Below are 72,089 nucleotides of genomic sequence, written 5' to 3'. Positions count from 1 at the left end.
TGATGCTACTGTTGAAGCATTGTAACCATTTTTATCAAAAGCATTTACATCAGCTCCACCAGCAATTAATGTCTCAACAACAGTATCATGTCCTTCACATGATGCTAGTGTAAGTGCATTGTAACCATTCTTGTTGACAGCATTAACATCACCATCTGCTGTAAGCAATAACTTTACCGTCTCCTCATGTCCACTACCTGAGGCCAGCATTAGAGCATCGTTTCCATTCTTATTAGCAGCATTTACATCAGCTCCACCAGCAATTAATGTCTTAACAACAGTATCATGTCCTTCCCGTGATGCTGCTGTAAGAGCATTGTAACCATTTTTATCAAAAGCATTTACATCAGCTCCACCAGCAATTAATGTCTTAACAACAGTATCATGTCCTTCATATGATGCTAGTGTAAGTGAATTGTAACCTTGCTTGTCGACAGCATTAACATCACCACCTGCTGTAATCAATAACTTTACCGTCTCCTCATGTCCTCTACCAGAAGCCAGCATTAAAGCATTGGTTCCATTCTTATTAGCAGCATTTACATCAGCTCCACCAGCAATTAATGTCTTAACAACAGTATCATGTCCTTCATATGATGCTAGTGTAAGAGCATTGTAACCATTTTTATCAAAAGCATTTACATCAGCTCCACCAGCAATTAATGTCTTAACAACAGTATCATGTCCTACTTGTGATGCTACTGTTGAAGCATTGTAACCATTTTTATCAAAAGCATTTACATCAGCTCCACCAGCAATTAATGTCTCAACAACAGTATCATGTCCTTCACATGATGCTAGTGTAAGTGCATTGTAACCATTCTTGTTGACAGCATTAACATCACCATCTGCTGTAAGCAATAACTTTACCGTCTCCTCATGTCCACTACCTGAGGCCAGCATTAGAGCATCGTTTCCATTCTTATTAGCAGCATTTACATCAGCTCCACCAGCAATTAATGTCTTAACAACAGTATCATGTCCTTCCCGTGATGCTGCTGTAAGAGCATTGTAACCATTTTTATCAAAAGCATTTACATCAGCTCCACCAGCAATTAATGTCTTAACAACAGTATCATGTCCTTCATATGATGCTAGTGTAAGAGCATTATAACCATTTTTAATAACAGCATTTACATCAGCTCCAACCTCAATTAATGTCTTAACAACAGTATCATGTCCTTTACATAATGCTAGTGTAAGAGCATTGTAACCTAGCTTGTTGACAGCATTAACATCACCACCTTCTGAAAGCAATAACTTTACCGTCTCCTCATGTCCTCTACCTAAGGCCAATATTAGAGCATTGGTTTTATTCTTATTAGCAGCATTTACATCAGCTCCACCAGCAATTAATGTCTTAACAACAGTATCATGTCCTTCATATGATGCTAGTGTAAGAGCATTATAACCATTTTTAATAACAGCATTTACATTAGCTCCAACCTCAATTAATGTCTCAACAACAGTATCATGTCCTTCCCGTGATGCTGCTGTAAGAGCATTGTAACCATTTTTATCAAAAGCATTTACATCAGCTCCCCCAGCAATTAATGTCTTAACAACAGTATCATGTCCTTTAGATGATGCTAGTGTAAGAGCATTATAACCATTTTTAATAACAGCATTTACATTAGCTCCAACCTCAATTAATGTCTCAACAACAGTATCATGTCCTTCCCGTGATGCTGCTGTTAGAGCATTGTAACCATTTTTATCAAAAGCATTTACATCAGCTCCACCAGCAATTAATGTCTTAACAACAGTATCATGTCCTTCACATGATGCTAGTGTAAGAGCATTGTAACCTTGCTTGTTGACAGCATTAACATCACCACCTTCTGAAAGCAATAACTTTACCGTCTGCACATGTCCTCTACCTGAGGCCAATATTAGAGCATTGGTTTTCTTCTTATTAGCAGCATTTACATCACAACCAATGTGTATTAAATGCTGAACAACATCGATGTGACCATTCTGAGAGGCAAACATTAACGCATTACATCCATTTTTATCCACATAATTTACGTCACATCCCTTTTTAATAAACAATTCTATTAAATCTTTATGCCCAAAATACGATGCAACCATCATTGGATTATGTCCGTTGTTGTCTACTGCATTTACGTCCCCTCTATTTTCAATGAAAAACAACACGACTTTTGAATGTCCTTCTTTAGATGCAAACATTAATGCATTCCTTCCATAAATGTCGACAGCATTAACATCACCACCTGCTGTAAACAATAGCTTTACCGTCTCCTCATGTCCACTACCTGAGGCCAGCATTAGAGCATTGGTTCCAGTCTCATTAGCAGCATTTACATGGCAGCCACTCTTTATTAACAATTGTACAACAGTTGTATGTCCATTTTTAGAGGCTAGAATTAATGGACTGTTTCCATCTTTGTCCACAGTAGCCAAATTACTTCCATGTTTAATTAACAGTTGTACAACATTGTCATACCCATTTTCAGCAGCAAAAATTAAAGCATTCAAACCATATTGGTTGACAGTATTAACATCACCACCTGCTGCAATCAATAGCTTTACAGTCTCCTCATGTCCTGTCTCTGAGGCCAGCATTAGAGCATTGTCACCATTTTGATTAACAACATTTACATCAGCTCCTACCTGAATCAATGTCTTAACAACAGTATCGTGTCCTTTATATGATGCTTGTGTAAGAGCATTGTCACCATTTTTATTAACAGCATTTACATCAGCACCAACTTTAATCAATGTCCTAACAACGGTATCATGTCCTCCTTGTGATGCTAGTATAAGAGCATTATTACTATTATTATTAACAGCATTTACATCAGCTCCATCTGCTATCAGTATCTTAACAACAGTATTATGTCCTACCATTGAGGCAAGCATTAGAGCATTGACTTTATCCTTTTTATAAACTGCATTTACATCAACTCCATTTTCAATTAACAGATCAACAACTTTTGTGTGTCCGTTCTTAGAGGCTAACATCAATGCATTACCTCGTTTAAACACATCATATTCATTAATGTCTACTCCGTTTTTAAGTGACATTGCAAGAACATTTTCATGCTCACAGAAGGCTGCTATTAAATTTGTGCGTACGTTAATAGGGAGAGAATTTGTGTTACACATGTAATCCAAAATTAGTGTTATAGTATTTTTGTTCTCTTTTAGATCGGCACTATCCAATGCATTTTTACCTTTAATGTTAATTATATTAGTATTACATCGACTATTGATTAATAGTTCTACAACTTTGACATAATTGTGATTTACTGCAAACATTAATGCATTCAATCTTGTTTTGTTATTAGCATTAACATCACACCCGTTGTTGATCAAAGCTTCAACAACTTTGTAATTCCCTTGCCTTGTCGCAAACATTAATGCATTATTTCCATTGTTGTCAACAGCATTAACATCACATCCAGCTGTAATCAATATTTTTATAGTTGTTTCGTGTCCCCATTCACAAGCGAGCATCAGAGCACTTTCGCCATGTCTATTAACAGCGTTTATATCACTTCCACTTAAAACTAACAGCTCAACTGCTTGTGTGTCTCCGCGCTGAGATGCCAGCATTAATGGAGTACAGTCACTGAATAAAGAGATCTTTTCTTTTATGTTGAAATAAACCTTAAACTCTTGGATAAGGGAGTAAATATTACTTTTGTGATCAAAAATTAGTTTTAAAGTTTCTTCATCCTTGTTTCGACGCGCAATATCTAATGCATTTTCCCCATCATTGTTAACTGCATTGAAAATACATCCGCTAGCAATTAGCAGTTTTACAACATTTTTATGCTGATTTTGAATTGCGAACATTAATGCACACCATCCATTTTTGTCAACAGCATTTATGTTAAACCCGCAATTTATTAAAATTTCAACTATTATATCGTGCCCGTTTTTTGCAGCGATTATTAATGAATTCCTTCCATCATTGTCAACTGCATTTATATTATACCCGCTGTTTATTATCAATTCAACAATCTTGTCATCCCCTATTTCAGATGAAAACATTAAAGCATTCCAACCATTATTGTCAACAACATTCACATCAGCTCCTCTTGCTAGCAAAAGTTTTACAATTCCTTTATATCCTTTTCTTGAGGTGAGCATTAAAGCTGTACGTCGATGGTTATTAACATTATTTACTTTAATTCCTTTCTTAATTAAAAGTTCTACAGCATTTTCATGCCCATTTTCAGACGCTAACATTAATGCATCCATTCCATCCTGGTCGACGAAATTTACTTCATTAGTGCTATTTAATAATATGTTTATAAGTTGAACGTTTCCATCTTGAGAAGCAGCTAATAATTCATTTAATTTTTCAGAATTGACAGTATTTGCATTACTTGTAGAATTCTCTGTCGTCCGATTATTCATTTTCTATTAGTTATTTTTATGTTTTACGCTGCAAAAAAAAAAAGCTGCAAATATTTACAAATTTCATTTAGCATCTTGTTGAAAATATCTTTAGCTTAATATTTAATTTTTATTACCATACAACAGCCCAACCTATTTCAATACATAATTCTTACCACACAACAGACAAGCCTATCTCAACTGACCAGTCTGATCATACAACAGACCAGCCTCTCTCAACTGACCAGTTTTATCTGATTAGTCTTACTAAAGAACAGACGTGCGCACATATAGACGGTTTGGCAGCGAGAGTATTAGTATGTTAAAATTTGCTATAATTTTGTAAAAAGGCGCCATATATATATATATATATATATATATATATATATATATATATATATATATATATATATATATATATATGGGGTAACTATACTGTGTCCCTAGGCTTATATTTTAAACTGTCCGGTAAGTGCAAGTCCGCATAAACCTAGATTGGTTAAATCCTAACCATAATCTTATACTGACTTATACAAAAATAAAACAAAAAAGCTAATCTATCACAACTATAATAATAGTTTCGCTGTCTGTATATCCATCCATCCATCCATCCATCCATCCATCCATCCATCCATCCATCCATCCATCCATCCATCCATCCATCCATCCATCCATCCATCCATCCATCCATCCATCCATCCATCCATCCATCCATCCATCCATCCATCCATCCATCCATCCATCCATCCATCCATCCATCCATCCATCCATCCATCCATCCATCCATCCATCCATCCATCCATCCATCCATCCATCCATCCATCCATCCATCCATCCATCCATCCATCCATCCATCCATCCATCCATCCATCCATCCATCCATCCATCCATCCATCCATCCATCCATCCATCCATCCATCCATCCATCCATCCATCCATCCATCCATCCATCCATCCATCCATCCATCCATCCATCCATCCATCCATCCATCCATCCATCCATCCATCCATCCATCCATCCATCCATCCATCCATCCATCCATCCATCCATCCATCCATCCATCCATCCATCCATCCATCCATCCATCCATCCATCCATCCATCCATCCATCCATCCATCCATCCATCCATCCATCCATCCATCCATCCATCCATCCATCCATCCATCCATCCATCCATCCATCCATCCATCCATCCATCCATCCATCCATCCATCCATCCATCCATCCATCCATCCATCCATCCATCCATCCATCCATCCATCCATCCATCCATCCATCCATCCATCCATCCATCCATCCATCCATCCATCCATCCATCCATCCATCCATCCATCCATCCATCCATCCATCCATCCATCCATCCATCCATCCATCCATCCATCCATCCATCCATCCATCCATCCATCCATCCATCCATCCATCCATCCATCCATCCATCCATCCATCCATCCATCCATCCATCCATCCATCCATCCATCCACCCACCCACCCACCCACCCACACACCCACCCACCCACCCACCCACCCATCCATCCATCCATCCATCCATCCATCCATCCATCCACCCATCCATCCATCCATCCATCCATCCACCCGTCCATCCGTCCACCCGTCCACCCGTCCACCCGTCCATCCGTCCACCCGTCCATCCGTCCATCCGTCCATCCGTCCGTCCGTCCGTCCGTCCGTCCGTCCATCCGTCCGTCCATCCGTCCGTCCGTCCGTCCGCCCGTCCATCCGTCCATCCGTCCGTCCGTCCGTCCGCCCGTCCGTCCGTCCGTCCGTCCGTCCGTCCGTCCGTCCGTCCGTCCGTCCATCCACCCATCCATCCATCCAAACAAAACAAAACAAAACAAAACATGACCAAACACCCAACAGACTACCAAACTGAAAAGATAAATACAAATATTTAATGCCATTAAAGTAGTATTCAAACAGTTCTAAAATAAAATGACATTTACCACTTAACGCAACAGCCAGGAGTGAACCATAACTGTGGGTCAAGAATTAATAAACCGTATCCCTGGTTTAACAGAAGCCCAAGGGATACGACTAATCAAAACCAGTGCTGTGAATTATTCCCCCACAGGAGGTTACAGGCATAAGTCTAAATATTAGGAAAAGAACATGATACGGTTAAAGAAATTGACTTTATAATAAAAAAAATTGTATTATGAAATATAAAATCTGATAATAAAAAATAACTATTTTACCAGACTTCTTGACCATATAAACACTATTTTAAATACTGATGGACATTTGATGGTTTTGGATTCCTACGGATAGTCTAGGCTCTGACCACACAGACACCTTTCTCATCCCCTCGGCAATCAAAGAAAACGTCTGTAACATCCGCACAAACACCTTCCTTGTACACTACGCATCAACAAATAGGACCTAAATCTTCAAACACTAACAACACATCACGAAACATTAGCCAGAGTTAAACAAAAGGACACGTAACATAAATAATAACAACAATAAAAACGCAAAATACACAGACTAGCAGTAGACAGCAGCATAAACAGCGGCACCATGATTTGGACTACATAACAAAAAAGCAAAAAACTTTTTACGTCAGAAAACGAAACGATACATTCGCATTTTAACCTTCAGATGATAATAATAATATAAATTATAATCAGCTACTCACATATATATTATATATATATATATATATGGCGCCTTTTTTATCTCAGTGTTGCTCCCTCTAATCCGAAAAACTGAAAAACTTCATACGCCTTTGGATAGAGCACTTACAATTAAGCGTTTTCAAGTTATTTCTATTTCTTAGAATGTCCGATCGTATCCTGCTAAACGATATCAATTGCAAATCTTATACCCAGTGAATACGTATATCACGCAATTACTTTTCTCCAGATTTAGGTGTGACTTTGCAACTAAGAAAACTTTTTCATTAACATTTTTCTGATAATAGACAAAACTTTTCATTACTATCATTTGCTTGGAAGATATACGAATATGAGCAGTCAGCGTATTATTCTCAGAAATGTGAAGTCATTTCTCAGTATATCAGTTTATTTTACACTTTTAAAAAGGCTAGAATTAACAGAAGTGAATATTCATAATACTCACTAAGCACAATATCCAAGCAAAAATATTTGAATAGTGTAACAGGCTGTAAACTTTTTATTGTTCGTGCTATACTTAAAAAACGCTAAAAATAGTTTTTTTGGTCAAGAGAGCGATGTGTTTATACTATAGCTTTGTCGTAGTCAAGTATTGTTACCCAAGTATGTGTGTTGAATCAAATTACAGTGTGTTGCTAATCCTGATTGTGATGACGCTAGTTCACGTGTGAGTATTGTTAAACTACAGTGTTGCTAATCCTGATTGTGATGACGCTAGTTCAAGATAGATGGTAGAAACAGACTATAGCTTGGTTAAACAGACGAATGTATATACATGAGCTGAACGGTCACGTGGGACGGTCAGCTGACCATTGAAGCCTGAGTCAGTAGTTAGATCAGCGGTAGACGGTGATAGCTATTGGTAGAGAACGGCTAGAGAAATGTAGAGCTAGGTAGAGAGTTAGAGGTAGATGGTTTTAAGATTTGTCATGGGAGTGCGTATTTAGTAGTATTAGAAGACAACATATAGTATAGACTTGTTGGGTAGAAGTAGGAAATTGATTTGTGTAAATAAAGAATTATAGAACACCTTGCATTGGACTTGTGTGTGTGTTTGATGTCACATAACAATACCAGGCTCGGTTTATCACCATCATCTCATTACGCCCACCCTCACACTGATCAGGATGTAAATTGTTTTAAAAAGAAATTATATCTCTTAAAATAAACATGTTTGTTTAGCTGTATCTCAATACGGATAGAGGTTATTGACATAACAGCAAGATGGAAAATACGATAATTTGAAAAAAAAACCCACTTAAATTACAGTTTATATTTAGATTATTTCTAGCTGGTTAAATTTTGTTGAAAAAATATCACACATTATCTCCATACATTTAAAAAAAAATAATTAAAATGCTCTTCCTTTCAGTTGACTTCTTTTTATAAAAAAAAATAGCACATATCTCTTTAGTTTTTCTTTGTTAAATACTTAAAATGCTCTTCTTTAATTTAAAACAAAATATTTTTAAACTAGATTGCAATTTAAACACACAAAATGTTACGTCAACATTACAGGAAATCAGCCGATGATGAAGATAGTAAAATTGTTGATAATTATTTTGGAATTCATTATTTGTTTGCAATTCCTGAAAATAAAAGTTAATTAATAACTTATTCTAGGACGGTATGTTAATTTTCTAACTAAAAAATATATAAAGTGTGCACGATTAAACTCGATTTTAAAAAACCCATCCATGGCAGATAATCGTTTCTATGCATCGCTTCACGATTTTGAAAAACGTCATACATTTATTAGTCTTTTGTGATGTCCTGATTTTGGGCGTAACACACCTTATTGTATGAATTTCTGATATATTTTTTTGAAGTTTGATAACTGACTATTTGATGCATTCAGAAAAATATGTTTTGATCGAATAATTAGCTAACAATGTTATTAAAACAATTTATGCTACATAACAATGATAATATATTCTGAAACATCTACAAACCAAATGAAATAGTTCACGTGTTTTTTATACCTCTAACAACACAATTTTTATGCGTGATCGTAAGATTCAATTGAAAAATTCACGTGTTAGTAAAATATCAGTTTCTTATATACTTCTATCTAGTAACGATTAAATATCTATAATAATATGTTGGTTGAATTTTTCTATACTCTTGAATATTTTTTAACTCATTTTTTTTTCAATTTTTTTTCGACGTAACTTTCATTCCACTTTTACTATGTTTCCCTCCATCTCTCGTAGTTAAGTACTTAATTACGATTTACCAACACATTGAAAGCGTGGAATACTTATTTTAAAGGTTATACTTTAACTTCTTCCAACATTGTTCACTGCTTATGTTTTATATGTCATTTTCTGATTTCTTTAAGTAAGCCTTTAGTTCTGTTAAACAGTCTATTACTTGTCTGTTGTTAAACAGTCTATTACTTAAGTACTTAATTACGATTTACCAACACATTGAAAGCGTGGAATACTTATTTTGAAGGTTATACTTTAACTTCTTCCAACATTGTTCACTGCTTATGTTTTATATGTCATTTTCTGATTTCTTTAAGTAAGCCTTTAGTTCTGTTAAACAGTCTATTACGTGTCTGTTGTTAAACAGTCTATTACTTGTCTGTTGTTAAACAGTCTATTACTTGTCTGTTGTTAAACAGTCTATTACTCGTCTGTTGTTAAACAGTCTATTACTCGTCTGTTGTTAAACAGTCTATTACTTGTCTGTTGTTAAACAGTCTATTACTTGTCTGTTGTTAAACAGTCTATTACTTGTCTGTTGTTAAACAGTCTATTACTTGTCTGTTGTTAAACAGTCTATTACCTGTCTGTTGTTAAACAGTCTATTACTTGTCTGTTGTTAAACAGTCTATTACTTGTCTGTTGTTAAACAGTCTATTACTTGTCTGTTGTTAAACAGCCTATTACTTGTCTGTTGTTAAACAGTCTATTACTTGTCTGTTGTTAAACAGTCTATTACTTGTCATTTGTTAAACAGTCTATTACTCGTCTGTTGTTAAACAGTCTATTACTTGTCTGTTGTTAAACAGTCTATTACTTGTCTGTTGTTAAACAGTCTATTACTTGTCTGCTGTTAAACACTCTATTACTTGTCTGCTGTTGAACAGTCTATTACTTGTCTTGTGATACATACTTACAAATATTTCTTTCTTTTTGTGTACCGTGTATATTATATTAACAAACGCATTGGATATAATTGTTGTTATCAATGCTAAATGATGAAACCAAGTGTTGTCTTGTGATACATACTTACAAATATTTCTTTCTTTTTGTGTACCGTGTATATTATATTAACAAACGCATTGGATATAATTGTTGTTATCAATGCTAAATGATGAAACCAAGTGAATATATTAGACAGAGTTATAAAAAAAAATTTGAGCATTTGTTTTTAGAGCGTCATTGTTTATCCAAGAAATAATTGTTAAAAATGACTAGGCCTGTATAGAAAATGCAGTGAATATTTGATGAGGTAACCGTCTTTGAAGATACCAACAGGAGACAAGATAATTGTTTATTGTTGTTTCAAAGGTAGTACCATTATAAATTGAATAATTGATGAAACTACAGGTATGTCATAGACATAGATACTTGGACTGGGCAAATATCACACATAATCAACACAATATACAGGGAAACTATCACATATAACCATCACAATGTACAAGGAAAGCTATCACATATACCATCACAATGTACAACAAAGGCTATCACATATACCATCACAATGTACAACGAAAGCTATCACATATGCCATCACAATGTACAAGAAAAGATATCACGTATACCAGCACAATGTACAACGAAAGCTATCACATATACCATCACAATATACAATGAAAGCTATCACATATACCATCGCAATATACAAGGAAACTATCACACAACCATCACAATATACAAAGAAACTATCACTCGCAACCATCACACTATACAAAAAATCAATTAACATTCTATCACAATAGACCAACCGCAACGCAATATAGTGTTTAGTGAACTGTGCTATGAAACACAATAAGTAAAATGTTCATCAAAAGACCAGTTGTCTTTACAAACGTATCGTTTACTGTATTATTAATAAAGCAAAATAAAACAACACCCGTTTATGAATAATTCAAGATCACACAACTAAGGAAAATAAAAGCCTGACTCAACGTCATTGTAATTGGTTTGGTGATGTAACCATTTTGAATAATAGCTATTTCAATGTTTATCAAAAACTGTTATAGCAACCGTACTTAAATGTATTATACTTCACGCTTCTAAACTGTTGAAGCCATACATAAACAGACGCATAGTTTATATTTTCCACCAATTATTTTTAGAGTATCTTTCTAGCATCTCTCGGGTGGGGTGGTGGGGTGGGAATGGCAGTGTTCTCACGAGGCACATCCTCCATTTACCCTCCACACCTCAAGGGAAGAAATAGAAAAAAATATTTATGTTATATTACATATCCCTACGCTACCCAAACATTTTATGTAGCCTACTCAGCACCCCCGGAAGTTTCAAGAGTCCCACTACCTAATCCCCGGAAGTTTCAAGTGTCCCACTACCTAATCCCCGGAAGTTTCAAGTGTCCCACTACCTAATCCCCGGAAGTTTCAAGTGCCCCACTTCCTAATCCCAGGAAGTTTCAAGTGTCCCACTACATAATCCCCGGAAGTTTCTAGTGTCCCACTACCTAACCCCCCCCCCCCGGAAGTTACAAGTGTCCCACAACCTAACCCCAAAAAAACCATTTGATAGAAACCATGCTCCTTTCTATCTAACAAATGGAATTGCTTCACATAGACTAGTCCAGGGGCGGAACTACAGTGCCGCCAGACCCCGCAATGCGGGGGGGGGGGGGGGCCCGGGCCATTTAGGGGCCCACAGCCGAACATAATCAATTAATTTTTTTAGTTAAAAAAATAATTTTGATACATTTTTGACTTTATGGTTGTTTTGTAAAAAGAATATTGTAGCTGCGGTTTCATTATCTTTATTCTATAGACACCATCCCGGGTCCTCTTTCTCCAACAATCAAACACACGCTGTTGTCGAAATTTTTTTTTATGAAAATCGCGTGAATGATAGGCAAGCGTTCAAACCACTTCCATGACTTATTTCCCTTTTTAAATAGTCAAGTATGTGTGCTCTTAAGCACCTTTTAATAGATTTGCATTTAACAAATAAAAAAAGCAATTACTTCTCTTAATTATTATTTTTAAAAATTCATAATAAAGAATGACAAAGCATAAAAAGGAAATGTATTTAAAACTAACAATATAAATACAAAAAAACATAAAAAATAAACATAACGCGGGAAACCATTACACATACAAAGCTTTCATGCTTCATATTCTTTTGACCGACTAACTTATTTGAAGCAATATAGTAAACATATATTAAAACAGAGATTTTCAGACTAATAGCACTCACAGAATTGTGACGTGTTCTTGTAACTTGTTTTAATTTCTTAAAAAACAATTTAGTATTTTTAATTTAAAAAAAAAACTCGAACAATCCCGAAATGAGTACTGTGTTGGTGTTTGCTTATATACACAGACACACACACACACATATATATATATATATATATATATATATATATATATATATATATATATATATATATATATATATATATATGGGGCCCAAAAAATTTCTTTGCGGGGTGACCCTTTTTTTCTAGTTCCGCCACTGGATTAGTCATTTGTGTAAAGCGACAACCATTTTAGATCCTTGTTGTCATATCATCACCTAGTTGTAAAAGGCTAGTTAAAATGTTACTTTCGTACAAAAGACTGGATGAAACTATTCCTTCCTTTAAAAAGTCTATAATTCTTTTCTTCTTCTACATTTTTTATCAATAAATTGGTAAGGATGAAATAGCAAGCCAAACTGATCGTACATAGCTGTTTTTTTATCCAAAATAATTTCATTCTGGATATAAAGATATATAAAATATGGTCAACCAAAGTTAAGTATGCTTTTCATTCGGGATGTTATTTCATTGCATTTTATTTCATCCGTTAATGTCTAAAAAGCAGCAGTTGTTTCATTATAGAGTTTTCTCAATAAGGGTTTCTGATAATCTATCTCCCCACCCCCACCCGCTCCTTCTCTCTCTATCTTTAAGGTACTAGGTGCTTTGACCACAGGTGCTTTGACCATAGGGGGTTTGACCACATCGGGGCTTTGACCATAGGGGTTTGACCATAAGGGCTTTGTCCACAGCGGTGCTTTGACCACAAATGGGGGTTAACCATAATATATACATTTTAAAATATAAATTATAAACTGTTATTTTATTTAAATTTATGATACAATTCATACGATTTTATACATGTTTCTCGAGAGTCCATTAATAGAAATTAACATGTACTAAAAAAAATCAAGAACGATAATTTACTCTCCACATAAAGGCTGGTGCTAAGCCTCATAGAATTTATTTTTAATGTAAATGGAACACAAGCAATGCGACATATAACAAGTTTCAGAAATAAATAATGTAGATGTACTTGAAAATAAATAAAAAGGATAACAAAGGATAAAAAAAAACATGCAAACAGTATAGTCAAAGAAGCAACTCTAGTATGGTTTAGATAACCTGTATTTATACATGACGAATTAACATATTAGTACATCCTGCGGCAATTTAAAATATAATTACACTTATAATTAATCCTTACCATTTAATTTATGGACCCTTTGCTAAGAAAACACCTGTGGTCAAACCCCCTATGGTCAAAGCCCCTATAGTCAAAGCCCCTGTTGTCAAAGCCCCTGTTCAACGCCCCGATGTGGTCAAACCCCCTATGGTCAAAGCACCTGTGGTCAACGCCCCGCTGTGGTCAAACCACCTGTGATCAAACCCCTTATAGTCAAAGCCCCTGTGGTCAAAGCCCCTGTGGTCAACGCCCCGCTGTGGTCAAACCACCTGTGATCAAACCCCCTATAGTCAAAGCCCCTGTGGTCAAAGCCCCTGTGGTCAACGCCCCGCTGTGGTCAAACCACCTATGGTCAAACCCCCTATGGTCAAAGCACCTGTGGTCATAGGTCCGCGCACCATCTTTAATACGGGATTACCAGCTGGAGTGTTGCTGATAAGACTGAAATAGCACAAGACAAAAATATCTAGAACTTTTACACATCTATGTAGACATCGAACTAGCTGGATCCCTCCGGCTAAAGACTCGATGATGCAACTGTCTCAAAATAATTAATTAATAAAACACACCCCAATTGAAAGAATTGATGAAACCACGCATGCAATAAATGAGTCGATGAAACCACTTTTCCACAACATGAGTTCATGAAACTACGCCCCCATCCCCTAGGTTAAAGGTTTGTTAAATTCACGCGCCCACCAGGTAAAAGATTTGATGAAACCACTATGTCAACAACATGAAGTGATGATACCACGACCCCAGTTAAAGACTTTATGAAACCACGCATTCAATAAAAGAGTTGATGAAACCACTTTTCCAGAACATGAATTAATAAAACTACGTCACCATCTCCTAGGTTCAAGATTTGTTAAAGTCACACGCCTACCAGGTAAAAGAGTTGAAGAAACCACTACGTCAACAACATGAATTGATGAAACTACGCCCCCAGTAAAAAAATTTGATGAAACCACGCCCACAATAATAAAACTTTAATTATACCACGCCCCAGTAAAAGATTTGATGAAACTATTCTCTAAGTAAAACACTAATAAAAACACATCCACAGGAAAAATACAGAAGTAACTTTTCACACCAGTTAATAAAAAAAAACTAAAAAAAAAGAGAAAAAAAAAAAAAAAAACCGATTCATGTTGTTAAAGTGGTTTCTAGCTGCTAACTTGGCCTATTGAATTATTTAGTGTATTTTTGTTACAAGCATGAACGTCAAAATATGCAGTTCGTTAAAAAAATAACTGACAACACCAGTTGCTAGAACACTCAGTTAAATAATAGAATAGATTGTCTTTCAAAACTGCTTTGTGTCATTGATTTCATGAACAAAACATTTTGTGCGAGAACAAGTTTTCGCCCGTTTACATCAATATATGGAGTTTTTATTGTTGAAGACGAAAAATCAATATTTGATGTCACAATATACATTTACCCTAACAATATGAGGAAGTTTCTAGTTCGTTGAATCAATCTCGTTGGCAAGCATTTCTACGGGGCATTTGCATTGGACACCTACCTGCTGCCCTGTGTTTCTACTCTATTTAGGTGGGATATTTTTTCTTACTTTATATATAGACACTTTTAACCAAAATTATCAAATAAAACAGTTATAAAATCTTTATAGCAACAAGTTTTTAAATGCACTGAAAATAAGAAAATAAAACTAATTTGCTTTCTTTCATAAAATGACAAATACACGCACAAACACACACACACACCACACACACACACAAACACACACACACACACACACCACACACACAAACACACACACACACTACTGACCTTACTGTACTAGTTCATACAAGTCATTGCCCTTACTGTACTATATATTTAGTGGCATCGACATTTGGTTACTCCTCCCTCCCTAGTACGGACAACGGCTCAGGAGTTTGACTCCCATTAGCCAGGCACACCTCAGTGTGGTAAACTGTTGGACTCCCATTAGCCAGGCAGACCTCAGTGTGGTAAACTGTTGGACTCCCATTAGCCAGGCAGACCTCAGTGTGGTAAACTGTTGGACTCCCATTAGCCAGGCAGACCTCAGTGTGGTAAACTGTTGGACTCCCATTAGCCAGGCAGACCTCAGTGTGGTAAACTGTTGGACTCCCATTAGCCAGGCAGACCTCAGTGTGGTAAACTGTTGGACTCCCATTAGCCAGGCAGACCTCAGTGTGGTAAACTGTTGGACTCCCATTAGCCAGGCAGACCTCAGTGTGGTAAAGTGTTGGACTCCCGTTAGCCAGGCAGACCTCAGTGTGGTAAACTCCGACCGAAGTCGATGATCACCACACGTCGGTCGCTACTTCCGTCGGCTCTCACCGGGCTTTCCTTCCCCCTCCCCACCAGACGCGGGTACCGTCTGGTACCCAGTTTGATCGTGGGGGCATTCGGACAGATCAAAAACCATTAGCTGCTGTTGGCTACCACTAGCCATTCCGCACCATTAGGGGGGTCATGAGCTTGGTCCGATTGTCGGCACTCTTCCAAAGCCACGTGAAGGCCGCAGCTTAAAGTCAAAATATTTGGTTAGGGTCGAGAGCCGACCCCTTTTGGTTCACGGCAGTATTGCACCTCCTCCACTTCCCTACGCTATAATGTTGGAAATTCGGGAGTCCGACATACCAGGCTCTTCGCTATTGATCTCACACGCAATTGACCTTTCTGTACTGGTATAAAGCTTTATGATCAAATTGAACCTAAACAGACGATAGTTTTGTAAACTTGAAAATTTTAAATCGCCTTTCAGTTTAACATTGTTAAAACAATTATTTTCAGACACCCGTCATGCTTTTTTGGTGTTATCCTTTGACTTTCATACTTATCGTGATTTTTCATTTGATCGGTGAGTTAAATAATAATTTTTGCAAACAAAACTTTACTTTAAAGGTAGATTTGTATGTTGAAAGATTTTATGTTTAAGTGTGAAACTAGTCGTTCTTATTTCACGTACTTTAAAGGACAATAAAGGCTCCAATTATGAGATTAGCGAGCCACACTACTTATTTTGTAATATATAAATAACCATTGAAAACGTCACAGTGCAGTAAGGTGAAGTGGAGTTCACCTATTTCAGTGACTTCGGGTTATGAAATGAGAGTGTGGTAAGCACAATACCCAACCACCTTTACTTTCCCTAACGTGCGTCATGAACCCATCAGAGTTGAGTGGACTCAGGGACATCTTGTGGACTAGAACCCTAGATCCGAACTCGAGACAAATGTGTTTACAGTCGAGCACTTTACCATTCGACCACAATACCCGTCTAATTTTTTCCTAATAATTTAGTTTAAACACTGTTCAGCTTTTCCCCCTTTAATAATGAGCTTTTCAATTACTTTGTTCCCAGATCTGGCTGCCAGCGTACAAATACCTGGCCGTTACTTCCACAAGTTCCCGTCCTTCACAATGATGCCTGTAGCGACACTAACCTCCATAGATTCCCTCTCTAGCTGTGTCTTCAAATGTCTTGGTGTGCCCGACCTCTGTTACAGCTTCATTCACACCGCTTCAATTCAAACCTGCAAATTAGGTAGATTTAAATTCATGAAACTTTTACGTGATTCAAGCACATCGATTAAGGAATTTATTGAAATCCAAAACTGTGATTTCTATGTTAAAAAAAAGCTGGTCATTATATTGTTTTTAAAAAAAATCCAGGCAGCCCTCCCCCCCCCCCCCACACACACACACAAACACACAAACAACAGCGAAAATAAAACAACGTGACCCCAAATAAACTGATCACTGAAATAATGACATAGATTTTTCAAACACTGCATTCTGCGTCAACTATGTTCCATGTAAACTTTCTTCCATATAGGATCCCACCTACTGACCATTGAGACGACTAACCCCTTCAATGGTACCGAGTATTTCTCTGCGAGTACAATTTGTACTGAGCAACCTGGATTCACGCTATGGTCCAGTGGAAACATTGCCGCCTGTGTCAGGTTATCACCCAACGTGTCCAATTACGAGGCAGCCAAGCTGTCTTGTGCAGGTGGAGTAGAGTACATCTTTTACCATTGTAGCGCAGCAGCACCAATTATTGAGGACGAGCTGACCCGCGACGTAGCTATGTCCACTTAGGCTAAATTAAAATTTAATTAAAATTAGCACCAGCAATTAACTGAATTATGTCAATATGTAGCTTGTAGTAGCATATCAATAATTACCTCTAAAATATAGGCACCGTATTTTTCTACATTTAAAGTAAGAATAATTGTTGTGCACATTTTTACAATCTAAAAATTTTACTTCTAAATTTATTTAGTTTGCACATATCTTGTTATAAAATATTTATTGTAATCGAAGAACAAACGATGCTTTAAGTTGTTTTGTACTTGCAAGGTGCGGGTTCTGTATACTTTATCTAATCCAGATAAACGTGCAGTATACCAGGTCTAGTTTAGACCATCTAACCAGAGACAGTATCTAACATATCCAAATATCAGAGACAATGATGACTATAGTGAGTCCAATTTAAAACTATGTATGTACTTTCACCAGCCATGGGAGCACATCTCTACACTTTAAGATTGAAGGAAAAGTTCTCTATACTACGAAACATAGCAAATACTGCACAAGCCAGTATTTGGATCGGACTGGACGACATCGCACAAGAAGGCGTGTACATTTGGGCAGACGACGGTTCTGTCATGACGTCTAATGTGATGTCATACACTTTCGCCCCAGGTTTTGTACCTTTTTAATACGATTTTGTTATACTTACTTTAGGAGCTGGGTTGAGATTACCATTTCGAGTTGAAGAAAATAATATGAAATAGAAAAACATTGTTTTCACGGTTAATTTTTGGCACTGTGGTTAAGTTTGGTTTAAAGCAGTGCCATATAGGGTTAATAAGACAAATATGACTTGTTCTTTATAATTGTCAAAAAACTTAAAAACAGTGTATGTAGTTTTTATAAAGCACCTTATATAACGATAGTTGAACACATACTATAATAATTTTGAATTTATTGTTTTCTTAACTACAGGTCAACCTAACAACTATGCTAATCAGGACTGCATATTTTATGATTACCCAAAAAATGGACTTAACGACGAGGGATGCGGAATGCAAATACTTTATTTATGTGAAATATATTAAAAGTGGCATTCCCTTAACGATGTGAAACATTCAGCTATATCCTGTATGCTGTATGTTGTAGTGGTATATTGATATATTGATGTATTGACGTTACAGATACAGCACTGTTCAGTTAAATTTCAATCGATTTATATAAACAAAAAGGGAGTAATTGAGTACAGTTTGATGTGAATAAAAGTGTTCAAGGCACCAGTAGTGAATTATGTAGCACATGAATACATATTGAGTTTATATGACAGTAGTTCTGACATGTTTTGTATCACCATTTTGTACTGACATAAATAAAAAAACGGTGTTGTACTGCGACATATTATGTTGTGTTAGACTATAAAGACTATATTATTCAATGAAATTACACTTTTAAGCGACATTTGTTTTACTAAAGAAAATTGAAACTAACATTATTTGAAGTGGTTGTTGCTTGTAAGTTCTATATGCGGTTACTTAGTTCACGATATCTTGGCCTTTTTTGTTTGTTTTTGTTTGTTTTTTTTTTGCTTGTCAGCTGTGGACACTAATGTGACTTTGTTTGGATCCACTTCCAGTACAGCTCCAGTCTCCAGTGACAATGCAAGAATTACAATATTTTTTTAAATGTATAGTAAACATTTAAATTTAATTTAAAATTTCTATATTTAATAATAAAATATTAGTAACAGCTGGCTGTAGAAGATGACCTGCTTTTGACGTCCGAGTGATTTTTGGCATGACCGTCGACCACAGAATAAGAAGGAGTAAGTAAGGGGTTTTTTTTTAGATTTTAAGCTACTTTTTAGCGCAATTTCCATAATGGAGAACTGCTTTTAATAATGCGTCATTTCTGGATGGATGTGTGTCCGCAGCCTTTAAGTCGTATCTCCTCCTCAACGAAGCAATATCGAGGACTAGTTCCAAAAGCAAATATGTTAAGCAAGTTCCAAGGATGATTGTGGGCTAAAAAAATTCCCGGAATTCCTTCCTGGATTTCCCGGAAAACCCAAAAAACTTCGAACAAATGCAGTTTTTGCTCCATATCTCGGCAACCAGACCACTTAGCGACTTGAAACATTTACCAATCGATTCCTGCCATAATTTAGACCAATATTGCTGAAGAAAGTTTTCAAAAATATCCTTTCGTTCGGTCACAAAAAATTAATTAAGAACATTTAAACTGAGCATCTTGTAGGCCTATGATGATTTAAACTGAGCATCGTGTAGGAGTTTATATTTATAGGATGATATTTACAAAAAATTAAAAATTAAAAATTGTTATGGATAACATAAGGAAATTGCGCTTAAATTGTCACTAGACTTTTTATTAACTTGTTTGTTTTCAATTCAAATATTTTTAGTCGTAGCATATGTAGTGGCAACTTAATTTGTAACGAATAACTAAAATGTGGAGATTAAAAGAAAAATATAAACAGTTTTAATAATGAGCTTTTATTAATTTTATTAATGGGCTTTTAATAATTGACTTAATTGGATGCCTAGTTAATGAATTATTTAAAATTGTATTAAAATCAGTAGACTGCCATACCCAACTATTCCGCACTATTATACACGCGTTATCATGTTCATTAGGCGCGCACTGGTTTTTAGGATAAAATGCTTTTGCAAATTTAAGAATGGCCGTTAGTTTTTAATAAAAAAAAACTACATCAACCTATTTCAGAAATCTAGTTAAAAGGGGAACAGATACAACTCATGAAACGAAGGTTTCAGATCACACGATAAAATTAAAAGAAAGCACGTTTGTTTAATTTTTGTTTTTTCCGTGCGTTTTAAAGATTGTTTTAAAACAAATATTTTTTATTCACGTCTTAATAATGAAATGCTAGTAATACTCAATAGCTTGAATTACAATACATCTTGTACATCTTTTTAAAAGTTTCAAACATTCCCAAAGCTCGGCCCATGAATGAGATGCTTCAAGGAGAATAATTTTCTTTATAAAAGGTTTTATAAATCTTTTTTCTTCTACAACCCTACCCTCCAAATTTAACTTCTAAAGCGGATCGAATTAGACCTTTGATTCGTAAGCGCGCGCCCGAGATACAATTTCTCCAATGATATTGCCCAAATTAATCATTAGATATTAAACGCTCCACTACAATTAAAATATTGCACTGTATAAAATTTGGCCTCAAATTTTTTTTTCTACGATATTCGACTATCGTATAACCTTTGAGATATGAATTTTTAAAGTCTTACGATGATTGTAGTTCTATTTGCACTTTACACAATCTTCCTCTAATGTTCACGCGCTGTCTATTTATATCGCTTTTCACTTTATGCGTCAGCTTAAGGGTAAAGGGAAATAATGCACTTTAATTTAAAGCATTTAAATATTATTCCCCTTTAAACTTTATAGTCAAAATTACAAGGTGTGTATTTACTAAATTTTTATTTAATAATTAGGTTCTAATTCGGACATACTTAAGGGTTTCTCTCAACTTCTTGCAAATCATTCAGAAAAAGTGTATATAGTTATAAATATTGGTCATGCTCGCTAATTGTACCCATCTACACCTATGGTTTGTCCTAGTATCAGATTCTGTAATTAGCACACTTTGACATTGTTCTCCCATAACAAAATAACTAACTTTATTCTTCAAGTTTTACATTACATAACGTAACCTTCTCAAACTCATTCTTAAATCTGTGTCAATGAGAAGTAACATTGAAAAATAGTGCATTCTTTACGAAGGTTTAGCTGTTACCACTGACAGGGTTTTGCTTTCTTTAACTCACTTTAGTGTATTTTCTTTTTAGATTTGTATAAATATTTACAAGCCGATGATGAAAAAAGAAATGCAGTTGATTTATCATTTTGGAATTTATTATTTGTTTGTAATTCCTAAAAAAAATCAATGTATAACTTATACCAAGAAGGAATGTACATTTTGTAAACCAAAAAAGCAAATAAATTTTGAGCACAATTAAACTCGATTTTAACAAAAGCATTTGCAGCTCCTTGTTTAAAGGCCTTGCTTCACTAATTTTAAAATCGTCATAAATTTACTGTCTTGTGATGGTCCTAAATTTAGACTTAACAAATATTATTGGTTTGATTTTTCTGATTTGATTTTGAAGCTTGAAAATAGAATAGAGTTTTACTTAGGGGTCATCCATAAATGACGTCACGCTTTTTGGACGATTTTTACCTCCCCCTCCCCTCCGTCACACATCGTCACAAAAAGCCAAACCCCCACTAAAATGACGTCACACCTCAGCTCACAACTCCACTCAAAATTGCAGTTGAAATTTTTTAAAACATCGATATTTTTCCAAAATATTGTCTGAACCCTGTCAAAATAGAGTATTTTAATCAATTCCTTTTAAAATTTATTAAATCAGTTTTCTAAAACGGGAAACAATGTCTAAACGAAGTTTTCTAACATTACTTTTTATAATGCAAAAGTGTGACGTCGCACCATCTGAACCCCCCCCCCCCTCCCCCTCGTCACACACCGTCACAATATTACGGACCCCCCATCTCCCCTACGAGTGTGACGTCATTTATGGACGACCCCTTACATCAAAACAAATTATTTTGACTGATTGATTAGCAGACCACATTAATTAAAGAGGTTACATCACATAAGAATATATATATATATATATATATATATATATATATATATATATATATATATATATATATATATATATATATATATATATATATATATATGAAATAAAAGTCAAGTGATGGTAGTAGTTCACTTTTGTCAAGTCTGTTTTAAACTCTACTTTATTCATATAACTTATGTTGACAACTGATATTTTGATGCACGCTAGTTTTACTATTTAAGAATTATATTAATTTATCAATACATCAAATAAAAGCTTTACAAACTTATCTCAATTTTATATCCCCCCTGTGTTATAAAACATGCACGAGTGTCCTTTACATGAACTGGGCAAAACTGCAGCAGCCACAACAAATGATACATATTAATTTAATAAAAAATAATAGTAATGATACGATTAGTGTGATTATTTAAATACAAATATCATGCAATAAAATATAGTACTGAAATAGGAAAGAAATGTGTATAATTGCTTATTAATAAATCCAACGCAGCAATATACCTAATACCAAGTACTATCATTTGAAAAATGCGTTTCCAGAGTCTCATCTGCAATTCGTCCACTAGCATTTGAAAAATACATTTCAAGAGCCTCATCTGCTGTTGGTCGGTTTTTAGGTTTCATGTCAAAAGCTTTCTCTAAAAATTGTATCAAAGATTTTGAAGTATTTGCTGGAAGTTCATAAAGTGGTCCTTTTTTTTTGCCATATCTAAATATAATTTGCACATCTAAATACTCTGGACAGGGTGGTTTTCCCGTAGCCATTTCAACAACTGTGCAGCCAACACTCCTTTAAATAAATAATTTTATTTGAAATGTAAGAGCAACATGTTAAATATATTATATTATTGGTAACATTTAAAGAAAAAGAAAATATTATCTATTTTAATCAATATTTTGAAATACGAATTCGCTTTTCAACTATTCTTTAAAAAATTTAGTTAATTCTATTTTGAGTAGTAAACAGAGTGATTATAAAATTACTTTTACCAAATGTCTGCTTTTATAGTGTATGAAGTTCCTTTGTCACGACGAATGATTTCCGGTGCCATAAAGTGGGGTGTACCAACTCTTGACTTTGGTAAAGTTTCTTCAAGACATTTAGAAATACCAAAGTCTGCAAGCTTTAAATTATTTTCATCCTTTAATAATATGTTGGCACCTGCATTGTACAAATGGCAACACTGTTAAATATAATAATAAATGCATACGATATATATATATATATATATATATATATATATATATATATATATATATATATATATATATATATATATTTATAGGAAGCTTGATGAAATTAAAGATTTTAACATAACCTTTGATATCTCTATGTATAATCTGTGGTAGAAAGTTGTGAAGATACGAGACTCCTTCTAATATTTGCTTAGTAAAGTGTACTGTTTTTCTTCTATCAAGAGGGTTATTTTTAGCTATGTATCCAGATAAGGATCCCTAAAAACATATTGTAATAAATAGGATGTATATATAAAGACATATAAATCAAAAATATAAATTATCCATGTAAATTACTGAAGTACAAGTAAAGAGTAAAGAGGAAACGGTAAAGGACAAAGTGCTAAGGTCAAAAGAGCTAAAAGCAAACGAGCAAAAGAGCAAAAGAGCAAAGAATAAAGAGTGAAGAGTAAATATGCGTATGCTTGTGCGTGGGTGTGCGTCTGCGTCAGCGAATGCTTGTGAATGTGCATGTGATATCTAGATTACATTTTTTTAATATTGAAAGTTATAACCTTATTTAAAGTGATAAAAATTTATTACGTGTTACTTATTACGTATTACACGAAGATAAAATGGTGGTCTAACGTGTTCATAAAAATAATAAAACATTACAAAATACCTTTGGCATATAGTCGAAAAATAAATAAATTGTCTTTTCTTTAATCTCAAAGCCGTAAAAATCTGTAATTCTTTTGTGATGTAACTTCATTAAAATATCCACCTCTTTTAAATACTTTGACTGTAAGGAAACAAATCAAAAGATTATGTAAAAACAAACAATGTATTAAAGTGTTCGGTTAAACCGAAAAGTCAGGAGCTCCAAACCCCGGGATCATAAGGGTCGATATCTAAGTCCAGAAAACGAGCTAGGAGAGAAAACTCCTGACAAAAAATGTGCAAAATGTACCATCCTCATTTCGCTCAACCTCTCCGCACCGGAAAATTCAAAATACTTCGACACCACCACATACCGGTGACTCAGGGGAGATAAAACTTCTAATCCTAATATATAAAACGCCATGTGCGCTCTTCTCTCTCTCTCTCTCTCTGTCTGTCCGCAAAAAATTTTCGCCGGACATCACGTCAGAAACGGCAGCGATATATGGAGAACTTTATACGGACTTTTGTTGAAAATAATATGTTAGATGTTTTAAATGTATAACCACAATTTTAGTTAAAGAAGAAAAATAAAAATTAAAGGCGTATTCGAATGTAGAGAAACAGTATTATTTATGCAACCGGAAAAGCATTAATAAATGTGAAAAAGAACGCATAAAACTGTGACGTCACTATTGCTTATACATTAACTAATGACGTCATCTGCCGTGTTTTGAATAAAAAGAAATGAACTATTTCATTCAAATTTGATTTAGATCTACGTACACTATGAAATGTATACAATACAATTTTTCCGGCCTAAACTCATAAAATTTATTTTACGTATTTGGATTCCAGATCTAGAGATTCTAGATCTAGACTAAATCTACGCAATAACTAGATCTAGACGTAGACGCTAAGATCTAGATTTAGACTCTAACTTTGCTAAAATCAATTCCAAAAATAAATTTCTATATTAGGACTAAACTATTTCAAGACTTATTTGTTTTATACAAAATCTTTGTTTGGAACTGGCTAATTTGGGATAAAAAATTTAATTTGAAAGAATAGGCATATTCGCGTAAGTTAAGATTTTAAAATACGTGTTTCATTCTCCGTAATTTATAAGGTGCCTAAATAGCGGAGATGTTAGTGTACTATAAACCACGCAGGTTGTGCGGGTTCGAGACACACCAAGTCAACTTGGTTCATATATTTTTTTTTTTATTATGCTCGGGCTAAACTTAAAAAAAAAATTCTTTTAGGAATCTAGATCTAGATTGTCGGGTGTCCGATAGGGCACTTCCCGGCGCCGCAGGCGCTTCAAATTTGGCAGGATCTTGCCTTGGGGCGACAGAACACGGGGGCCGGTTGGCCGAAAAGTCTACGATGAGGGGGTCAAAACTGACCTCGACTGACCGGTACCTTATATGAGGTATAAATCGAAAAAAAATGTCCACGGAGGAACCTCTTCATAACTCTTGAGGTCGTAGACCGACCCTCGGGCGAATTAATTAAGCATGCAAATTCTCAATGTTTTCGAAAGCCTAAGCGAAGCTGGGCAGCATGCCTAGTTATATCAATAACTGTGGAGATTCATCTGTATTTAATTGGTAAGTAGCGTAAGTAGATACATGGTTAGAGAAGTTTTAGACCTAGTTTTTACAAGTTTACCACCGCCGATTTCATATTAAGATATTTTTTTTCTTGTGTATTAACTTTCTAAACGTTTTGTTAATTTTTACACACTTTTTCTATATTAGTAGATTTTTCACGTTTGCTTTAGGAAGACAATTACAAGAGCGTATTATCCCTACAAACTTTCCAGTCTTACAGAGATGGTGTTTGAAGAAAGGGAAAAAATAATTGGTCACCTTTTTTAGTTTCATAAAATAAAAACACACTACATTAATTTTGAGGTAGGAAGAGTTTACATCAATTTAATGGGCCACAAACCAGATCGGCAGAAGTTCTTTGTGGTTTTCCAAATGATGCTGGCTATTGCCTGGCTTTTCTGTCTATATTATGGAAAATATATGTAATATGACATCATTTAAAGCAGTGGAGGTCTAAATATAACTCGACAACTATATCTGTAGAGTAAATATTTTGTGTTGTAGGATATCTAGTCAGAAATTAAAATTAAGAACGAAGTAGATTGTTTTAAAGTTTTAATTTAAAGAATTGTTGAAAGTGTAGCTTAAATTTTTAGCCATTTTAAACCAAGTAATGCGAACTCATAGATCATTATTTTAACTAGGAGTCCTAGAAAATAAAGTACAGAAAAAAAACAACACACAGTCATGTTAAGATACAAAAAAAAGAGTAATCTCTAAACTGTATATTCGACACGAAAACAGTTATAAGAAATACACATTGTACAAGAACAATTCCTTTAATATACCAAAAACGAGCTAAATGGCCCGTTGAGGGAGAAATACAACGGGCGCAAGTATCATAGTGTGGTCTTTTGATCTAAACCTAAACCAAAATAAAATCTCCACCTTAACTTCAACTTTAACATGAAACGAACAATGTCATTGAATACGGATGTTATCCAGAATCGACCCGTAGCTCATTGATTCTAAATATAGACCTTACATCTAAGCTCAAAGATGACTAAAGTTGCATTCAGAGTTTCTTTCAGGCATCTCTTTGGGGGGGGGGGGGGGGTGGGGGGGGGGTGGGGGGCTCATCCCTAAAACCTTTTACCGCACGCAATAATGAAATAGATTTTATGCTAAATTCTTCGGGGGATGGGGTTGCTGACACTGGTAATAAATGTGTATATTTTTATATACATTAAATTTCGTGGGGGGGGGGGGGGGGGCGGGAGGGGCGGTAGATGTTCTTCGGCTGGAGGGGAGGTACCTACCCAAAGGGACACCTGAAAGAAGCTCTGCCCGCAGACACCTTTTATCGTTGGACCAAACAATTAGGTTGTAATGTTAGTTTCTTTTTTATCAAGTATCGATGACGTCATTATTTTTGTGAAATTTCTTTGGCAATAGCTTTTTAATTATAGAATCAATGATGTCATAGTATTGTGTGTTCTTTTCCGGCTTTAAAATATTTCTTATACGTTCCATGTGACGTCACATTTCGTTTTCCGTTTGACTGTGAACGTTTTTACTTTTCTTGTGTTTTCTCTATATTGTTTTTGAATGACACAGAGACAGATTGACAGAGTGACAGAATAGTAAAAACACTCGACTTTATCGCCACATTGTAATGTTTTTAAAGTGTTTACTTTTTAAAAAAATCAAAATTGATAACCAAAAATCTAAATATTTATATATTTTTAACTGAATTTTTATTTATCAACTTTTCTTTTTGATTGAAATAATGTGAATAGAACAAAATTGCACTAAATATACTACCTTTTATAAAAATTCCAATTTTGTTTGGAAAAAAATATTCAAATTACTTCCCTTTATACCAAATATACATGTGAGTTACAATACATAAATAAATAAAACACTTTCTATTTGATGTTAGCGCTAGTGTTTGGGTTTCAGTTTGCGTTTTTGTTGCGTTTCAGTTTGTTTTTGTATTTGCGTTTGTGTTATCTTAATATTTACGTTTGCGTTTATGTTTGCCATAGGTTTACCTTTGAATTTGTTTTTTTTTGTTTGCGTTTGCGTTCGCGTTCACGTTTGTGTTTACTATTTATCTTTCTTTTATGTTTGTGTTTACTTTTGTGTTTGTGTTAAGGCTTGTGTTTGCTTTTGTGGGTTTTTTTAAGTTTGCGTTAATGTTAATTTTTACGTTTGCGTTCATGTTTCCGTTACGTTATTGTTTGCGTTTGCTTTTGTGTTTTTATTTGCGTTTGTGTTAGCGTTTGTGTTTGCGTTTGTGTTTGCGTTTGTGTTTTTGTTTACGTTTGTGGTTAAGTTTTTGTGGTGGTTGGTTGTGGTTAGGGTTAAGTTTGCAGTTACAATTAGGTTTAGGGTTATGCGTCTATATTTTCATATAGACATTTAATTGGAAAAGTAATATATTTCTTAAACCCGGGCAATGCTGGGTATATGTTACTTAATAATAACACAAGTAACGGTCTATTACAAATAGGTTTATCACAGAGCCCAGGGCCGGGATGATTTTCAAAATAATAATTCCCTGACGCATAACACTTTTAGGCAATTTTGTTTTAAACTGACAACAATTTGAATAAAGTAAACTCGTGTCCACACTCCCTAAAATGTGAATTGCATATGATTAGAAAACAAGACATATGATTAAATGATGAAATGTTTTGTAAAAAAGAGTTAAAAGATTAAACATATGTGAGGGGACGGCGTGGTCGGGCAGGAGTGCTCATACTTGCTATCCACAATAGTCTCCTTGTGTATACGGGGATGGTTAGTTGGGGACAACAATTCTTCTAGGAGAGAAAACAATCTTTTTTGCAGCATGTTTTTGGGTAAGCATAGACGATCAAAGCTAATCCAGAAAGAAAAGCAGCCTGAAACGGAACGGGAATAATTCGAATTCGGCCATATGGCGCTTAGCAAGTTGACTGGTATTAGGTAATTGTGTTGGGAGGAATCTCCTCTATTAGTACATTTGAGAATGAAGAAGAAGAAAAGTTTATTTTTATAATAAGGGTACGCAAAATATGCAAATTACATACGATGTTTGTGCCAGTGAAATAAATTTCTTTGACAGCGAGTCTTTTATCAGCAACATGATTTTTACTGTCTACTAGATAAACATATCCACTGGCACCACATCCAATTATTGTTTTGCTTTTCTTCCAATCATTTGGTACATATGGTGCAAGATAAATATCTGAAAATTAAAGAAACATTTGAGCGATATGAATAATGTGCTTGTGCGAATTTAAAACGTTTTTATAAAAGTAAATGGTATAAGCGTATCGTTTTAGATTAGAAGATAAACATGATAATATTACTAGATTTTTTAAGATGGCAAGAAAACTTACCTGAATATAAATCTAAACAAAGAGAATATTTATTGACATGCCACATTATGCATAAAATCTTTGTTTGTAATATTTCATCTGTATGTTGTTTTAATACTTCAAGCTTTTTCAGTACAGACATTTCTTTTTCAAGAAACTTGAAATTATTTTCGGCAAATTTTAGAAGAAAATCAACCGTGCTTTCAAGTGTTTCCTTGTCACTATCATTCAGAATTTGTGAGCACATTTTTACAAAATTGAATGGAATAACATTAAAGCGGTCAAAATAACACGAATTTCTTACTAATAATTTAAAGATATTTAAATGCTCTTTCATCGATGCAATCATTAATGCATTGAACCCATCGTTGTCAAAATGATTTACATCGCATCCATTGTTAACTAACACTTTAACAGCATTGTAATGCCCGTTTTGAGATGCTAACATTAATGCACTTTTGCCATAAATATCAACAGCATTTACATCACCTCCAGCTGCAATCAAACGTTGAATAAGTGTTTTTTGTCCTCTAGCAGAAGCCAGCATTAAAGCGTTTCGTCCAAATTTATTAACAACATTTACATTTTCCCTCTTATATATTATCTGCTCTACAATGTTTTCATATCCTTGTTCAGATGCAAACATTAATGAATTTGAATCATAGACAGCATTGGCATCACATCCACTATTCAGTAACAGTTGGACAACGTGGTGATGGTCGTTTAGAAAGGATTGATTTAATGCACTCCTTCCATCATTGTCGACAACATTTAAATTACAGCCGCTATTAATTAATAATTGTACAACTTTGTCATGGCCATTTGATGCAGCAAAAATTAATACATTGCTTCCATTATTGTCGACAGCATTTACATCGCATCCGATGTTAATTAAAAGTTGTACCACTTCGTTATGCCCTTCCTGTGCTGAAAACATTAAAGCGGTTTTCTTATTTTTATCAATAGCATTAACATCAGCACCTGCTTTAATTAATAGCTTTACCGTCTCCTCATGTCCTCTACCTGAGGCCAGCAGTAGCGCATTGTTTCCATTTTTATTAGCAGCGTTTACATCACATCCATTGTGTAGTAAATGCTCAACAACATCGTTGTGACCATTATGAGAAGCTAACATAAGCGCATTCCATCGATCAATATTAACATAATTTACATCAAATCCTTTTTTAATCAATAATTCCATCGTACCTTTATGCCCAAAACACGATGCAATCATCAATGAATTATATCCGTTATGTTCAATAACATTTTTGTCACAATTACTGTCAATTAAGAATCCTACAACTTTTTCATGTCCGTTATTAGAAGCTAACATTAATGCATTCCAACCATTATTGTCGACAGCATTAAGATCGCATCCACTATTAATTAACAGTTGTACAACATTGTAATGCCCATTGGAAGCAGCAAAGATTAATGCATTCCATCCATCATTGTCGGCAGCATTTATATCACAGCCATTATTAATTAATAGTCGTACAACAGTTTCATGTCCATTTTTAGATGCCAGAATTAATGCATTGGCTCCATGTATTTCAACATTATTTAGATAACATCCTGTATTAACTAACTGTTGTACAACATTGTCATAACCATTTGTTGCAGCAAACATTAATGCGTTCCATCCATCTTTGTCGACAGCATTAACATCCCCACCTGCTGTAAGCAGTAACTTTACCGTCTCCTCATGTCCTCTACCTGAGGCCAGCATTAGAGCATTGTTTCCATTTTTATTAGCAGCATTTACATCACTACCCTTTGTTATTAAATACTCAACAGCATCGTTGTGTCCATTTTGAGACGCCATCATTAACGCATTCCATTTTGTTACGTCATAATAATTTACATCAAATCCTTTCTTAATAATCAAACCTATCCTATCTTTATCACCATAGTACGATGCACGCATTAATAAATTATATTTTTCTTTGTCGCGTACGTCACATCCACTTTCAATTAACAGTCCTACAACCTTATCATGTCCATTTTTAGTAGCAAACATTAAAGCATTCCGTCTATTGTTATCGATAGCATTTACATCAGCTCCACTATTAATTAACAGTTGAACCATTTTGTCATGCCCATTTGTAGCTGCAAAAATTAATGCATTACTTCCATCATTGTTGACAGCATTTACATCACATCCACTGTTAATTAACAGATTTGCAACTTCGTTATGCCCTTCCTGTGATGAAAACATTAAAGCGGTCTTCTTATTTTTGTCAATAGCATTAACATCACCACCCGATGTAATTAATAGCTTTACCGTCTCCTCATGTCCTATTCTTGAGGCCAGCATTAGTGCATTGTTTCCATTCTTATTAGAAGTATTCACATCACATCCATTGTGTATTAAATGCTTAACAACATCGTTGTGACCCTTATGAGAAGCTAACATTAACGCATTCCATCCATTTTTATTAACATAATTTACATCGAATCCCATTTTAATCATCAATTTTATTGTATCTTTATGCCCGAAGTACGACGCAACCATTAATGAATTTCGTCCTTTTTTGTTTTCGACGTTTATGTCACATCCACTTGCAATTAACAACTCTGCAATGTTGTCATGCCCGTTTTGAGAGGCTAAAATTAATGCATTACAACCGTCATTGTTGACAGCATTTACATCACAGCCTCTATTTATTAACAGCAGTACAACTTTGTCATGTCCATTAGTGGCTGCCAAGATTAATGGATTACATCCGTCGTTGTTGACAGCATTTACATTACAGCCGCTATTTAGTAGCAATTCTACAACATTTTCATGCCCACTTTCAGAGGCTAACATTAATGCATTATTTCCAACATCCTCAGCATTTAAATTAACTCTACAATCAATAATCTGCTTTAATGTTACATCATGCCCATGTTTAGCAGCAAACATTAGTGCATCCAGTGTGCATTTTTCATTGCCAAAATCATTGATCTTACAATCGATATTTACTTTTATCATCTTGAAACATAATTATTGCATTATTTAAATACTATATTTTATTAATACGTAGCATCTGTTTATTGTCCTCTGTTAAACTGTAAACGGTTTTCTTTTGAGTTCCTTTGTGAACTCTTTACCTAATCAATACATCTTCCGATATCCAAGAATGTAATGTCAATTTCCGATTAAAAGCCGACATCGAAACTCCCATTAATGTACGCGTCAGGAATTCCTTGTCAGGTATATCTCACATTTTCAACCACCAAGCCTAAGATGCAAATATATTTGATTGTGTTGAATACCTTCAACGAGGAAGTTATTTTTAAAACATGACTAAACAAAATCACTAAATTCAAAACGCTATAGATCTAGATACTTTTTCTTTCCAACCGAGAATGATTTTTTCATCTACAGAATAGGAACATTTATTACGTTATAACAGAGAAACACTAAGTGCAAAAAATTCAGTTTAACTTGTTCGTAAAATCTCGATGTTAAAAAACTACATCACAAAAAATCCAAATCCTAGGAATGGTAAACCGGTTTATCCTGTATGCTGGGGTCAATGCTCGTGTGTTTTTTTCTTTAAATCGGCTTCGTGCTACTCCTGTCCGCTGTGTTCGTCTGACACACTGGTTTACAGTGCTTGGTTTTTCCAACATGACAACCCTCTGTGAAGTGGAGTGTTTAAGGTATGCTATTAGAACCAAGTGGTGCAAATAGTTTGTGTACTGTAGCATGACTGTGCGATGAAATGAAATATTTTTATAAGAGAAGCGACTGGGTCGACTAGCAGCTAGTGTGTTGTGGTGCTGTATATAAAAAGGACAAATAAAAGAACTCGGGGAGGTAGAGGTGGACCGTGAACGCAGGTTGTGGTAGTACGAGAGGCCAGAAGACGGGTTATATACTGGAGAAAGGGATTTGAGTTGATTAAAGAGACAATTTTGTGTTACTTTAAGAAACGTTTTGTCAATTAGGCTACTGTTAAGATCCCAACAACAATAAATCAGACCCTTCACCTTTACTTACAAAAGTCCTTAAACTGTTTTTAGATCGTTTATGATTTTGTGTACTTTCTGTAATTAATACATTTTCCTAAATGCATCAATGCTGTATACATTTTCATATCAAATTTAAAAAATGATATCAGAAAACTGCATTGTTTATAAATTATTATTTATTTTATTACTACTTTAGGTCACTAGCAATTAAATGTTTAAAAATTTGCTACGTCACATTAGGTCAAGTGTCTTTTTGGAATTGGTCAAAGACCCATTAGGCTTAGTTGTTACTGGTCAGTTTTAGGTTAGATAGAAATAGGCTAGAATAATCTAGAACTTAGGGGAGAGAGCGTGTGTAAGTTGAGTTTACCCTAGTGTATAGGGCTACAGGACATTACCCCCTGGAAATCCCCCCCCCCCGGAATTTCCCCCCGTATTTACCCCCCGGAAAAATTACCCCCTGTCAATTACCCCCCCCCCCCCCGGGGGAATAATCCCCCCCCTCTCAAGTTAGAATCCTAACTCTAACTAGAATTCTGTACCTTTATACTACTTTAATCCAAATCTTAAGAAAAAGACCAAAACCTAAGCATCCACCTTAGCCTAAAACTTCACACAAAAATAAAAACAACGCTAGACACAACCCTAACCCTAAGCATAACACTAGCTCTAACCCTAACCCTAACCCTAACCCTAACCCTAACCCTAACCCTAACCCTAACCCTAACCCTAACCCTAACCCTAACCCTAACCCTAACCCTAACCCTAATCCTAAACCTAACCCTAACCCTAACCCTAACCCTAAACCTAACCCTAGCCCTAGCCCTAGCCCTAGCCCTAGCCCTAACCCTAACCCTAAAACCTAACCCAAACCCTAACCCTAACTCTAACCCTAACCCTAACCCTAACCCTAGCCCTAGCCCTAACCCTAGCCCTTACCCTAACCCTAACCCTAAAACCTAACCCAAACCCAAACCCTAACCCTAACTCTAACTCTAACCCTAACCCTAACCCTAACCCTAACCCTAACCCTAACCATAACCATAACCATAACCATAACCATAACCATAACCATAACCATAACCATAACCATAACCCTCACCCTAACCCTAGCCCTAGCCCTAACCCTAACCCTAACCCTAACCCTAACCCTAACCCTAACCCTAACCCTAATCCTAATCCTAATCCTAACCCTAGCCCTAGCCCTAGCCCTAACCCTAACCCTAACCCTAACCCTAACCCTAACCCTAACCCTAACCCTAACCCTAACCCTAACCCTAGCCCTTGCCCTAGCCCTAGCCCTAGCCCTAGCCCTAGCCCTAGCCCTAGCCCTAGCCCTAACCCTAACCCTAGCCCTAGCCCTAGCCCTAACCCTAACCCTAACTCTAACACTGTCCGGGGGGTAATGTCCTACTGGGCGGGGGGTAATTGACAGGGGGGTGATTACTCTGGGGGGTAATGTCGGGGGGGGGGGGAATGTCCGGGGGGGGGTAATTGACAGGGGGGAAATGCCCTGTTCCCAGTGTATAGTTAGACCAAGTGTGTTTTGTTATCCCAAGGTCGAATGCGGTATAAAAGCTTGATTGAATTCTTGTAAGGTGGGTTTGTGGGTAGCGGTGAAAACGAGGAAATGTTGTGAATAGATAAACGGGACCATCGAAACAAAGATTGCTTACAAACGTGTTTGTTTGTTGATTGTAACAACAAGTATAGGTTATAGGTTTAGATATATAATAAGAATAAGTGTAGGCGTAGGAATATATATTTAGGTCTAGGTGTAGGAGTTAATGTTAATGTTTGTGGTTGTGGCGGTGGGTGTGGGTTAGGGTGTGGCGAGGGTTGGTTTATATTTATGCTTATGTAAATGCTAATTTTTGTTGTTTGTTTTTGTGTGTTTGTGTTATTTTTTTTTTTGAGGTTGTAGCGAGGGTTAGGGTTTATATTTGTATTTGAGTTTGTGTTTATGTTTATTTTTTTGGTTTAAGTGGTTGTTTTTTAGGCATAGAAGTGCGATTTATGTTGATGTTAATGTTTATGTTTTTGTTAATGTAGTTTTGTTGAGTGTTAGTTTATGCTTATGTATTTATTTATGTTTGTGGTTGGTTTTTACCGGAGTTAGGTTTAAGGTTAGGTTTAGCGTTATATAACTCTTCAAAGCGTCAATGTATGCATATAGAAATCTAATGCGAAACTTAACATCCAATTCGAAAATGAACTTAATCCTAAAACCTGTGCTGCGTTGGTTATATGACGCTTAACACACAAGTCACGGTCCTTTACACATGTGTTGCACTAAAGTCAGTGCACAGCCTACACAATTACACGGGACGGTTAGTACAAAATATAATAGCGGAAATAAGGTCACCTATATGGCCTCTACAAATACTTCAAAAAATGAATACAATTTGAAATATCACTGAATGTAGCCATAAAGTACGTGCAAGTACTTCCAGTGTTATGATGCACAAGTGTGGTAAAAATGAAGCCTTATGGATATCTATAAAAGATAAAACCAACCAGCCAGCCAAATAGTCAGTCCGCCTGACACAGACATAGATATATATAATATAGATAGACAAACAGAGCGTCAAGCAGCTGTAGGCTTAATTTCACACAACAGTTGACCCATTTGTTCCTTTCGAATGCAGACATTAATAAATCAATAAACGAATCATTGTTATGCTTATATTTTGATTAAAACAAACATTTCCATTCACCTCTGTATACAACTAATTAGAACATATTTACACAAGATAATGCTGGTGGTAATACAGGGATGGTTTATTGAGTTATAAAACGGTCAAGTGCTATAGCAATTAGTGGCTCAAGTAAAAGAAATAAAATAATCAGTTTAATTCAGTAATTCTAAAAATACAATATTTAAATAATATGGAATGGTTACCTTTTAATATTTTTATATTGTATTGAGCAGTTTTATACATAAAGCAATATATACTTTATATTAAGCGTTTTAATGTACGTGTTTTATCATCAAACGGAAACCGTACTGTCTTCGACATTAGGAGTTGTTTAGGTTTAACATTAAGATTGGGATTAGGATATTATAAACAAACTGAGTAAATTATATTTAGGCCCATCTGTAAAAATATAAAGCCCTAAATATAAGTAAAGCTTACACAGAAATCTAATTTGTTTTGTATCTAGTTAAAGGGTAAGAATTGTGAGCCAGCCATAAGAGGAGCTACTCATATTAGTTTGAGAATCACTTGCGGAGTTAATCAGAAACTTATCAGCAACTGCTGTAGTTAATCTGAAGTTGTCTGATTTTCCATGTAACAGCTTTTAGATTTATTAGCCGAATACAGTTTCATGGACTATAAAGTTCTAGTTTGTTCATTTACGGAATAGTAGTTCGACTGTAAGGTGAATACAAGTACTGTTTCAGTAACGGGTATCATATCTGTGTCATATCATATTCTGTCTAATCCAGTAATGGTTCTGCGTGTCATTTCGTTGGCGTTTCTTTTTGTAATTTCGTTTAATGGAATTAATGGTACGTTATATATTTATAATAGTACTTTTGCATAGGGACAAATTGCAAGTTGCTTGATTGGGTCCTAGGACCTTTGATCACAGGTGCTTTGACCATAGGGGGTTTGACCATAGGGGGTTTGACCACAGCGGAGCTTTGACCATAGCGGTGCTTTGACCATAGGGGGTTTGATCATAGGGGGTTTGACCATAGGGGGTTTGACCATAGGGGGTTTGACCACAAGTGTTTTCTCAGCAGAGGGTCTTTGATCACAGGTGGTCTATCAACTGGTGTTTGATCACAAGCGCTATATCCGGCTTTGATCATAGGTGTTTTGTTCACATAGGGTCTTTGATCTCAGGTGTTTTGTCCACATAGGGTCTTTGATCTCAGGTGGTTTGTCCAATGCTGTCCATATATGGTAAGGATTTATTTTAAAAGTTGCTAAATTATATTTTAAATTTCGACATGATGTAATTATATGTTAAATCATCATGTATAAATACAAGTCATCTAAACTACTCTATGCCAAAACCATGGAGAATCTTGGAGAGTATAGCACGTCGAAAAAAGGTAAAAGAACTTTGTTGTATCGAGGCCACGAGTTTTGACTACACAGAGAACGCCAAGACCGGTCACGCGTTTGGCGGTGTACGAAGAATCGCACTTGTAAGTGCAAAGCTTCAATAGTTTCCTTGAAGGTCTACAGATGGACTGCACACGGCAAAAGACAACTTTCTTGCAAGTTGTCGCAGGGGCAAGCTACCCATCTGAGAAGCGATACAAGATGCTGCACGAAAAAAGTACAACGTGTTGTCCCGACATATGGTCAAACAGATGTACTGACATATTTGCGTGCTATAGCACATCTGTCATTTAGTTAACCATTTTATGTATTACATCTTTGACTATATTGTTGGCAAGTTTTGTATCATTTTTTATCCTTTATATATTCTATGTATTTTCAAGTACATCTACATTATTTATTTGTGAAACTTGATATACGTCACATTATTTGCGTTTCATTTATATTTAAAATAAACCTATTAGGCCTAGCACCAGCCTTTATGTGGAGACTAAAATATAGTTTTTGGCTTTTTTTAAATACATGTTAATTTCTATCAACGTACTATCAGGAAACATGTATAAAATCGTGTTAATTGTATCACACCTATGATCAAAGCCGGACACAGCGCTTGTGATCAAACACCCGTTGATAGACCACCTGTGATCAAAGACCCTCTGCTGAGAAAACACATGTGGTCAAACCCCCTATGGTCAAACCCCATATGATCGAACCCCCTATGGTCAAAGCACCACTAAGGTCAAAGGCCCGCTGTGGTCGAACCCCCTATGGTCAAAGCCCCTAAGGTCAAAGCTCCGCTGTGGTCAAACCAGCTATTGTCAAACACCCTTTGGTCAAAGCACCTGTGGTCAAAGGTCCGCGCACCTTTGATTGCTAATCTGAAAGTCTCGAGTTCGGATCCTGTGCTAGATTCAGTTTGGCACCAGTTAGTCCTTTAAGCTTTGATGTGTAGGTACCTGACTATCGTTACGTAAAGTATAAGCGATTCGGTATAGTGCTGACCACTATATCCCTATATAATCGAGGTTACCTGCTCCATGGACTGCAGTGTTCGAAAGTGTATTTCCCTTTAAGTTTGCATGCAGTGCGACGAATTTATAATTTTTGAACTCTAAGACGAAAGAGAATTTTAAAATAAGACATAATTAGATTTGACGACGAATTTATCTTTTTTGAAATCTAAAACGAAAGAGAATTTTTAAAAAAGATATAACTAGATGCATGTTTTTGTTGAAAGGATGTAGTTTTGAAGATGTGTATATGCTTTGTATGGTTTTTTTTTCACTGTCTGAGTCATATTATAATTTCAGGAACAAACGTCACATTCTTTTCTTCATCGGGCACCGTCATCAAAGAAATGACTAAAGCCTTTGAGATTACATGTGTCCTTGATGTAAGTTTGTATCACTTATTTTTATCGATGGCGACTAAAATAGTGTGATCGCAGACATGGTAATTTGTGTTTTCTGTGTCATATATTCTCAATTACAAGACCTTTACAAATTTTAAAGTATGGCGTAATTTACTTCACATTTTAAATCAATGATGAGATTATAAAAGAAACAGAGTTGAGGCAATTTCTCTGATTGTGGTAGAGTGTTCAGTTTTGTTTACTTTTTAGTATTTTTTTTTTGTTTTGACTGAATAATTACGTATTTCTTTAAGCAGTAACGTTTATTAGATAAAATGAGATTAAATTGAAGCAATACGCACTAAACACAAATACACAGACACCTCTGTAATATGTTATATGTATTAACACGCTTAATACTTTCATTATAGGTGACAGAGAACGAGAATTTAACCATTACATCAATAAACATTACTAGAGGTAAATTGTTTTAAATTTCAAAAATAAAGTTGATGACCCATTATTAATATCACTTTATAAACAATAAAGTATTGTAAAATAACGTTTACATACTAAATATATAAAGCTATAACCTATTAAAACTATTAATAATGGTATACTTTACCATATTTTAGGTTATGATGAAGAGATTGCTTCTGTGTCTAAGAATAGTCTTGCTAAAGTTTACAACGACTCAAACTCAATCACAGCCACTGGGAAAATCCAACAAAATAAACAAGCTGAAAAAAGCTTTATAAAGATAAAGTGGTCTAAACCAAGCCTAATCGAACCCGGCATGTATATATGCTCTGCAAATTTTGAGAATCAATCATTGGAAACAACGGCCCTAGAAAGTAGCATTGACATAGATGTAAGAGACCCAAACCCAACGGAAATTATGTCATATATTGTGGGGATTGAGAAAGCAATCGAAGAAAATAAGAAAAGTATCAGAAATTTGTTTCAAGTAACTGAAAATGCAAGAATAAATTTTGGAGCATTAGAACGAAATATCAACAATAAAATGTATGCACAGAGTGAATTACTTACGCCACATATTGAAGAAGGAATCATCGAATGCAACTCTCGTATGTTTACCCGCACACCTGATAAATTGAAGGCACTAGTCGTAAGGGTGTATTTCCGAAAGTCTTACATGAAGAGTCCCAAAGTTTTTCTGGGCATCACCACTTTAGATATGACGAGACATTCCAACATTCGGTACTATGTAGCTGTCCAGCAGGTGTACACTCACGGCTTTGACTTTGTGTGTGGCTCGTGGGACGACTCTTGGGTTTACAAAATGAAAACATCCTGGATTGCATTTAAATCCTAAATATGCATTGTAATAAAATGCTGACCATTGTATTCTTGTTGATATTTATCTTTTTTTTAATTGAAATTACTTTTAATAACATTTTCACATCAATACATTTAATTCAGATGGATTTCTAAAATAAAATACAACTCATGTAATGCATACAAAGTAATAGACTCTATTTAAAAAATTGAAAACAGAACAATTTACAATTTAAAATAACGATTTTCTTAACTTTTAAGTTGAAATATAGTCTTTTTAAATTCCAATTTTAACATCTTTTCACAAGTTATACATGATAATAACTACATTGCGTATACTGGTATTTAAAAATAAAAATAAATTAGAGTTATCTCCCATAAACTTTCTCATATATTTTTATGCCTTTACATTTGTGACATATATAGTATACAAGTCTAGACAATACAAAATTGCAGCAAGTTAGTATACATGTTCTACGGGAAAAAATATTTCATATAACATTCACTTGCTGCGAGTTTGTTTTTTCTAGACATGTATAGTATATATGTCGCAAGTGTGAACGCGGTGTTGAGTGAGGCACGTTTACTATTTCGTATACAGAGTATAAAAGAAGTATTGTGATAGTGCACACAAATCACGTGAAATTTTGACGTTTTTCACCCCATTACACTTCAGTACTTCATAGTATACGGTGTATAGAGGAGTTATTTTAATCGGACATCCAAAACAAGATTTTTCAAATCTCGGCGTTTACGTGTCTTCAAGTCGGAAAATACTGGGCATTGCAATTTTGTCAGTGTGTCTCTGTGTGTGTCTGTCTGTGAACACGATAACGTGAGTACCGTTACAGCTATGTTGATGAATATTCCTTTACATGTATTTGTCCAATGTGTACGATGTCCGGTAGCCGGAAGAGGTACTTACACAACGTCCCGTTTCTGAAAAGCCAATAACTCGAGTACCGTTTAATTTCGGTGAAAGAAGTTTAAGATTTAATACCTTGCTTGCTAATGCTTCTTTAAAATTGTGAACGATTTCCGGTAAACGGAAACGGTAAACAACTCTATTTCCGTGTCTATACTATAAAGTGAGTACTGTTCCAGGTAGTTGGACTAAATTCTATATTTTCCAACTTAAGAGGTTTGCACATTTAGATGTAACACATATAATTGTTACCAGCCGATGGGGGGGGGGGGGGGTAAATAAAAAAGTTGTAACTTATCGGGTTACTGCCCCTGTGGGACCGCAACTATTGATGTTGTTTTTTGCATGCTCTTCTTTGAGCGATGCTTACCTGTGTTTCATGTCTTGTGACATGGGATTATGGTTATTTCGTGCCTGGGACCGTGTCAATCAGACCTAAGGCTGCTGTGGACACGGAGGGTGACGTTGTCTATAGGTAGACATAATGAAGGGCTACAGTCGTCGTCTTCTTTGGTTCTTGTTTTGCTGTGATCTACTGTTTTCTTCACGGTTTTCTACTGTTGTTCTACATCGCCGTTTATGGCTTGATGTAATGTCAATAAAGCCAGTAGTTGACAACAGCGTCGTTTCAGTGTGTACTAAATCTCAGGGTCAGCCCTCTTAAACACAGCACATCAGTGGGTAAAAAGCATCCTCATTGAGTGAGTGTTACATAAATATAAAAATTACTGAATTGCTAAACCGAAATGTCCAGAGATCCCCGGCAGATGAGGCTGGATACCTGAGGACAGCAACCCATCTAAGTGAGACAACTCCAAATCAAACAACTGATATCTTATAGTTTGTTCTTGAATGGACACAGACTACGGGGTAAATTAAAAAAGCAAAGAAGGATGACATTGTAGTCAGCAGCGTATATGGCGCATAAAATATTGACATAAAATATTGTGTTGGAGCCCTTTCAACATTACAATAAAGAACGAAGTAGAAGAAAACTAAATAAAGTGTAAACTAATATGTCAAAAATAAGTATTTTCGCTTAAGATTTTTTTTTGCTATTAGGCTTAAAATGTATGCCAGTTGCCGTGACTACACTATAATACTATACATAAAAAACTTAACATAAAACTCTTAGATAATTTTAAACTGGTATTTTTAATAGTAGAACAAATCACAAATTCATTTTTTTAATTTCTACAACACAGCTATCTATTCCTTATGAATGAAAAAATAAATCCTTTCATAAAGTCCGCTTTCTGTAAAATGAAATTCACCATTGTATAACACAAAATGTACACTTTTATTAGACCTGCGCTATGCCATACTATCAGGGGCGTAGCGAGGGGGGGGGGCGGGGGGTGCGGACCGCACCGGGTGACACCATTTAGGGGGGTGACACCAAGGCAAAATATATATAGAAAAACTTGAGGGGGTGCAAATTGAAAGTTTGAGTGGGCGGGCAAATCGAAAATTTGAAAGTTTGTCCCCGGGAAGTGTCGTTACGCCTCTGGGGGGGGGGGTGACACCATTAAGTGCCGCACCGGGTGACAATCGACCTCGCTACGCCACTGCATACTATATATAAAATAAAATACACACGAAAACAACTCATAGCACAGGATAATAATGGAATTGAAATAACGCTGACAGAACTGGTATCAGCTAGTTAAATACAGAGCCAGGCTACAATGCGTGAAATACATCGACCAGTGTCTTACCTGTTGGTTCGTCACGGTCCAAACTGTAAATTACTGCTGTGTTGATGGGGGCAGATACAAACAGACAATGGAAAATTGACGAATATTTTTTTGTGGTAACACAAAAAGATGGATTTTTAATTTATGTAACAAATAAACGTTAAATTGCTATTTAGTAAGACGTTTTTTTTTTACTAATGCGACCAAACGCGACAATTTAACACATTAACACTATGGTATTTACAGACAAAATAAAAGTTACACTAAAAAGCCTTTTATCGGTCCTCTTTAAAGGTGCATTTACAATCCATTTTATAACAAAAATTATATATTTACTCTAAAATTTGAAAATAACCTCACGTTTCTCTGCATTTTATAATTTTAGATAAAAGCTTTTAAAATATATATCTTTCAAATTTTTGTTAGTTTCATTGTTAAATGTTAAATTATTAAAAGATTAAGGCTTTTTAGAAAACGAATGTACAAAAACATATAAACATCTTTAAAAATGGTTATCGAATCCCTCTAAATAAACTCGGCCGATGCCGTTTTAAGTTTGAGGTTGATTCCTTAATAATTTTCACCCAACCACAATGTAGTATCGACTTCACGAAGAAAAAAACGAATAGTTCTTAGTGTCGTTAATCGTCAAAACTAATAAGTACTTACATTGTATCACTTTCAAAGCGAAATATAATTATAGTTTTATTAATAGACTCACAATAATGCATGGAGTTGGGGCTACTAACAAAATGGCAGCCAGGGACTATTTTCCCAATACAACTAACGTGTTGTGCACAACGATTTATTTTACTCGAACTAGTAAAAATAAAGAGTAGTGAATAAGAAAAATGGTCTAATGCAAAACTGAATGATCGTAAATGATAGTATTATAAACCAGAGTAAGTTTTATACATATATTTTATAACAAAATAAATAATATTGATTACATTTGATAACGAGGCAATTCCCATTGAAAACACTGAATTACTATTGATACAAATCTCGCCTGTGATCGTTTGTAATTTAAAACGTTTTTCAACAGACAATAAATAAAATGTTATGTGGCTCATTTCTATTTATCATGGAGATTTATGCATGTGCTCAAACTCGTTACAATGTTAAGTTTAAGATTACTTGAGTTTAACAAAACATTTAAACAACACATTTCATTTAACTATCATTAACATAATTAGTAATTTAAGTTGGCATATATTGTCTTGGTAAAATGATGAAATTGTCATTTCGTAAATTGCCGGTTTTATTTATTTCCTTAGATTTTTTCGGATCGATAAGGGAGGTTATATATATATATTTTTAACCGAGTAGATAATATGCATTATCTGCCTTATTTCTGACTATCCATTACTATGTGAAAATAACAGTTACGAACCTACTGATCTGTTTCGCATGACTTAACGCAACAAATTGTACCATAAAACGTTTTCTAGCCGAAAGACGGGGGGGGGGGGGGGGGGGGGGAAGTCGAGCTCCTTTTTTTCTGCTTCTTTCTTAATTGCAGTGTTGGACGGGATTTCCTTTAACACAGTCATTTGCCCGGAAGTTCTAAATCGGGACTTTTCTTTGAGGTTTTGCGACTACTGTGATGATGATGACGCTGCGTATGTATTATGCTTTAGCCCATAGAACGCCTGGCTTCCGAGTTATTAATAGTGCTCTATATCTATAGTCCATTTTGACGACATAGATAACCTACAAGTTTCACACAAAAAGTAAAAATACTAATGAATACTATAATAATCTTAAAATTTTATTCTGTAAATTAAGAGTTGAAATGTTAACAGTTTATAAAGTTTTATAAGTTGTACAACTTAAAGAACATTTATGGATCCTAGGATAATAAAATAATCATATTATTTTCTTTTATTATTTATTTAATAAATCGGAATATATTAATACTTATGATAATGTAATACAATATTAAAGAGAATAACGTGATAGCATAACAATACACAAATAAGTTTAAATGAATATATAATGCAATTAGGTGTGGATTTTAGTCTGTGTTTTAAGTTTTATTTAATGTAAACATCACTGACTGTCTTAGCTCTTTCATACCTTCTTAAGGTGGGGAGCAATACACATATGATGGGAAAGAAACAAAACAATTCAAAAAAGAAAATGTGTGCGACATATATGGGACGTCCCTAATATGTAGCGTCCCTTGATTGTGTGTGTGTGTTTTGCTGGAACGACAGATACTCTCTTTTTACAAGCTTTTATTTAACTCACTTCCTCGTTAGTATGTCGTCAGTCGTCAGTCTGTCTGTCGTCAGTCTAGATCGAAACGCAGGAGTGAAAATTCGGACAGTTCTACTTGACCGATACGATTCACAGTTTGCACGTGGGTCAAGACATGAAGACAATGCAATCTGAAACTTAATTTGACTTAATTGGATGCCTAATTAATTTTTTATGAATTAATTAAAATTTGGACCGAATTAGTAGGCATGTCTATCCAACCACACCACACGCGACATCACATTCAATAGCTGCGCCATAAGGTTCAATGGCTGCGCCATCACGTTCAATAGACGCGCAATGGTTTTTAGTCATGTAACACTATAGTAAATAAAACATGTAAAGTACTGAAAAAAAAAAATTCATAACAAGCTTTTATGTACCAATGCACTAAAAAGTAGAAAATAAATTATACACTACTGTTTAAATTACTATAAAGAAAAGCGTGGGTCTCTTCTCAAATATTAGTAAAGGTATCCAATAGGTACTAAAGTACTAAAGTGACCCACGCTTTTCTTTACTTAATTACTCCTTGATTTACAGACGCGCATAAGTCAATTTAGTGAACGACATTTTATCCACATTCTATCGCACTAAATAAACAAACGTATGGATCATGGTGCTCACGGAAAAGCCTAGAGAGCCAAATAGCACCCTGCGGAGCTCCTGAGCGAGTGTAGCAATTCATAATATTCATAGGCTATCGCGCCATTTAAAACGAACATAGGCGTCATAGTGCCACGGTTGAGCCCACGGCGCATAATTGCCACTTACCGGATGGATAATCAAACATTAAATTTGCCCATCGTGTCTTTAGTATATAGACTTTAAAAAAAACGTGCTGACAAGGAGCCCGGGGAGCTTCGGGACACGCAATCACCAGGGCGTTAGATGGCTGCGTCTGTTGTAGTTTTACCGCCCTTCCCGCTATTCCAGACGCCCGATTAACGGATACCATGTGTTAGGATAGCCGCTCTGGATCGCACCGTCCCTGGCGAGGCCAATAAGAATTGTTTTTTTCGCAGAAACTTTATCGGAAATATTATTATCAACTCCCAATGGCACTCGGATGAACGGTGTCAAACCACACTTTTAATTTTTATACACCGTATATAGAGAAAAATCGCACCCCCCCCCCCCCCCCCCCGAAGCATTGCCCTTGAGAAATTTAAACATTTTTTTTTTTGCAGAAACCCCCGCGGTGTGTTTTCATCAATTCACCAAAATGTCATTACGATCGGAAGAACTGCTTCGAACGGTAATCGACTATTATATTTAATTACCGTATATAGGAAATAATTAAATTATGCCCTGACAGGGCGCCAACCCCTGCGAATTTGAAATATTACTTTTCGCAGAAACTCACCAGAAGTATTCTCATCACGTTTCCAAATTTTCGTGCCGATCGCATGAAATGTGTAATGATGCAAGAAAGTCAAACAGACAAACCTAAAAACACACATACATTCATATATATATATATATATATATATATATATATATATATATATATATATATATATATATATATATATATATATATACGTGTATTTAAGTTAGTTAGGAAAATCATAAAAAATATACCACTTTGAACATTTAAAAAAAACGTTCAAGTGCCTCATCTGCAGTTGGTCGTTTTTTAGGATTCATGTGCAACAATTTTTCCAATAAAAGTTTTATAGATTTAGATGAACTTTCTGGAAGTTGATATACTGGCCTTTTTCTACATTTATATCTGTACGCAATTTGTGCATCCAAATATCCTGGAAAAGGTGGTTTCCCTGTAGCCATTTCAACAACTGTACACCCAACACTCCTATAAAATATTATTACATTTAAGCAACATATAATATATACGTTAAATTTTAAATTGGTATTTGAATAAATTGAACACACATGTTTATGATTAAATTAATTATAAATACTTAATGAAATGTTTCGACTTTAAACTACAATTATGTGAAACGTTTTTATAAACATTAATTGCTTGTTTGAATCATCAATTAAGTTAAAGCGCATGTATTGATTTTAAATGAATAAGAAACAGCTAATCACATGCGAAAAAAAATTAAGATATATTCACCAAATATCAGCCTTTAGAGTGTAAACTGTTTTTTCATTTCCACAAACAACTTCCGGTGCCATGAAGTTAGAGGTCCCTACAACTGATCTTGGTGAAGTTGTCTCCAGAAGTTTTGATAAACCAAAATCCGCTAGCTTCAAATTATTTTCATCTTTTAGTAATATGTTAGCTCCTAAAAAAAGAATTTATATATATATATATATATATATATATATATATATATATATATATATATATATATATGTATATATATATATGTGTGTGTGTGTGTTTGTGTTTGTGTGTGTGTGTGTAATTTACAGATATGTTTGTTGAAAGTATTATAATCGTATGCTATATTTAGAATTTTCAAAGCAGTTTAATAAATAAAATCATGCTTATTCAACCTTTAATGTCTCTGTGTATTATCTGTGGATTAAAGTTGTGAAGGTAGGAAACTGCTTCCAGTATTTGCTTTGTAAACTGAAATATTTTGGATTCATCGAGCGGGTTGTTTTTTGCAATATATCCGGATAAGCACCCCTTAAACAATGTATTGAAATAATATTAGTGTATGTTGTTAATGACGATGATTATGTAAAATATATCTAAATATATTCAAAACCCTGTGTAAATTAAAGGCAATTAAATATTGAGCTTAATGCAGTTAGTTTGTGAAATAACGATCGTTGTAGATATATTATTTTTAAATAAACGCATCAAATAACTATAATTTGATCAATGTGACGCTATACAAATTACTTGGGATTATCAAGTTTTTAATATTTAATCACACGTTTTGGGTTTGTATTTGTTTTTCTTCTTCGCTTTTTAATTCGAAGGTTTAAGGGATTTCCTTTCAAGTAGTAAGTGTCTTGTTATGCATCATTTATGCGTACTCCAATTTTAGCCTGTTTTTCAGTAGTTGTTTGATTTTGGAGTTGTCTCTTCTAGAAGATTCGCAATCTAAGCTGTCGGGCCCACCTTTAATTGCTCTATGACGCACTTTTAGGGACCATACTCCTAATATATCGAGGTGAGTGAAACATGTTACCTCTACTTCAGCTACCCCGATTGAATATAGTTACATATTTTTAAAAAGAGATGCATAATATAATACAATAAGATATGAATAGCATATTAATTTAATAAGATATCGAAATAAGAAAAATATATTTTAGTACAAAAACTTAATATACATTTAAATAATTATAAATTAAGCATTTATTGTTTCCAAAATGTAAATACCTGTGGCATATATTCGAAAAATAAATAAATTCTATTTTCTTTGATCTCAAAGCCGTAAAAATTTGTTATTCTTGTGTGCTGTAGTTTCATTAAAATATTCACTTCAGATAAATACCTTGACTGCAATGATAAAATTCATACAGTTTAGAATTTTCTTACTACTGTCAGATTTGTTTCTGTAAGTTAGTGTCGAGCACTTTGTCGTTTTACTTTTACAATACAATTAAATTAAATTATAAGGTTTTTAAAGGTTCAAATGGGAAATATCAAAGAAAGCAAAGAAAATAAACAGAAGAAAATATCTTGATGAAGATATTGAGAGCCGGGAAAATTTAAGTAATGTAGACTATGGCACATTGAACTCAGATTTTTAAACAAAATGTTTGACAATGCTGGTGATCTTGCAAAAACAGGGCTAATTATTCTACACTCAAGTGAAATACATGCTCAGTACTATTCCCCGTGATAAATAAATAACAATAGAATGGTACAGACGTACCTTAAATTTAAAGCCACATTTTTATACAGCTTATAGAAGATGCTAAAAAAATGATTCTAAGCACAATTTCGCACATAGCTCAAACGTTCGGCTACAATTTTTGTTTATAATTATTACTGTTATAAACCTACGTTTTTTGTTGTCAGTGCATTGCAATACAGAATACACATTTACGCAGACACACTCATATATATATATATATATATATATATATATATATATATATATATATATATATATATATATATATATATACAAAACATGTACACTCACACATACCTACACACACCACTTTTAACCTATTTGAAATAAAACCAAGTAAATGTAAGCCTGTCGCAGAACTGTTATCGACCAGTCAATAAAAAATATCAATATCGAATGGATTTCAGTAGGAATGAATTAACATGGACACGCCCTTTTTTATTGTATTACACTGTATGTTAGACATTTTTACTATACATGTCACGGGGTGGATTTTTTCTAAACCGCGTATTATTCCGAAAGCTACGCCACTGATATCAAAATTGAAAAAAAGACATGTCATCTCTTAATACATTCATATTAAATTTACCGCAATTTTAATTAATTGTTACTTCACAGATAAAATCATGGCTACATGCATTTGGGTCCGTTCCACCGTTTAGAATTAGTGTATAAATGAAGAGGTGTATTGAGGATACCAGGAAAAATATAACCACCTCCATAGCAAAATACCTTTGTGCATTAACGTAAATGTATCAGCCGTATGACGAAGTACACACGTACACACTTACAGACCCTTAAGTAACATATATATATATATATATATATATATATATATATATATATATATATATATATATATATATATGTGTGTGTGTGTGTGTGTGTGTGTGTGTGATTTTGTTTTTAAAACTGTTTTTTTGTAAAATTACCATCAATCTAAATTCTCAAATTAATACCTACCTTCTTACATTTTGTTTATTACAATAGCAAATATGCAAATAATATTTAAGCAAAAAATGTATCAATATACACACGATATTTGATTCTTTATAAATGATTTCTTTGACAGCAAGTCTGGTATCAGTATCAAGATCATCCCTGTCTACGATGTAAATACTTCCACTGGCGCCTTGTCCGATCAATACTTGACTTCTAGTCCAGTCATTTGGTACATACGGTGCTAAAAATTTATCTTTAGAAAGACATCATTTGTAAATATTAAGCGTATTCTAATTTGGTATTAATTTTGCAAGAACATAAATTTAACAACAAGAAAATCAATAAACTATATATCAAATAAAATCAACCCGATAGAGCTATAAAATGAAACAGATGATTAATGTTTTACATATTTTCAAAATATAGTTGTTTGTTTGAAACTAATTTCTTCGGACCGCTGTATTTCGTTTTATGATTGAGTACACCAAAACAATACAATAAATATATACATTCAAAAATGAACCGCAATTAAATCTACCTGCATATGGATCCAAAGAAATTGAAGATTTGTTGACATTCCAAAATATACAAGAAATCTTCCTTTGCAGTATTTTATCAGCGCGTATTTTTATAATTTCAAGAGTTTCCATTAAGTTAACTTTTTTTGTAAGAAAATTGGGATTGTTTTCAGCAATTTTCAAAAGAAAATCTACTGTGTTTACCTGAGATTTAACGTCGTTTGTATTTAGGATGTTTATACACATTCTTAAAAGTTTAATCATTTTTAAGTCATAGTGCTCCAAATGCATCGAAAATTTATTAAATAGTTTGAACACATTTTCACGCCTATGAAAAGAGGCAAGCATTAATGGATTAAATCCATGTGTATCAAAAGAATTAACATCCCATCCACTGTTGATTAACAGCAGAACAGCGTTGTAGTGCCCATTTTCAGAGGCTAGCATTAATGCATTTTTTCCATAAATATCAACAGCAGATACATCACTTCCAGCTGCAATTAAAAGTTTAATAATGTTTTCGTGTCCTTTAGCAGAAGCAAGCATTAAAGCGTTTCGACCATAGTTATTGCAAATATATACATTTCCCCCCTTATTTATTAACTGCACGACAATGTTTTCATTTCCTTGTCCTTCACAGTTAGCAGCATAGTCTAAAAGCTTGAAAACGCTGATGTTCCCTTTTATAAGGGCTAATGTAGATGCTTCATTTCCATCTTTGTTAACAGCATTTATATCAGCTCCACTGTTTATTAAAAGTTGAACAACTTTATCATGCCCTTTTGTAGCAGCAAACATTAATGCATTCCATCCATCATTGTCGACAGCATTTACATCATAACCTGCTGTAATAAATAGATCTACCGTCTCCTCATATACATCACAGCCAGTATTTAATAACAAGCTTACAACAGTTTCATGTCCGTTTTCAGAGGCTATAATTAATGAACTGTTTCCGTCTTTGTCAACAGCATTAACATCAGCTCCAATATTAATTAACTGTTGCACAACTTTGTCGTTCCCATTTTGAGCAGCTAACATTAATGCGTTCCATCCATCAATGTCGACAGCATTAACTTCACCACCTGCTGTAAACAATAGCTTTACCGTCTCCTCATGTCCTCTATCTGAGGCCAGCATTAGAGCATTTTTTCCATGCTTATTTGCAGAATTTATAGCAGAGCCACTCTTTATTAACAGTACTACAACAGGTTTATGTCCATTTTCAGAGGCTTTTATTAATGCACTGTTTCCGTCATTGTCAACAGTATTTACATTGCCTCCGCTATTAATTAACTGTTGCACAACTTTGTCGTGCCCATATTTAGCAGCAAACATTAATGCATTCCTTCCTGATTTTGCGACCACATCATAATCACCACCTGCCGAAAGCAACAGCTTAACCGTCTCCACATGTCCTCTACCTGAGGCCAGCATTAGAGCATTGTATCCATCCTTATTAATAGCATTTACATAACTTCCATTGTTTATTAAAAGCTCAACAACATGGTTGTGACCATTCTGAGAAGCCAACATTAACGCATTCCATCCATTAGTATTCAAAATGTTTATATCAATTCCCTTTTTTATTAAATGCTCAACTATATCGGTGTGGCCTGCATGTGAAGCAAACATTAATGCATTACACCCTTCAATGTCGACAGCATTAACATCAGCTCCACTATTAATTAACTGTTGTACAACTTTGTCCATCCCATCTATAGCAGCAAAGATTAAAGCATTCCATCCATCTTCGTCGACATCATTAACATCACCACCTTCTGTAAGCAATAGCTTTACAGTCTCCTCGTGTCCTCTACCTGAGGCCAGCATTAGAGCATTTTCTCCATTCTTATTAGTAGCATTTACATTACTTCCATTGTTTATTAAATGCTCAACTATATCGGTGTGGCCTGCATGTGAAGCAAACATTAATGCATTACACCCTTCAATGTCGACAGCATTAACATCAGCTCCACTATTAATTAACTGTTGGACAACTTTGTCCATCCCATCTATAGCAGCAAAGATTAAAGCATTCCATCCATCTTCATCGACAGCATTTACATCACCACCTTCTGTAAGCAATAGCTTTACCGTCTCCTCGTGTCCTCTACCTGAGGCCAGCATTAGAGCATTTTCTCCATTCTTATTAGTAGCATTTACATTACTTCCATTGTTTATTAAATGCTCAACAATATCGGTGTGACCTTCATGAGAAGCAAACATTAATGCATTCCACCCTTTATTGTGGACAGCATTAACATCACTACCTGCTGTAATCAATAGCTTTACCGTCTCCTCATGTCCTCTACCTGAGGCCAGCATTAGAGCATTTTTTCCATTCTTATTAACAGCATTTAATTTGCCTCCACTATTAATTAACTGTTCTACAACTTTGTCGTGCCCATATTCAGCAGCAAACATTAATGCATTCCATCCTGATTTTGTGACCACATTATAATCACCACTTGCCGAAAGCAACAACTTAACCGTCTCCTCATGTCCCTTACCTGAGGCCAGCATTAGAGCATTGGTTCCATTCTTATTCACAGCATGGACATCACTTCCGTTGTTTATTAAAAGCTGAACAGCATCGGTTTGCCCATTCTGAGATGCCATCATTAACGCATTCCATCCATTTGTATTCAAAAAATGTATATCAAATCCCTTTTTAATTAACATATCCATCGTTTCTGTATTCCCAAAATACGAAGCCATCATAAATATATTTTTTTTTTCTGGACTAATAACATTTATGTCACATCCATGTTTAATTAACAGTTCTGCAACTTTATTAAACCCATTTTTAACAGCAAACATTAATGCGTTATGTCCGAGTTTGTCGACAGCATTAATATCAGCTCCACTATTCATTAACTGTTGAACAAGTTTGTCATGCCCATTTTTGACAGCAAATATTAATGCATTCAATCTATTAATGTCTACAGCATTTACATCACAACCTGCTGTAAGCAATAGCTTTACCGTCTCCACGTGTCCTCTACCTGAGGTCAGCATTAGAGCATTTTTCCCATTCTTATTAGTAGCATTTACATTACTTCCATTGTTTATTAAATGCTCAACAATATCGGTGTGACCTTCATGAGAAGCAAACATTAATGCATTCCACCCTTTATTGTGGACAGCATTAACATCACCACCTGCTGTAATCAATAGCTTTACCGTCTCCTCGTGTCCTCTACCTGAGGCCAGCATTAGAGCATTTTTACCATTCTTATTAACAGCATTTACATCACAACAACTATTTATTAATAATAGTACTACAGTTTCATGTCCGTTTTTAGAGGCTAGAATTAATGCACAGTTTCCATCATCGTCGACAGCATTCACATCGCTTCCACCATTAATTAACTGTTGGATAACTTTGTCGTGTCCATTTGCGGCAGCACAGATCATTGCAGTCCATCCAATATTATCGACAACATTAATATCATCACCTGCAGTTAGCAACAGCTTTACAGTCTCCTCATGACCGTTACCTGAGGCAAGCATTAGAGCATTGGGTCCATTCTTATTAGAAGCATTTACATAACTTCCGCTATTAATTAACTGCTGTACAATTTTGTCATGCCCATTTGTGGCTGCAAAGATTAATGCATTCCATCCGTCTTCGTCGACAGCATTTACATTAACTCCACTACTAATTAGCTGTTTTACAACTTTGTCGTGCCCATGTTTTGAAGCAAAGATTAAAGCATTGGATCCGTCTTTAGTGACAGCATTAACATCACCATCTGCTGTAATCAATAGCTTTATCGTCTCCTCACGTCCTCTAACTAAGGCCAGGATTAGGGCATTGGTTCCATTCTTATTAGCAACATTTACATCACATCCACTATTTATTATCAATTGTACAACAGTTTCATGTTCGTTTTTAGCGGCTAGAAATAATGCACTGTCTCCGTTTTTGTCAACAACATTTACATCACCTCCATTATTAATTAACTGTTGTACAACTTTGTCGTGTCCATTTGCGGCAGCACGGATCATTGCAGTCCATCCACTTGTGTCTACAGCATTAACATCACCACCTGCTGTAATCAATAACTTTACCGTCTCCACGTGTCCTCTACCTGAGGCCAGCATTAGAGCATTTTTCCCATTCTTATTAGTAGCATTTACATTACTTCCATTGTTTATTAAATGCTCAACAATATCGGTGTGACCTTCATGAGAAGCAAACATTAATGCATTCCACCCTTTATTGTGGACAGCATTAACATCACCACCTGCTGTAATCAATAGCTTTACCGTCTCCTCGTGTCCTCTACCTGAGGCCAGCATTAGAGCATTTTTACCATTCTTATTAACAGCATTTACATCACAACAACTATTTATTAATAATAGTACTACAGTTTCATGTCCGTTTTTAGAGGCTAGAATTAATGCACAGTTTCCATCATCGTCGACAGCATTCACATCGCTTCCACCATTAATTAACTGTTGGATAACTTTGTCGTGTCCATTTGCGGCAGCACAGATCATTGCAGTCCATCCAATATTATCGACAACATTAATATCATCACCTGCAGTTAGCAACAGCTTTACAGTCTCCTCATGACCGTTACCTGAGGCAAGCATTAGAGCATTGGGTCCATTCTTATTAGAAGCATTTACATAACTTCCGCTATTAATTAACTGCTGTACAATTTTGTCATGCCCATTTGTGGCTGCAAAGATTAATGCATTCCATCCGTCTTCGTCGACAGCATTTACATTAACTCCACTACTAATTAGCTGTTTTACAACTTTGTCGTGCCCATGTTTTGAAGCAAAGATTAAAGCATTGGATCCGTCTTTAGTGACAGCATTAACATCACCATCTGCTGTAATCAATAGCTTTATCGTCTCCTCACGTCCTCTAACTAAGGCCAGGATTAGGGCATTGGTTCCATTCTTATTAGCAACATTTACATCACATCCACTATTTATTATCAATTGTACAACAGTTTCATGTTCGTTTTTAGCGGCTAGAAATAATGCACTGTCTCCGTTTTTGTCAACAACATTTACATCACCTCCATTATTAATTAACTGTTGTACAACTTTGTCGTGTCCATTTGCGGCAGCACGGATCATTGCAGTCCATCCACTTGTGTCTACAGCATTAACATCACCACCTGCTGTAATCAATAACTTTACCGTCTCCTCATGTCCACTACCTGAGGCCAGCATTAGAGCATTGGTTCCATTCTTATTAGCAGCATTTACATCACATCCGTTATTTATTAGCAATAGTAGAGCAGCTTCATGTCCGTTTTTAGCGGCTAGAAATAATGCACTGTCTCCGTTTTTGTAAACAACATTTACATCACCTCCATTATTAATTAACTGTTGTACAACTTTTTCGTTTCCATTTCCGGCTGCAATGACTAATGCATTCCATCCGTCTTTACTTACAGCATTGACATCACCACCTGCTGAAATCAATAGCTTAACCGTCTTATGATGTCCGTTACACGATGCTAGCATCAAAGAATTCATTCCATTTTCTAAAGTCGTATTTACATCACCTCCACTATTAATTAACTCTTGTACAATTTTGTCGTGTCCATTTCTGGCTGCACGGATTATTGCAGTCCATCCACTTTTGTCTACAGCATTAACATCACCACCTGCTGTAAGCAACAGTTTTACCATCTCCTCATGTCCACTACATGAGGCCAGCATTAGAGCATTGGTTCCATTCTTATTAGCAGCATTTACATCACATCCGTTGTTTATTAAAAGATGTACAACAGTTTCGTGTCCGTTTTTAGAGGCTAGAATTAATGCACAGTTTCCATCATTGTCAACAGCATTAACATCACTTCCGCTATTAATTAACTGTTGGACGACTTTGTCATGTCCATTTGTGGCTGTAAAGATTAATGCATTCCGACCGTGTTTATCCACAGCATTAACATCACCACCTGCTGTAATCAATACCTTAACCGTCTTATGATGTCCGTTACGCGATGCTAGCATCAAAGAATTAATTCCATTTTCTAAAGTAGTATTTACATCACCGTCACTATTAATTAACTCTTGTACAATTTTGTCGTGTCCATTTGTGGCTGCGAAAACTAATGCATTCCATCCGTCTTTATCGACAGCATTAACATCACCACCTGCAGTAATCAATAGCTTTACCGTCTCATGATGTCCGAAACACGATGCTTTCATCAAAGAGTTAATTCCACTTTCCATAGTAGTATTTACATCACATCCACTATTAATTAACTCTTGTACAATTTTGGCGTGTCCATTTGTGGCTGCAATGACTAATGCATTCCATCCGTCTTTATTGACAGCATTAACATCACCACCTGCTGTAATCAATAGCGTAACCGTCTCCTCGTGTCCTCTATCTGAGGTCAGCATTAGAGCATTTGTTCCATTCTTATTAGCAGCATTTACATCACATCCGCTATTTATTAGCAATAGTACAGCAGTTTCATGTCCGTTTTCAGCGGCTAGAAATAATGCACTGTCTCCGTTTTTGTCAACAACATTTACATCACCTCCATTATTAATTAACTCTTGTACAATTGTGTCGTGCCCATTTCTGGCTGCACGGGTCATTGCAGTCCATCCAATATTATCGACAGCATTAACATCACCACCTGCTATAATCAATAGCTTTACCATCTCCTCATGTCCACTACATGAGGCCAGCATTAGAGCATTGGTTTCATTTTTATTAGCAGCATTTACATAACATCCATTGTTTATTAAAAGTTGTACAACAGTTTCATGTCCATTTTTAGCGGCTAGATGTAATGCACTCTCACTGTTTTTGTCAACAACATTTACAGCACCTCCATTATTAATTAACTCTTGAACAACTTTGTCATGCCCATTTGCGGCTGCAAAGATTAATGCATTCCATCCGTCTTTATCGACAGCATTTACATCACCACCACTATTAATTAACTGTTGGACAACTTTGTCGTGTCCATTTGCAGCAGCACAGATCATTGCAGTACATCCAATATTATCGACAGCATTAACATCACCACCTGCTGTAATCAATACCTTAACCGTCTCATGATGTCCGTTAGACGATGCTTGCATCAAAGAATTAATTCCATTTTCTATAGTAGAATTTACATCGCCTCCACTATTAATTAACTCTTGTACAATTTTGTCATGCCCTTTACTAGCAGCACGGATCATTGTAGTCCATCCAATATTATCGACAACATTAACATCACCACCTGCTGTAAGCAATAACTTTACCGTCTCCTCATTTCCTCTATCTGAGGCCAGCATTAGAGCATTGGTTCCATTCTTATTAGTAGCATTTACATCACAGCCATTATTTATTAAATGTTGTACAACAGTTTCATGTCCTTTTTTAGAGGCTCTTTACTATCACGTTGTTCTTTTTCCTTTTGAAAAGCAAGTGGTGAATAATTCAAAGGATTTATACTAACAGTATTTAAAACAGTTTTATTGACTTCTGTGTATTGACCATTCATCTTTTTATGAAGCTATTTTGTTTCTATTGTTCAAGGAAAATACAAAAAGGACGTCTTGATGCTTTAGAATTAAAAACAAGAAGTAAATATTGGACAACTGGTTAAAGCAAAATTCTCATTTTTAATAAGTCTTATATTTAACATTATGTAAAATTACTTAGTTATTTGCAATATATATTATATGGTCCAATTTTACGTTACTATATAATAAAACGTTATTATAACATTGTTCCCATAGTAAACGTGTCCAATTTTTAAAAAAACATTAACTGTTATTATAGCTGTATTAATAACTTAACCTAGTCCATCTTTTTTAAAAATCCAGGAATGTAGTGAGAATTTTAGACACAAAAACCAATATCAGATATATGCCTAAGTTTCTTCGTCACAAATTCCTTGTATATCTCACATTTTTAACACAAAGCCACAGATCCATGTGTCTATGACGTTGTTGAATACCTTCTCTAAATGAGTTTTTTTTTTATCAGTAAAGCAACATTTATCACTCTAAAAACGGAATTAAACTAAGTGATAACAGAAACGTAGTTGAACTTGTTCAAGTCTAATCGTAAGTTATAGCCTACACCACAAAAAAATCCAAATCTTAAGTATGAAGCAGGCTTCTACATTATCGTTACAGAACCGGTTCTCTCCGGTATGCTGTTGTCTATCTTTACCTGCGTGTTACGCTTATAACTAATGTGTTCGTCTGACTTATATTTGCAAACTTTATATTCGTTTTTTTAACACGATAAATTCGAATAAAAACTTTAAAACAAAAGTTAAAGACCAAAGTTTGAGAGATCGCTTGACATATAGACGATTTACCTAACGTACGGTTCTTTTTCGTAGCATCTATTAGGGGACTCCAAATCCATTTACTTTTTTTAAATAGTAATATGTATAACTAAAGTTTTTAATATTTAAGTCAATGAATTAGTTTTGGTATTTTATATAGTATTTTGCTGTATGTATTTATTTTAGTAGTAATTGCATGCATAGTTATATTTGACCTGTGGAAGTTTAGATAGTAAGATAACCTCATACCTGACACCCTCCGAAAGTATCCACAAAACGCAACTTTACTGTGACCGCTCTACCAATCCTTTTTATAAAGGTATGTCTTTTAGGGGCTGGAGAGAGATTGTGTCAAAAAAGTGGGATACATTTTAAATGACGACGCTTCAAGTGGCAAGTAGGGCTGATTGATGCAGTCGACTGATTGTTTGCCAAAAAGAAACTAGGTTGTCTAGTATTCTTTTGAGTAGACATTTAAGTCTAATACATTTTTTATAGCCGGCAGATCCAGTATGACGATAACCGCTAACTGGGTTGTCTCATCCTTGGTTAAAACATCAATCATTTTATCAACTCATCCTTACAACTAAAATGTATTAATCACATTTTTTGTAAAGAATTATTAAATTTACAAGTCTTAGTCTAAAACAAGTTATGCAACAGTTTCTCTTTACTGTCTGTTTTTGCTTCTACCCTAATGCCGATCTTGTGTTTTATCTGTGCGTCCGTTTCTTCATTCGAAAACGCCCATCATGAGTCATGACTAGCGCAGCACACTCTAGCCCAAACTTGATAATCACAAGTCAAAACTACTTGATCGGTGAATGTTTACACACTCTTATCAGTGGCTGAAAAAAATAATCTGGGAGTGATCTTCCCATCAGTCCCTGCATCAAGTCAGTCGTGTAAACACCTGCCAATCAGCACTACAAAAATAGAGCTTTCAAGGCAAAACACTATCATAGCTTGTGCAAAGTAGAGAAAGAGCAGGTAGGTTTTGATCCCTTTGGGTTTGACTGCTCGTTCTCTACTTGGACTATATTCTGAACCTTTGTCTACCCTTGGCGTTGAAATACCACTTTTTGTTATTTTCCCTATTTCAGTAACGTCTGTTTCCATCCCCTCTACACGATCGATCTTTCCTAAACTTTCTCGAATATTCTTACGTAACACTACGGGGGATGGCAACTCGGGTAATATACATGATTTTTAATCCATTTTAATTACTTAAACTTTTTAAAATATAATAGAATCTCGTAGAAAAAAAGAATATCGCACTAAGTAAATGGCAAACAATATGTGTATTAAAGTTCGCAATGTTATCAGTACTTTGTATATTCATAAGCGATTTTTTGAGAAATCGAAAATAGCGTAAATAATTACTTTCAGTTAAAGGAATTTTCTTAAAATTTTAAAGAAGGAAGTACGTTAGAGTTTGTACAAACATGTAAAAATTCATTTATTTATCTGAAACAGTACTCATGTTATAGGCTTTTGAAAAATTAAAAGTAGAATAAGTCACACATCCAGTTAATGGAAATCGCTGAAAAGTTGATACAAGACTACACATGAGCTATAATACGTATATATTAAATTTTATCAACCTAGCTGTAGCGGCACTCAACTTATCGTATTCACAGAAATACATACACACACAGACATACGGACAGAAATGCTGATAAGAAATAAGAACGTATGTAAATAATCGAGTTCGGCTTCAGCTATGTTAAAGTTTATTTAAACCAGAAAACACACTGCATTATCTAATCTCCCTGTGGAATAATTTGTGTTTCCCCAGTCCCCACCCACATACTCTCGTTGCTGGGTGAAAGAAAATAGAGGAGAGGGAAAGACGGTGTAGCCTACTATCAGGTTCATAGGCTTATAGGTGGGCAGTGTTTCTTCCAGACTTTTTTCTCCGGGGGGGGGGGGGCTCTTGAAATTTTCGGGGGGGGGGGGGGCGGTAGACTTTCTTCGGGGGGGGGCGGACACTGTTAAAAGTATATATATTCTATATAAATTATATAGAGATGCCTGGAAGAAACTCTGTAGGTGGGTCTGGTTTAAACTACACGTAGTCATGAATTCAATACCAGGAAGTAAATGTTGTCACTGCTAAGGTAGCAGTGACTACATTTTTCACATAATAATGTACACTATTACCGGCAAAAGCCACTGTGTAGAAATCAGGCTGGTTTAAAAAAAAAAAAAACTAAGTCCCAAAATAGTTAATTCAATGTTCTATTGAACAAACAAACTAGATAAAAGTGATCGTTTGATGGGTCGGTAGCCTGGCTTTAAACATGTCAATTTCATTTGAGCTTTTGGAATTAAAGTAAAATAATATTTTGCAATTTATTTTAAACTTTAAGAATACAAGATACCCATGTTTAACAAAAAATAACTAACACTTTGTTCTCTCCATCATTTTTATTGCTTAATTAATTGGCTGGAAACACCATTTAGCTATGTATTTCCAAAAGTTTCAGGCTTCTAGAAGATAACACTGATCCTTTTATTACGAAGTGAAACATGGAACTCCCTATTCATTTTTCACACATTTACACCGGCTATCTTAGAACATGCCTTATGTCTTTTATTGTTCGCGAGGCGCCAGACACCATACATCAGTCTGTCTGCCAGACACGAGTGTACAAACTGGTGAAGATAACTTTTTGTTTGTTCCAAGAATAGGTGGGGTAGGCCTTGCTTATTACTTAGAAAAATTTGACGTCAAAATCCATATATAGGAATGAGTATTATAAGCGTAAAAAGTTTGACTGGGAAGAAATTCTTTGATAAAATAGGCCAATCGTGAAATTCTATTGAAAAGCGAAACTAGCAACGATTGGCTATCGAGTGGTTATCTGGATTTGGTTCGCCATCTTGACCTACAGTGTAAACAAACAGGAGTGGTGTATAAAATGAACACTCCAGCCTAAATTGGTCAGTTAAGGGTAGACTATATGGATAAGACATTTTTTTATGTAATAGGTATCAGGAACGTTATCACATCCATATGTTAAGTGCATTCACTCTCTTGACAAAAATATTCATAAGCCACCATTAGCAGTTTAGGTTGCCATGGAATCTTCAAAATGTTAAAATTAACACCTTTTCAAACCTCTAATACTTTGCCTGGGCTCTACATCTAGCAATTCTGATTTCACATTTAAATTAATCATATTAAAATCTACATTTCTACGTTTATACAATGGAAATGGTTTTATTTTCAATTTTTTTATGCAAAAGAAGTGTAAACATTTAGGGGGTTCACTTACATAAACAGCTATATGTTACATCTAAATTGAACAGATAAACGTAATTTTTTAGGTGCTATAACTGTCAACATGTGTGTAGGAGTTTCATTCATGTATTCTTGTTGGTTACAAAGCTTTAGCAATTTGAAAGTTGAAATTTGTGTGAACATCTGATATTGAAAAACGTAAAAAGAAGTAAAAGAATGCAGGCCGAATGAAAATGTGAACAGAAACTTATAACCTGTTGTATTTTTATGTAAACTATCTATTTGACTAAAAGAATTTATGCATGACACACAAAAGAAAAACAAACACCCTCAAATATGAAGAAATAGAAGAAAATAAAATTCCTACACCGGTGTCAAAATTTTATTTGTTTTTTACATACAGGTAAAAAGTTAAGAATTAAAGCCAGTATAAATATGTACACCAGTAGTGAATATACAAAACACATAGCATAGGATTATTAAAAGCCATCAGCTTGATAGCATGGATCATCCTTAGCCTCCTTTCCGCTGACATCGGTGCAACGCTGTGACATATATTCTTTTTTTTAACTTTTGTATTGCTGTCAGCTGCAGCACCAGCTTCCTTAATTCTTAGCTCATTCTTGTCTTCTAACAACTTTATAGTCAATTTAGGGACACTGAGGTCCAGCTTTTTTAACACACATACAAAGCATAAATGCCCCTCGCTGAATGTTGAGAAAGCTCTCGCCAACGCTGAATATTGTCTTTGGGCATCGAATCAATATAAATTGGTTTAAACTCTGATTGGTGTTTTGTGTGCCACCATGGATAAGTCTTTTTAATAAGCTGTCATAAGTCATCCGCAGGTAGAATGGAAACATTTTGTGGGCCAGAGGCAAAGATAAGTATGTAGATTGTCTGTGCTCTGAATGGCTAGGTGGAGACTTTCCTTTTGCCAGTGCTTTTTGAAAAAAAACACCAACTGTCGATCCCTGTGAGACATTGATGGTGTCTGGGCTTTTTGTCAGTTGACATGGAGTGATGTAGTGCACTCCATTTTTCATCATTGCTATATCAGAAAGATTGGATAAAATTGCCTCTCTAAAAAATGTTGCACGTTACTGTGGTTTTACATAATCTTCCGCCCCTTTTCGGCACATTGTCAGGCCGATTTATCAGGGGACACAGTTTCAGAATCTTCCACTACGGGTGCGGAACTGGGTAGCTTTTATGGAAGAGCAGGTATATTGAATGTGACAGGATATAATTTTTTAAAAAGCTGATTTAATAATTAAATCAGTGCAGTTGGCGTTATGTTTGTTCATTAAAATAAATAGTTGGTACTAATTCTATAATCTAGATGGCAAATTAAAAAAAAGATAATAGATTTACGTATTTTTAAAAGAAACTATACTTAGAGGACAGGGGAAGGTGTGGTTGTTGTTGTGGAAAACTCAGACCGTGGTAGGTAATGGGAACAAGTAAGGGAATGGACGTTTTTCAACGTTCCGATTGAGTAAATTTTAGGACTGTGTTTGTTATTTTAAAAAAATGATTGGTTTAAATCTAGACAGTGAAAAACAAAAACAGATGATAGAGATAAATTCAAATTTATGGATGTCAGAAATTTAGAGTTGGATAAATTTTATCCCGCTCGATTATAACATGCAAAACGTACTTTACTGATAAATACAGAGATATATACGTCATATGAATGGATTAGTCGCTCTAAGCGTTAAAACAAATGAGAGTTAAAAATGGTTTTGGTACCGTAAAACGGTATTGAGAAATATAGTAGGAAAAAAGTAACAGAATAAAAAATCACAGGATATAATTTCACAGGAAAAATAAAAGGAAATCAACATATGATTAATTAATTATGTAAACACCAATTCAAATACATAGCAATACAACAACACCAACCCTACACCAACCACAACAACAAACTCTACATAAACCATTACACTAAAATAAAACTCATAGCCTACAATTACCCAAACACTACCCCTATACAGAACTCCACACCAAAACATACAAACCCGTGTTCTACCTTACCCCAACCTTGACACAAACCTATTGTAAGCTAATGAATACCACAACTAAACAAGATGAGCGATTTTAGTGCTAGATTATTGTCCCTTTCATTGTGACAAAATAGCATATGGATGGGGGAGGGGGCGGTGGTGTATGAATGGTTTCAGATTCGTTATGCTATCAACTGGAAAGATGTTTGAACATTTATTAGATTCGTCCTGATCATTCCTAACCCTCAACCCCCATCCCTACGCCATACCGCATAGCATCTCATATTGGGGCTTGGTTCAGGTTTTTTATTTTTATTCTGACCAAGGTGTTGTCACTCAAAACGATTGTAGCATTCTAATAAATAATTGGTAAAATGACTAGCAGAAAAAAAGCATATAATACGTGTTTTATCGAAATCACAATTATCGAACTATAATTTTCTTATACTGAAAAGGTTGTTATGTAATTGGAATATATTATCTAAAACACCGTTAATCATTGAAAGCATTCGACCTTCTGATGAAATAATAAGTAGCACTGTAATCATATCTACCCCTTTCACAAACATTAAACTACATAAAAAGGAAAAGAGTTGTTCATTATTTAAAAAAAAAAAAAGAACTGATATCTGTTACACGAAAATTAATTTGTTACAAAGTAGTCTTAAATCTGCTTGATTTTTGGCGGCCACAAACATTGGTACATATTGTACAAGTAAGGTCTACTTTCGTCTGTAGGATCTACGTATACGACCAGTTTTTCTTTCAGACTCTTTTCTCCCAGGAGTGGGGGACGGGGGGGGGGGGGACGGGACACTACACAATTTTGGTGGTTGGGTGTGGGGTGGACTAAATTTTCCGGGGAGGGCCCGGACATTGGTAAAATTATATTTTCTATATATCTTATATTTTGTTATGGTGGGCGGTAGAAAGAAACTCTAAATGCGACTTTTGTCAAGTTTGAGCTTAGGTGCAAGGTTTAGGGTGTGAATACAGCTATATTTAGTATGAATGTGCAGTAACTACGTGTAGATAAAAGTTAAAAATGCCGATTCTGGATAAAAATCCGTTTTCAATGACATTTTTAGTTTCTTGTTATGTTTGAAGTTGAGGTGGTTTTTATTTTGGTTTCTGTTTAGAAAATAAGACAATGCTATAAATCTAGCGTGCGTTGTGTTTCTTCCTCAACGGGCCAATTATCTAGTAGTTAATGTTATGTAAAATATTGAGGCTGGTTAGAAAACCTATGAACAAAAACATGTAAACATCGACAAAATAGTGATCTGGTCCCTTTTAGCGAACACGGCCAGATGCCGTTTTAAGTTAGAGATTAATCACTTAAACATTTTCACCCAACATGAATGTAGTACCGACCTCACGAAGAAATAACGAATAGTACTTATAGTCCTTAATAGTCTAAATTTTAGTGAAGTATAATTATTATTTCATTAATAGAGTTCCACTAATGCACGGAACTCGTAAGTTTCGGTGTTTGGGCTACAACTATCAACTTAACTGGCAGCCAGCGGCTATTTACCAAATAAAACCAACGTTGTGTAAACTGCGATTTATTTTATTCGAACTGGTAAAAATAAAAATAGAGAGTCGTGAATAAAACAGATTTCATTTAAGTATCATTAATATAGTAAGTAATTTAAGTTGGGCAAGGAATATAGTGTCTTGGTAAAATGATGAAATTGTTGACTTGAAGTGTCATTGACGTAAATTGCAGGTTGCACTTTTTACTTTCTCGTATATACAAAGTATAGAGAAAGTATTGTAATCGTGCACAAAAATAACATGAAATTTTGACAGTCCTTCATCACATCCGGAGTATAGAGAACTTATTTTAATCAGGCAAAAATTATAAATACAAATATATAAACGTTTTGGCGTTTTGTGCGTTATCGTGTCGTAAAAACTGGACTTTGCAATTCTGTCCCTATGTCTGTGTGTCTGTCTGTGTGTCTGTGTGTAAACACAATAACTTGAGTACCGTTACAGCTAGGTTGATGAAATTTCATATATAAGTATTTTATCAAAATCGTAGCTCCTGATCAACTTTTGAGCGATTTTCGATAACCGGAAGTGGTACTTTTTCTACTTTGAATTTTTCAAAAGCCTATAAGTTGCGTACTATTTTAGGTCGATGCATGAAATTTTACACGTAAGTAAAAGATCTAATTCTCTACCTTCTGTCAAATTTTGAGTAATTTACGTTGAACGGAAGTACTAATTTACGCTATTTCCGATTTCTCAAAAAAACGCATGTAAATTTATAAAGTACTAATAATATCAAGCACTTTTATACACATTTTATTAGGCGTTCACTTGGTGTGAGACGGAGTGGTCTAGCGGTAGAGAGCTGGACTGCTAGCCCGTTAGTCTCGAGTTCGAATCCGAGTTCAAGTCAGTAGACTGTCCCTGAGTCCACCCAACTCTGCTGGGTACCTAGCTCACGTTAGGGAATGTAAAGGCAGCTGGGCATAGTGCTGACCACACTATCTCTTCATATGACGAGGTCACAGAAACAAGCGAACTCTACTTCACTTGCCCCATAGACCGTAAGGTTTCTATTCTATTATAAAAAGTTTAAGTAATTAAAAATGAATAACAAATATTGTCTATGTCCTGAGTTGCCATCACTCGTAATTTTATATTATAATATTCGAGAAAGTTTAGGGGAGATCACTCCCGGTTTATTTTCTTAGATTTTTCCGGACCAAAAAGGGAGGTAATACATCTTTTTTTTTTAAAACTGGGTTGATAATATGCATTACCTGCCTTATTAGAAATCATATTTTAACTTAACCTAGCTGATTTCTTAGTTGGTATTACCAGCTGAAAATATCATTGAGAAATGCTACTGGTCTGTTTCGCCTGACCTACCGCAACTATGAATACAATAAACCGTGTTATAGCTCGGGAGAGGGGGAGAGGGGGAGGATCTCATTCTTTCTTCTTCTTTCTAAATTGCAATGTTGGACGGGATTTGCTTCACACAGAATCAAGTTCCCATGAATTCGAAATCGGGATTTTCCCATTAGCTGTTTCGACTATTGTGATGACGATAGGTATTATGCTCCAGTCCATATAACGTTTGACTTTCGAGTTATTAGAAGCGCTCTAGATCTTTCTATAGTTCATTTTTACCAAATAGTTGACTTTCAAGATTCACACTAGAAAGTAAAAAAAAAAGGTAATGAACACTATTACTAACACTAATCAAAAGTTGGAAGTCTAAACAGTTTATTAAGTTGTATGTTAGTTGATTAGCGGATTTAATATGTATGAATCCTAGGTTAAAAATAACAGCTTTAACACACACATAGACACGCACACATACATAGGACATTATACCGTTGCTTTGTATTTGGGGGGATATTTCTGCATATATATATAAATTTACCCTAGATTCAATGAATCTGAATCAGAGGCATAGTAATTATCACGCGATTTCTTTCTAACGTGAACCTCATATGAATAATAAATAAATAACTAATTAAAATAAACGTAAAGATCACGGGAATGATTTAAAGCCATTCGCGTGCTTTGGGATTTCCATCGGTCCACCTTCTAGTTGAGAATAAATTAAACAAAATAAAAATTGACGACCGCAAAGGTGCCGCACCTATGGAATATATACCTATATATATATATATATATATATATATATATATATATATATATATATATATATATATATATATGTTTATATATATATATGTATATCGTTTTGCTTTTAAACTTACTTGAAACCATAAATCTCCATTATTAAAATTTTTATTATCAATATTTGTTTGCTTGAATAATTAAAAACATTGATTATCTATTTACATACGATATTTAATTCCTTAAAAATGATTCGTATCGATTCAAGATTTTCCAGTAAATCAATATTTTCTTTTAGAAGGTGAGGCTCGTTTTCAGCAAATTGTAAAAGAAAATCTACTACGGTTTCCTGGGTTCTTTCGTAATTTGTATTTAGGATTTTAGAACACACATTAAATAGGTTAATTAACTTATAGCCGTAGTAGTAAAAATATTTTGAAATTTGAACTAAAACTTTAAACACACTTTCACGCCTATGAAAGGAGGCATGAATTAATGCATTAAATCCATCTATATCAAAAGAATTAACATCACACTCCTTATTAATTAACAGATTGACAGCGTTGTCATGCCCATTTTGAGCAGCTAACATTAACGCGTTTTGTTTACAATTATTAACAGTATTTATATCACTTCCTGCTTTAATCAAAAGCCGAATAATTTGTTTGTGTCCTCTAGCAGAAGCGAGCATTAAAGCGTTTAATCCAGATTTATTAACACAATCTAATTTACTTCCCTTATTTATTAACTGCTTTACAATTGTTTTAGACGCTAACATCAATGTAGTAAATCCATCTTTGTTAGCAGCATTAACATCACAATCGCTATTAAGTAAAATTTGGACAATTGTAGTGTCCGTTTTTATAAGCTAGAATTAATGCACAGTTTCCATCTTTATCAGCAGCATTTACTTCACCTCCAATTTTAATTAACTGTTGTATAACTTTGTCATGCCCATTTGTGGCAGCAAAGATGACTGCATTCCATCCATAATTATCAAGAGTATTAACATCACAACCTGCTGTAAGCAATAGCTTTACCGTCTTCTCATGTCTTCTACTTGAGGCCAGCATTAGAGCATTGATTCCATTCTTTTTAGCAGCATTTACATCACTGCCTTTGTGTTATAAAAGTTGTACAAACATCATCATAAAAATCATACAGTGTTATTAAAAGTATGTGATCATAAAAAAGTCTTACTTTTCTTAGTAGGACGATTGTACAACATGTATGTATATTTTGTTGTTTTTAATTTAGGCACATTTAAAACAAAATCATTTTCGTTTCAATTATACCCACATTGTAATTATAAAACGAAGACTCGCCAGGCTTGGCATAGTGTACATTTTAGAGAAATACATACGCACTGAAGTAATAGAACATTTTTTTTATTGTTAATTGTTATGTAAAAGATTTAGGCTTGTCAGGAAAGGAATGTACAAAAAAATATAAACATCTTTAAAAATGGTGATCGAATCCCTCTAAATAAACTCGGCCGATGCCGTTTTAAGTTTGAGGTTGATTCCTTAATAATTTTCACCCAACCACAATGTAGTATCGACTTCACGAAGAAAAAAACGAATAGTTCTTAGTGTCGTTAATCGTCAAAACTAATAAGTAGGGCCTACTTACATCGTATCACTTTTAAAGCGAAATATAATTATAGTTTAATTAATAGACTCACAATAATGCATGGAGTTTGGGCTACTACTAAAATGGCAGTCAGGGGCTAATTACAACTAACGTGTTGTTCACAGCGATTTATTTTACTCGAACTGGTAATAAATAGTAGTGAATAAGATAAACGGTCTAATGCAAAACTGAATGATCGTAAATGATAGTTTTATAAAACAGGGTCAGGGTCGGAACTACAGTGCCGCCAGACCCCGCAATGGGGGGGGGGGGCACACGTCGTTAAGAAGCCAACTGCCGACCATAAAAAAACTGTTATAGTTAAAAAAAAAATTCTTGCATTTTTGACTTGACGTTTGTTTTGTAAAAAAGATTACCGTAGCTGCGGTTGGATTATCGTTATTCTATAGACACCACCCACGCCAATTTTTCCTTCGTTTTTAAACCGCTATGAAAGCCGAGTCCTCTTTCTCCTACAATCAAACTTATCAAAGATTAGCAAACGTTCAAACCACTTCCATAACTTATTTCCCTTTTTTAAATAGTCAAATAAGGATGCTCATAAGCTCCTTTTAATAGATTTGTACAAAACAAATTAAAAAGCAATTACTTTTCTTTATTGTTATTTTTTTATAAATTACTTACTAAAGAATGACACTGTATAAAAAGAAAATGTATTTAAATTTAATAATACAAATACAAAAAAACATAAAAATAAACATGACACGAGACACCATTATTTACAGAAAGCTTTCATGTTATATATTATTTTGACCATTAAGAGGTTAGAGGTCTTACTGCAGAGATAATATAAAACTGATTTTCACAAAACAGACTAAAATAAATAATATTGATTACATTTTATAACAACCGCAATTCACATTGAAAACACTGAATTACTACTGATACATATCTCGCCTGTGATCGTTTGTAATTTAAAACAGTTTCTCAACAGACAATAAATAAAATGTCTAGTGGGTCATTTATATTTATCATGGAGATTTATGCATGTGCTCAAACTCGTTAAAATGGTAAGTTTAAGATTACTTGAGTTTAACAAACCATTTAAACAACAAATTTCATTTAAGTATCATTATTCGTAATTTAAGTTGGGCAAGGCATATATTGTCTTGGTAAAATGATGAAATTGTTGACGTGATTTGTCATTGTCGTAAATTCCCGGTGGCATTTATTTTCTTAGATTTTTCCGGATCGATAAGGCAGGTAATATATATTTTTTTTAACCAAGTAGATAATATGCAATATCTGCCTTATTTCTGACTAGCCATTACTATGTCAAAATAACAGTTACGAAACTACTGATCTGTTTCGCCTGACGTAACGCAACAACATGTACAATAAAACTTTTTCTAGCCGGAAGAAGGGGTGGGGGGTGGGGGGGCTATCTCCTTTTTTCTGCTTCTTTCTCCATTGTAATGTTAGACGGGATTTCGTTCAACACAGCCATTTGCCCTTGAGTCCTTAATCGGGACTTTTCCTTTTGCGACTACTGTGATGATGATGACGATGCGTTTGTTTTATGCTTCAGCACATTAAACGCCTGACTTACGAATTATTAAGAGTTCTCTATATCTATAATCTAGCAACTCATAATATTCATAGCATATCACGCCGTTTAAAAAGGAACATAGGCGTCATAGTTCTTACGGGTGAGCCCACGGCGCATAATTGCCACTTACCGGATGGATAATCAAACATTAATGTTGCCCATCGTGTCTTTAGTATAAAGACTTTTAAAAAAAACGTGCTGCCAAGGAGCCCGGGGAGCTTTGGGACACGCAATCACCATGGAGCGAGATTGCTGCGTCTGTTGTAGTTTTACTGCCTTTCCTGCTATTTCAGACGCCCGATTAACGGATACCAAGTGCTACGATAGCCGCTCTGAATATCTGGGCGCCAAAGCGTGACAAAAATCGCACCGTCCCTGGCGACGCCAATAAGAATGTTTTTCGTAGAATCTTTATCGGAAATATTGTTATTAACTCCCAATGGCACTCGGATGAACGGTGTTAAACCACATCCGACTTTTAATTTTTATACCACGTATATAGAGAAAAATCACACTCTCCCTAGGCATTGCCCTTGCGAAATTAAAAAATAATAAAAAAAAATTGCAGAAGCCTCCGCTGTGTGTTTTCATCAAATCACCAAAATTTCATGACGATCGGAAGAACTGCGTCGAACGGTAATCGACTTTTATATTTAAATACCGTATATAGAAATGAATCAAATTATGCTCTGCGAATTTGAAATATTACTTTTCGCAGAAACTCACCAGAAGTATTCTCATCATGTTTCCATATGTTCGTGGCGATAGCATGAAATGTGTAATAATGCATGAAAGAAAAACAGACAAGCCTAAAAACACACATACATTCACACATATATATATATATATATATATATATATATATATATATATATATATATATATATACGTGTATTTAAAATAGATAGCAAAAACATAACAATTACACCAAAGTCAACTTTTAAAAAATCGTTCAAGTGCCTCTTCTGCAGTTGGTCGTTTTTTAGGATTCATGTGCAACAATTTTTCCAATAAAAGTTTTATAGATTTAGATGAACTTTCTGGAAGTTGATATACTGGCCTTTTTCTACATTTATATCTGTACGCAATTTGTGCATCCAAATATCCTGTAAAAGGTGGTTTCCCTGTAGCCATTTCAACAACTGTACACCCAACACTCCTATAAAATATTATTATATTTAAGCAACATATAATTTATATTTTAAAATTGTTATTGAATAAATTGTACACATATATTTATGATTAAATAATTATAAATACATAATGTAATGTCTCGATTTTAAACTACAATTATGTGAAAAGTTTTTATAACATTTATTGCTTGTATGATTCACCAATTAAGATAAAGCGCATGTAATGATTTTATATTAATAAGAAACCGCTATTCACAAACGAAAAAAAAAGATATATTCACCAAATATCAGCCATTAGAGTGTAAACAGTTTTTTCATTTCCACAAACAACTTCCGGTGCCATGAAGTTAGAGGTCCCAACAACCGATCTTGGTGAAGTTGCCTCCAAAAGTTTGGACAGACCAAAATCAGCCAGCTTTACATTGTTTTCATCTTTTAGCAATATATTAGCTCCTGAATTATACAAACATAATATATTACATTAAATTTTTAATTATGCAATATTATTAAGATAATAATGTCGAACTCACCTTTAATATCTCTGTGTATAATTTGTGGATCAAAGTTGTGAAGATACGAAACCCCTTGGAGAATTTGCTTGGTAAAATTGAATATTTTTGATTCATCAAGCGGGTTGTTTTTTGTAAC

At 34.8% G+C, this 72,089-nt stretch overlaps 7 protein-coding genes across 9 annotated transcripts in view; 1 reads left to right on the top strand and 6 right to left on the bottom strand.

Annotated features, from left to right (window-relative positions):
• The window catches only part of LOC131947920 (serine/threonine-protein phosphatase 6 regulatory ankyrin repeat subunit B-like), a 4,903-nt gene extending 514 nt beyond the window's left edge, over positions 1–4,389 (bottom strand). Inside the window, exon 1 of the mRNA XM_059309322.1 lies at positions 1–4,389. This exon is cut by the window's left edge and continues 298 nt beyond it. Within this exon, the coding sequence (XP_059165305.1) occupies positions 1–4,389 (4,389 nt within the window).
• Positions 4,390–22,870: 18,481 nt separating this feature from the next.
• Positions 22,871–32,106, bottom strand: LOC131947919 (serine/threonine-protein phosphatase 6 regulatory ankyrin repeat subunit B-like). Its single transcript, XM_059309321.1, has 7 exons — positions 29,586–32,106; positions 29,151–29,162; positions 28,839–28,996; positions 24,228–24,347; positions 23,689–23,824; positions 23,360–23,531; positions 22,871–23,159 (listed from the first exon to the last, which is right to left on the bottom strand). Exons 1-7 carry the CDS (start codon positions 32,104–32,106, stop codon positions 22,871–22,873), a joined length of 3,408 nt encoding a protein of 1,135 aa, XP_059165304.1.
• Positions 32,107–32,749: 643 nt separating this feature from the next.
• On the top strand, positions 32,750–39,882 carry LOC131947936 (uncharacterized). Of its 2 annotated transcripts, none has more exons than XM_059309345.1 (4): positions 32,750–32,780; positions 38,482–38,564; positions 38,954–39,002; positions 39,158–39,882. In XM_059309345.1, exons 2-4 carry the CDS (start codon positions 38,529–38,531, stop codon positions 39,856–39,858), a joined length of 786 nt encoding a protein of 261 aa, XP_059165328.1. In that variant the 5' UTR covers positions 32,750–32,780; positions 38,482–38,528; the 3' UTR covers positions 39,859–39,882. The 2 variants fall into 2 exon arrangements, with proteins under 2 accessions (XP_059165328.1, XP_059165327.1); XM_059309344.1 differs by lacking the exon at positions 32,750–32,780 and adding an exon at positions 36,469–36,606.
• A 6,374-nt stretch (positions 39,883–46,256) lies between these two features.
• On the bottom strand, positions 46,257–50,551 carry LOC131947934 (mitogen-activated protein kinase kinase kinase 3). Its single transcript, XM_059309341.1, has 6 exons — positions 49,977–50,551; positions 49,534–49,691; positions 48,016–48,135; positions 47,175–47,310; positions 46,789–46,960; positions 46,257–46,521 (listed from the first exon to the last, which is right to left on the bottom strand). Exons 1-6 carry the CDS (start codon positions 50,500–50,502, stop codon positions 46,302–46,304), a joined length of 1,332 nt encoding a protein of 443 aa, XP_059165324.1. The 5' UTR covers positions 50,503–50,551; the 3' UTR covers positions 46,257–46,301.
• LOC131947918 (serine/threonine-protein phosphatase 6 regulatory ankyrin repeat subunit B-like) lies at positions 50,549–53,977 on the bottom strand. Its single transcript, XM_059309320.1, has 2 exons — positions 50,595–53,977; positions 50,549–50,559 (listed from the first exon to the last, which is right to left on the bottom strand). The coding sequence occupies exons 1-2, from the start codon at positions 53,968–53,970 to the stop codon at positions 50,549–50,551; spliced, it is 3,387 nt and encodes a 1,128-aa protein (XP_059165303.1). The 5' UTR covers positions 53,971–53,977.
• A 59-nt stretch (positions 53,978–54,036) lies between these two features.
• LOC131947917 (serine/threonine-protein phosphatase 6 regulatory ankyrin repeat subunit B-like) lies at positions 54,037–57,138 on the bottom strand (the record flags this gene model as incomplete). The annotated part of the gene is made up of 1 exon (XM_059309319.1): positions 54,037–57,138. A coding segment is annotated over exon 1 (3,102 nt), but the record flags the coding sequence as incomplete, so codon positions are not given.
• Positions 57,139–71,207: 14,069 nt separating this feature from the next.
• Positions 71,208–72,089, bottom strand: part of LOC131947937 (mitogen-activated protein kinase kinase kinase 3) — a 4,645-nt gene continuing 3,763 nt past the window's right edge. Inside the window, exons 3-5 of one of the 2 annotated variants that reach the window (XM_059309346.1) lie at positions 71,972–72,089; positions 71,723–71,894; positions 71,208–71,467 (exon numbers count right to left, since the gene is read on the bottom strand). The exon at positions 71,972–72,089 is cut by the window's right edge and continues 18 nt beyond it. In XM_059309346.1, the coding sequence (XP_059165329.1) occupies positions 71,242–71,467; positions 71,723–71,894; positions 71,972–72,089 (516 nt within the window). In that variant the 3' untranslated portion in view covers positions 71,208–71,241. The remainder of the gene's footprint in view (positions 71,468–71,722; positions 71,895–71,971) is intronic. The other variant, XM_059309347.1, reaches the window with a different exon arrangement.

The sequence above is a fragment of the Physella acuta genome, unplaced genomic scaffold, assembly GCF_028476545.2.
Source record: "Physella acuta isolate Inbredline_101_S28 unplaced genomic scaffold, ASM2847654v3 ptg000616l, whole genome shotgun sequence".
NCBI lineage: Eukaryota > Metazoa > Mollusca > Gastropoda > Physidae > Physella > Physella acuta.
This window is presented reverse-complemented; position numbering and strand designations above follow the sequence as displayed.

What these genes read in the sequence shown, in the direction of transcription:
- LOC131947936 (XM_059309344.1), top strand. Translation starts at nt 36,546, where the DNA reads ATGGTTCTGCGTGTCATTTCGTTGGCGTTTCTTTTTGTAATTTCGTTT. An exon ending in AGATTACATGTGTCCTTGAT is followed by an intron (nt 38,565 to 38,953) that starts GTAAGTTTGTAT and finishes CTTTCATTATAG; the next exon opens with GTGACAGAGAACGAGAATTT. An exon ending in ATCAATAAACATTACTAGAG is followed by an intron (nt 39,003 to 39,157) that starts GTAAATTGTTTT and finishes ACCATATTTTAG; the next exon opens with GTTATGATGAAGAGATTGCT.
- LOC131947934 (XM_059309341.1), bottom strand. Translation starts at nt 50,502, where the DNA reads ATGCTTGCTTCTGCTAAAGGACACGAAAACATTATTAAACTTTTAATT. An exon ending in TTCTTTGGATCCATATGCAG is followed by an intron (nt 49,692 to 49,976) that starts GTAGATTTAATT and finishes GTCTTTCTAAAG; the next exon opens with ATAAATTTTTAGCACCGTAT. An exon ending in AATACACAGAGACATTAAAG is followed by an intron (nt 46,961 to 47,174) that starts GTTGAATAAGCA and finishes TTCTTTTTTTAG; the next exon opens with GAGCTAACATATTACTAAAA.
- LOC131947919 (XM_059309321.1), bottom strand. Translation starts at nt 32,106, where the DNA reads ATGATAAAAGTAAATATCGATTGTAAGATCAATGATTTTGGCAATGAA. An exon ending in ATTTCACTGGCACAAACATC is followed by an intron (nt 24,348 to 28,838) that starts GTATGTAATTTG and finishes GTTTCCTTACAG; the next exon opens with TCAAAGTATTTAAAAGAGGT. An exon ending in TATACATAGAGATATCAAAG is followed by an intron (nt 23,532 to 23,688) that starts GTTATGTTAAAA and finishes TGTACAATGCAG; the next exon opens with GTGCCAACATATTATTAAAG.
- LOC131947918 (XM_059309320.1), bottom strand. Translation starts at nt 53,970, where the DNA reads ATGATCCGTGCTGCCGCAAATGGACACGACAAAGTTGTACAACAGTTA.